Genomic DNA, 72,089 nt, shown 5'->3' with positions numbered 1-72,089 from the left:
GATCCACCAGAGCTCCCAAAGACTAAAACCAAACCAAAGAGTACACATGGAGGGACCCACGGCCCAAGCTGCATATGTAGCAGAGGATGGCATTGTCTGGCATCAATGGGAGGGGAGGCTTTTGGTCCTGTGAAGGCTCAATGACCCAATACCCTCACAGAAGCTGGGAGGAGATGGAATGGAATAGGAGGTTTGTGGAGGGGAAACTGGGAAGGGGGATAACATTTGAAATGTAAATAAACAAAATAACTAATTAAAAAGAAAATAAAGGAAGGGCAGTCAAACACACAAGAAATCTGCTCATTAAGATTGGCAATATGAATCATTGGTCTAATTACTGGAAATTTTTTATGTCTTCTTGACAAGTATCTATTTGGGTTTATTGTCCATTTTTAAGTCATGGTTTTTGTTCATTTGTTGTTCCAGTGAGACTTTCTGGGTTCCTATGTCTTCTGGATAATAATCCTTTGTCAGATCCATATTGTATAAAGTTTCATCCATTCTGTATGATATCTCTTAAAACTGTCCATTACTTTATTTGCTGTTCATAAACTCCTTAATTTTTTAATTAAATTTTAACAAAGGTGGCTGCTAGAACTTGGGAAAAGCTGGATGTGTGGCTTGATCAATGGCTTCTAAGCTGTGCTTTGACAGGAATAGGAAGTTTTGGTGCGAGTGCTATTGCCCTAGGGGAGACTAAAGATAATGTGATAGGTTTCAAAAAGCTAGAAGAAAAGTTTTGAATGTCTGTACTGTTAAGAAATTATACGGGGCTTTCAGGATACATCATCCAGTAAATTGCTTATGCCTCAAGCATGAGATTTTTGAATTCAGGTTCCTACTATTTAATTAAAAAGCTGGGTACTCTTGTGCTATGTTTGGTTGATGTCACTGGGAGGTCTAGTTTTTTCTGGGGGAAGGTTGGGCAGAGCAGATCTGGAGAAGAAAGTAGGTCCCAGGGAACTGTGAGGAATTGAGGGAGGAGAAGGTGTGGTTAGGATGTATTATATGAGAGAATACACAAAAATTAATGAACAAAAGCTGAGCATAACTGTTTGTCTGTGTCTTCAATTCCAACAGCGTAGAAGTCCAAACAGGAGGGTGCCTAGAGGTCACTGGGGAGACCTAGCTGGATTGAATACATACATACATACATACATACATTCATACATACATACACATATACATACATATATACATATATATATATATGTATATATATATATATATATATATATATATACATGCTCACTAGTATGGGGGGTGTGCGTGTGTGCGCATGCATGTGCGCGTGTGCGGACACACACACACACACACTCACATGGAGCTCTAAGCATTTAAGGAGAAAATTACACTTAGTTCGGTTTAAATATCACATTTATTGTGTACATGTATTGAAATATCTGATGACACTCTATAGCGATGAGTGGTTTTTATGATGATGGATTTTAAAAGTCACTCTTCTTTGGAGCTCTGTGAGGCAACCCTGTGGTCACTAAGGTACCGTGGAGAATACCAGGGAGGTCATGAAGAAGGAAGAGACAGGAGACAGAGGCTTCTTTACAAATTGAACATGAAGAGAGAGAGAGAGAGAGAGAGAGAGAGAGAGAGAGAGAGAGAGAGAGAGAGAGAGAGAGAGAAAAGAAAAAAATTCAATTAGCAGAAGTTTAAAATTTGCATAAAAAGATTCTTCCTAAAGTAGTTTTTCTTCTTAGTTTTAAAAACAGTACAGAGGAACCTTGCTTTCTTACACTTCCTGTGAGAAGTTATTTATAAGTTACAAGTTCTATTCTAAATTGAATTTCTTACTAATAATTCATCTATTAATATTGAGGTTACTGATTACAGTTATTTAATTTTTAGGTTATCTAGAGTGTTTTACAGTAATATGGGCTACAGTTATTCATTAATAGAAACACTTTGTATTGCTTTAATTTTCTCATAGTTTTCATGTTTTTCCTCTGATTTTTCTTTATCCTATTCAGATTGTAACTACCCAAGTTAAAAATAGAATTACCTTTCTGATTCATTTTTATTTCAAAGAACATATATCTCTTTACAAGATTTTTACCAATATCACCTATGTGAAGCTTTTTCTAAGATGAGTTTGAAAATGGAATTAAATTATTCAAATGCATTACTTTTAACACCACTCTTGTGAGTTCACCTTACCTGGAGGCCTACTCCAGCCTAGATGGGTTCTTTTTTTTTTCCATTGCCATCTTTGTTCCTATGGAAACTGGCCTCTTGGCACACACACACACTCTCTCTTTTCACTTTAGATACAGGTTACAAAGTCAATGTCCAGGAAGAAACATGAAATATTCATAGAGCCAGCGTTCAGCAGCTTCAATTTACAGCTGTGTGCCTTCTCTTAAAGATTATGCACACACAGGGAAATCCCCACAGTATGAATTTACATATTTCCCCAAGCCTCCCTCAACAGAGCTGAAAAAAAAATTCTCAACTTAGTAGGAAAGCAAGTCAGCAATGATGCTCTGGGCATGTGTAGAAGTGGACCAGAGAGGTCATATCAGAGGTCACAGTAAATGGGTACTCATGAGAACACTGAAGACCTGGGGCAGGATAAATACCCAGAGGTCCAGCCCTGTTCCTGGTATCTATCAACAACGTTAAAAAGTCAGTTTAGGGACAGCAGTGAACTACCTGGCTAATTATGGATTTTAATAGAGGCACTTGTGTTACCACACCAACGCATACATCTAAAGGATTAAAAATAAACTAACGTGTTCATTTTGATTTTTTCATAAATGGAAGAAACTTAACTCTGGTTATCTCTCAAGTTCAAACTAGACTCGGAAAAAGTCCTCTATTGAGAAGTAAGCTACTTGTATGAATATGATGTAGAACCACAGGGATACTTGGGAGGCCTTAGAGGCAGGAAAGGGAAGGTAAGAATGAGGTAATTATATATAATTTATATAATCTCAATAAACAAAAAGAAATCATTTTAAAATAACAATTTAGAAAGAAAAGAAATGTTAAATTTTTGATGGTTTGAAAAAAAGACACAATAGTCCCCATTTGGATGGAAGGAGAAATACTATGGCAGGGGGTTAGAAATGGATAAGGACCCAAAAGAAATGGAATCAGGGGGTACTTAACTTTGCTATTGTCAGTAAGCTATCAATAGGGATTTTAAAATGTAAGCTACTAATGGGATAAACAACTCGTGTTTTTGTGTTTATTTATTTTGCTGTTTATCAACAGGAATTTTCCAAGAGAAGTTCCCTTGGTGGTAATTTAGTGAATTAATTGATTCATCTCCTCCAGACCAGGATGTCATTTCTAGCCTGGGCAGTACTGCATTTCAGAGCCCAGCGCTCATCTAGAATGGGAAAAGCCACATTTCTGTGAAGCGCTTTACAGACACAATGCCCATCCTGGAACCTAAAGTTAGAAACCCCGTCAGTCTGGAGTCAGCCAGCCTGAGCAGCCCCTCGACTTTCTGAAGGGTTGCTTTCACTTTCTAAGCTGACTGATTACTGCACTGTGCAGTGGACTCAGTCAATTCCCATGATGACCTTGAGTTTCTTCAATGCCCACACCCTATGAAGGACAACAGAAATATTGCAATGAACGGGAACACAGCTCCCATCCTTACAGTGAGTAATGTTGATTTTGGCCAATGGTTTTAGTCATTTGTCACCAGTATTTCTCTGGGCCTGTGGGAACATTGTGCATCGCCATGGGAACACATGACCAAGAGGGCCAGCATGCTTCCTGGAGGAAGAACAGAACAGCGAGTGGAAGGGGGCCAAGTATCCCAGTAACTTCTTGGAGGTCATGCCTTCAGTGATGTAACTTCCCCTGTTTGGACAAAACTACTAAATGTTCCACTAACTCTCAAGAGTACCGGAGGCTCAGACCAAGCATCTGCCCAATCTCCGAACCACAGTGTGCAGAAATGAAAATCCAGATAGCTAGAGGAGAGAAGATTATACTGGAGGTTAGTAGTCAGTCTAGGACTTGAATCTCAACCTTCTCACTTTACTTCAAGCTCTTACTGATGCGATTAGATAATCATTAAGTATGATTACACATTGATTTTAAAAATGTATCTTCAAACGTACTTATACCATCTTCTACAAATTCCTTGTCATAATTTTGAAGAATCAAATTAGCTAAGCCATTTGAAAATATTACCCTAAGTGAAATTCGCTCTAAGAAAAATTTGCATGATCTCACTTATATTTAAAAATTCTAAAAGGACAGAATTTAAGTGTTCTTACTTACAAAAAATGGTAAGTAGGAGAGGTTAAGCAGCTTGATTGAATATAATTCTATAAAACATATTCATGTCAAAATATGAAACTGTACCTCCTGATTATACACAATAACACATTTATTAATTCAAAATAATAAAATATTTAATGAGCTTCTACCATGATAAATTCAATTCTATATACAGCATGGGGGAGGCATTTCTGCCTTTATGATGTCTAGGAAGCTCTTGGTGCCTGCTTCAAAAAGGAAAGGGAGAGAAAAGAGAGAAGACACAGGACTTAAAGCCTCAAGTCTAACAGACTGAAATTCTGAGGGGAATGTAGTTGTAACCAAGCCTTGAAATCATGTGGCCCAGATTGGAACAGGAGGTTGCAGGGTGGTGAGAGATGTTCTTAGGGACAGAACTGACTGAAATGTTTGAGCATCTGGAAGAATGATTTCTGGAAATCTGACAGAGATCAGAACATTTGTGGAAAATCACGAATTGGAACTTAAAATAAGTAAGCAAATAAAACAAGCATACATAAAGCCTTGGAACAATAGAAGAAAAAGTAGACATGTACATTCCTGTGGAAACAGCATTACATTAAGGCATAAAGACACAAAGCCGTCATAGTCCAGTGCTCATCTGGAAGGGGAGAGCCACATTGATGTAAGGCACACCAGAGACACAGCTCCCACCTTGGAACCTGGAGCCCGAAAACTGGTCAGTCTGGAGTCTGACTGATAAGAGCACTGACTATTGCTTTAACTTCAATTTGTCACAGCATGACCACTGGAGGCTTTGATCGGGACAGTCTTAGGGGACTGACAGGAAAGAACCAGTAAGAGTGGATCCCAAAACAAATGTAAGGAATCAGAGTTGGCAAATGTACCCAGTCTTCCAAGGAGTTCCAGCCATTTTTTTTTAAAAGTTTGAATTAATGATGAGATTGTATTTATTTGGGCTCAAATTAGTGATTAAGGAAAATTCAAACCTAAATTTATATGAAGGATATACTTAAGTTTATCTTTGTATGCTCTTTAAATGTTAAAATGACTGAGAATCAGAAAGTAAGCAAACCTCACAAGTTGTGGAAAGCAGAAACTCTCAAAGTTCACAAGGACCCTTGCAATATATAGGCAAGCATATAAAGAATATAAAGGCAGCAAGCTTTTCTTTTTACAGGGGACAGGAGACCCTCTGACCATGATCCAGGACAATGCTGTCACTGCAGAGCCACTCCTTTAAAGTCACAGTTGTACCCCACACCAAGAGCATGGTTGTCACCAGTTTCCAGTCACTGTTCTCAGCTCTGTGATCTTTACCTCATGAGAATACTGGTATCACCTGGATTGGTTGCCCGTTGCCAAAGGATCAGCCCCGAAAACATGCACACCAGTAACATTATACCGATGGAATGGCTATTTTTAAGAATATGCACATATGTACATATCGATGCATGCATGTAGTAACAATTAATAGAAAAGTAGTCATGAATTTGAAGGAGGTTGGGGAGGGGCATATGGTGGGGTTTGAAGTAGGAAAAGGGGAGAGAGAAACGTACTTATATCAGAATCTCAAAAGTAAGTAAAAATAACATTGTACAGGGAGATAAAAAAAGAATAGCGGTTCAGAAAGGATATACTATGTTTAAATTTTGATTCTGTCTCTTTCTAAACACATGTGAAGTGTTCAGCTTCCTCATTTCTGCCTAAAGTGAGATGAAAGCCCCCCAGGACACTTGTTAGGGGGAAAGAATGTGAGTCAAGGAGTGAGCCCCATAGAGGAGGAAACATTGCGTGGTTCCTAAGGTGGAGACTAAACAAGTACATTGGATTGTCGCAACTTCTTTGACACACAGGGGTTTATTAGACAGTGTGTTATTCATAGAGCACCAGTCGGTAACACTCCTGCCTGACTGTAAGACTCAGGAGGTGAAGCAAGGGTCTGCGATGGCATTGCCACTCTAGAACCCCAGTCTCAAACACTCCACACACTTTCTGGCAAGCAGCAAGAGAGACATTTCTCTTCTGGTTGGAGGGGGCAAGGGTGCTGTCATCACCTTGAACTGCTTGATGCCCTGCGTAACAAGATTAGGCAATGTTCTTTTCTAAACGAAAATTGATTATTATTCAATATAATATGTCCTGGTTATAGTTCCCCTCCTTCTACTCTTCTTGGTTCCTTTCCAGTTCCCCTCCCCTACATATCTGTTCTCTTTTGGTCTTTTGTTACGAAACATAGAGTTTCTAAGGAAATATAATATAATGTAATAAATATAATATAATATAATATGATATAACATAATATAATGCCAAAGCCAAACAAATTGGAATAGAACAAAACAAACAAGAATGAAGGTTCTAGGAAAAGACACAAGAAACAGATGTAGATACAGAGACACAGGCATTTGTAAACTCAGGAATCCCATAAAACCACAAAACTGGAAGACATAATACAAAAATAAAAATAAAATAAAAAACAGCCTGCCCTGACACATTACGAGATGAGGAACAGGCCTGGTTTCAGATTATGCTTCGAAGTTGTCATAATCCAATCAGAATGACAACCAGAACAAATGGATAAAGCTTGTTGAGCATCTCAACTGAATGTACATTGGTTGATAGGAACATTAAAACATTTAGAAGGACTATATTTTTTGATAGCATGATTTTGAAATTTCTCCCTTTTGTATGATAGCTTGAATAATTGGGTGTAGACAACGCATCTACTCCTTTATATTTATTTATTTTTACTTTAAAATATTTATCTTACATAAAGTATTTTATTAATTTTTGATAGTTTCATATACTGTATTTTGTTCATATTCACATTCCCCCAACCCAAATTTTCCCTCCCAGAGCATGTGCAAATATACTAGTCTACACTCTCCTATGAAATAATTTTTTTCTTTTTTTTAAGTTTTTCCATTTTTATTAAATTGGGTATTTCTTATTTAAATTTCAAATGTTATTCCCTTTCCTGGTTTCCTGTTCATCAGCTCCCTAACCCCAATCACTCCCTTTCAATTTGGGTGTTCCCCTCCCCATCAGCCCCCTTAACGCTCCCACCAACAATCCCCTACACTGGGAGTCCAACCTTGGCAGGACCAAGGGCTTCCCCTTCCACTGGTGCCCCAACAAGGCTATTCACTGCTACATATGCAGTTGGAGCCCAGGGTCAGTCCATGTATATTCTTTGGGTAGTGGTTTAATCCCTGGAAGCTCTGGTTGGTTGGCATTGTTGTTCATATGGGATCTCAAGCACCTTTAGCTCTTTCAGTCCTTTCTCTAATTCCTCTAACGGGGGGTTCAGTTCTCAGTTCAGCGGTTTGCTGCTAGCATTTGCCTCTGTAATTGACATGTTCTGGCTGTGTCTCTCAGGAGAGATCTATGTCTGGTTCCTGTCAGCATGCACTTCTTTGCATCATCCATCTTTTCTAGTTTTGGTGGCTATATATATATATGGGCAGGCTCTGGGCCATTCCTTCAGTCTCTGCTCTAAACTTTGCCTCTCTATTCCCTCCTATGGATATTTTTGTTTCCCTTTTAAAAAAGGAGTGAAGCATCCACATTTTGGTCATCCTTCTTGAGTTTTATGTGGTCCGTGCATTGCATCTTGGGTAATTCGAGCATTTGGGCTAATATCCACTTATCAATGATGCATACCATGTGTGTTTTTCTGTGATTGGGTTACCTCACTCGGGATGATATTTTCTAGTTCATTCCATTTGCCTATGAATTTCATGAAGTCATTGTTTTTTGATACCTGAGTAGTATTCCATTGTGTAGATGTACCACATTTTCTGTATCAATTCCTCTGTTGAAGGGCTTCTGGGTTCTTTCCAGGTTCTGGCTATTATAAATAAGGCTCCTATGAACATAGTGGAGCATGTGTCTTTGTTGTATGTTGGAGAATCTTTTGGGTATATGCCCAGGAAAGGTAAAGCTGGGTCCTCAGGTAGTGCAATTTCCAATATTCTGAGGAACCTCCAGACTGACTTCCAGAGAGTTTGTACCAGTTTGCAATCCCACCAACAATGGAGGAGTGTTCCTCTTTCTCCACATCCTTGCCAGCATCTGCTGTCACCTGAGTTTTTTATCTTAGCCATTCTGACTGGTGTGAGGTGAAATCTCAGGGTTGTTTTAGTTATCCTGGGTTTTTTTTTTTTTTTGTTATTCCAAATGAATTTGTAAATTGCTCTTTCTAACTCTATGAAGAATTGATTTGGAATTTTGATGGAGATTGCATTGAATCTGTAGATTACTTTTGGTAAAATGGCCATTTTTACTATATTAATCCTGCCAATCCTTGAGCATGGGAGATCTTTCCATCTTCTGAGATCTTCAATTTCTTTCTTCAGAGACTTGAAGTTCTTGTCATACAGATCTTTCACTTGCTTGGTTAAAGTCACACAGAGGTATTTTATATTATTTGTGACTATTATGAAAGGTGTTGTTTCCCTAATTTCTTTCTCAGCCTATTTATCTTTTATGTAGAGGAAGGCTACTGATTTGTTTGAGTTATTTTTATACCCAGCCACTTTGCTGAAGTTGTTTTTCAGGCTTAGTAGCCCTGGCTATGACTTTGAGAACTAGATTGAATAAGTGGGGAAAGAGTGGGCAGCCTTGCCTAGTCCCTGATTTTAGTGGGATTGCTTCAAATTTCTCTCCATTTAGTTTAATGTTAGCTAGTGGTTTGCTGTGTATGGCTTTTACTATATTTAGGTATGGACCTTGAATTCCTGTTCTTTCCAGGACTTTTATCATGAAGGGGTGTTGAATTTTGTCAAATGCTTTCTCAGCATCTAATGAAATGGTCATGTGGTTTTTATATTTAAGTTTGTTTATATAGTGGATTATGTTGATGGTTTTCCACATATCGAACTATCCCTGCATCTCTGGGATGAAGTCTACTTGGTCATGATTGATGATTGTTTTGATGTGCTCTTAGATTCTGTTTGCAAGAATTTTATTGAGTACTTTTGGGTCAATATTCATAAGGGAAATTGGTCTGAAATTCTCTTTCTCTGTTGGGTCTTTGTGTGGTTCAGATATAAGAATAATTGTGGCTTTATAGAAGGAATTTGGTAGTGCTCCATCTGTTTCTATTTTGTGGAATATTTTGGAAAGTATTGGTATGAGGTTTTCTATGAAGGTCTGATAGAATTCTGCACTAAACTCATCTGGTCCTTAGCTCTTTTTGTTTGGAAGACTTTTAATGACTGCTTCTATTTCTTTAGAAGTTCTGGGTTTATCTGTTCCTGATTTAACTTTGGTACCATGTATCTGTCTAGAAAATTGTCCATTTCCTCCAGATTTTCCAGTTTTGTTGAATATAAGCTTTTGTAGTAGGATTTGATGATTTATAAAGAATTCCATCCTAAAACAAAAGGATATACCTTCTTCTCACCACCTCATGGTACCTTCTCCAAAATTGATCACATAATTGGTCACAAAACATGACAATACAGATACAGGAAAATAGAAATAACCCCATCCATCCTATCAGATCAGCATGGACTAAGGCTGGCCTTCAATAACAATAATAAAGAAAGAACAAAATACATGGAAGTTGAACAATGCTCTACTCAATGATAACTTGGTCAAGGAAGAAATAAAGAAATTAAAGACTTCTTAGAATTTGAATGAAGGCACAACATATCCAAACTTATGGGACACAATGAAAGCTGTGCTAAGAGGAAAACTCATAGCTCTGAGTGCCTGCAGAAAGAAACAGGAGAGAACATACATCAGCAGCTTGACAGTACACCTAAAAGCTCTAGAACAAAAAGAAGCAGATACACTCATGAGGAGTAAAAGGCCGGAAATAATCACACTCAGGGTTGAAATCAACCAAGTAGAAACAAAAAGGACCATAGAAAGAATCAACAGAACCAAAAGATGGTTCTTTGAGAAAACCAACAAGATAACCCTTAGCTAGAGTAACCAGAGGGAACAAAGAGTGAGTCCAAATTAACAAAATCAGAAATGAAATGGGAGACATAACAACAGAATCTGAGGTAATTCAAAAAAATCATGAAATAATTTTTAAAAGTCATCTACTGTTGCTTTTACATACTCTCTATGCCTTTCTGTGCAAAATAGGGTTTTTTCCCACATTTTTTCTTTTTCAAGTTTGAGAAGGGAGAGGAGTTACACATGGTTGATGGGTATGTTTTACTTGATATTTTTATATTTGGTTTCAGATGAAGACATGGACATTAGAAATGCTCAGTGCATGTGAACACCTGCTGTGTACTGGAAGGTAGACTGAGCCTTAGAATCAGGGATCTGTGTTGCTGTGGACTGTGTGATTCACAGTGCAACTGAGGTCAGATGGCTGGTCCCATGGTGACGAACAGCTAGAAGCCAGGCATGACATACTCTGCCAATTTTTTGACATTTAAGCTACATGTTTGTATGTATATATAAAATCTGATTCTTAGGGGTGTTTTTTTCTTTTCAAGAGAGCATGCTTAGATGATTGCAGTGATTCACAAAGCACTGAAGAAGTGAGAGATGAGCTATGATCAAATGATCCAAATTCACTTCTCCTAGCTATTTTTGACAGACTTAAGAGTCTCCATGGTATGAAGAGTTATTTTAAGAAAGATGAGCAGAATTGCTTACATAGTTTGGTACAAATTTTAGACTGTGGGATAAGGTAACATTGTAAAGGCTTAGGAAAGAAGTGATATTTTGAAGTCTGTAGGGAGGTACAAGCTGCACATCTTTGATTCCAGAACTTGGGAGGCAGAGGTAAAGTTTAGAGATTCAAGGGCCAACTACAACATGGCAGGTTTGAAGCCAGCTCAAGGCTACATGAAATTGTTTCAATACCCTCCTCCTGCCACCAAAAAAATACACAATTCACAAGCAAAACAAATGTTAAATATATATATTTCCATGAGAAATAATTTCTGATCAAGTCAGTTAACATATGTTGTTGTTATGTTTTTGGTGAGAATTAGGGTTATTTTCAGAACTCTATCAAGTAATAAAATTTGCTACAAAGATTACTATTTCTTAACTGAATAAATTAAAATTACAAACTGCCTCACTGAATCCACAGTTTCATTTATTATCCTGCATCATAATATACAGACTTTTTATCGATTTAATACTTTAAATTATTTTACTTAATGCTTATTATTTAATCATAATTATGATTGATTTTAAAATAAAAACCAACTCTTGCCTTTGTTACATTCTGTAAGAGTAAGTTTTATGTGTGTGAACTTCCTAAATATCTAAAATATTTTAACTATACACTATCATAGCTATATCATAAATATTAAACTTACTGCCTATACAGTTTGTGGAACTTAAAATCAAAATTGCATTTCTTCTGAGGGCTGAAGTAGAAGAGCCTTAAGCCTCTTTCTTTAGATTGGAGGCAGCCATTTTCTTTCTTTTTTTTTTTTTTCTTTTTTTCGGAGCTGGGGACCGAACCCAGGGCCTTGCGCTTGCTAGGCAAGCGCCCTACCACTGAGCTAAATCCCCAACCCCCCCCTTTTCTTTCTGTGTTCTTCACATCATCCCCCTGGATAAATCTGTGTCCAAATTTTCCATCATTAAACTGAATCAGGCTTCTCTCTAAACCATGTAACTTTACTGTCTCTGCAAAGACTCTGTGTCCAGCTATTGTCCTATTCTGAATGTCAGAGGTTAAATCCTCACCATGTGAACCTTGAAGACACAAAATTCATTTCATAAGAGCTGTTACCAAAAGAGCCAACAACACAGCGTACTATCAGGATGCTGTGGTTAAAATAAAAATTTGGGTTAAAATTTGGGTGAACACATAGGAGCTTGCAGCTGAGGATGAAATAGTCAAACTAAGGAAGAGGAAGGACAGAGCCTTGAGCAAAACATGGAAGGTCTTAGCAGGCTCTAGCTGCTGCCGTGTAGTCCTCCCCTGCTGCAACTCACGAACGTGTGCAAAGTACTGTTATCCAACCCCCTAGTGAAACCCCAACATTATGGGTTGTACCTTTATACACATTCTTAAAAGTAATTGCAACTAATTTTGGGTAAGATTGGCTTCCAATAAAGCTTCTGCCTATTCCAGGAAGGAGAGCACCACAGAATGCTTAAGAGGTTGGCAAAGCGAGGAGAAATGGTGGCCCAAGACTTCTCCATCAAGTCCCAGGGCCGGTTCTTGCTGTTGCTGCTAGACTCAGTCAGCTCTTCACTCTGGAGCATGCACTTCCTTTTCACTTTCTCTTTTTCACCGACTGAGACAACTATGGGTTCATCCACTGCCTGCACCTCAGTGTGAGTCTTCTCCTCCTGGAGCACATAAGACAAGACTTGTGCAGTTGAGGTTGAAGGGAATTCTAGAGGAGGCTTCTCTCTCCATCCATATTAAGGCAAAGGTTGGGAAAGCCCGTTAATCTCTCTCCCGAGGTGGAGGCCCACTAGATATGCTGATTTTCCTCCTCCACTATCTGGAGATAACAGTCACCATTCAACAATGCTCAAGTTCACCCCCCCTTTAGGTCATAGTGATTTGCCACATTATGGCTGCCATCGTGATGCTCTCTGGCTCCTAGACGGCTAACACTGTCCACACTCCCGTAACTCATCTCTTCAGTTAAGCTGTCCTGCTGACACCCTGGCTGAATATGCCTGTTTAACCAAACACGCTTAAAATGTATTGTTTTTGCTTTTAGTTTATGTAGCTATTCAAGGGTATCCCTATGTCTGTTCTCCTGTGAATAGCTTATTTATACCCAGATAAAAGTTTATAGTGGATTCAGAAGTTTATCTTTGAAAATTAATTTCTGGAAAATTCTGTAACATTCTAAGTTGACTTTTCAGTGCAATGCGTGTGTGTGTGTGTGTGTGTGTGTGTGTGTGTGTGTGTGTGTGTGTATTGATTAGAATTAGCTGTTTTTCTCAGTTCCTGTCTTAATTCTATGTTGTCTAGCAATAATGAAGATTCTGCCCTTCTAACTGGTTGTAGTCATTGGATTAAAGGATAGCTTATGATATATTTTTCTAGAACAAGAAGACTAATGAAGTTGAAGGTATAATCACATTTGAGTATCAAAATGAAATTTCCTTCATTCTGTTATTATATAAAAATAGTGTCACTCGAGGTGGAGCATGTTGGCACATGCTTTTAATCCCAGAACTTATGAGGTAGAGGTAGGCAGATTTCTGAGTTCAAGGCCCACTCTGGTCTACAAAGTGAGTTCCAGAACAACCAGGGAGAAACTTTGTTTTGAAGAAACAAAACAAACAAGCAAAAATTGTGTCAGCTGAGAGTCAAATCCTACCTTTGGGTTCTAAGAGGCAAAATCATTTTATGAGAAGGTAATCGTTCCCACTCTTTGCACTCCAAGTGAGTCTTACCCATACCGAATAAGCTTTTGTCTTTCCTTATCTCTTCCTTCTTTATCCATTTATGAGCTCCCAGGTATGAAATGGTATCTTATTTACAGTATAATAGTTGAAAACTGACGATCCAAGGACTGAAAGGGAAGGCTAGCACATGTGTCAGATGAGATTTAGCTTCTTTGTGGTGTAAAAGCAATAGAATCTTGTGAATGTTTCCCATAGAGACTGAGAATACGGTTGGGATGAGACCTGGTGACCCTGTCATGGGACATTTATAAAGCAAGCTGTGTGAGGTAGCTACGTATCAACTAAGCCTTACCTGGAGTGCAACAGAGAATATGGCTGAGATGTGGAGAATGTGCAGTTCCAGCAAGTAGAGAAGTGATTCCATGCCAATGAGAAATAACAACAAGATTTAACATTCTAGGATCAGACCTCAGTCTTTCCCAGATGCCTTACAGAAGATACTGTGAAAGTCCAAAAAACCAGCAAGCTTCCCAGTGTCTTACAGATTCAATAGGATGGATGAATGCATGAATTCATAGATACTGTGGGAGCATGTGCAAGGCACAAGTTCACGCTAGATAGGGTTCCAGCATCAAGAGTGGGAAGTAGTCATGGACTCTCAGTTCTAACCAAGAACCTGTCTGCAATTAATACTCCCTGGCAAAAAAAGTTATATTTTCCAGTGAAGTCTCATTGGACATATGAAACATTTCTCAGGACAGGCCCCATTCCCAGGAATAGTTAGTTGACCAACACAAAACAAACTCAATATTTTTGTAGACTTTTTGTTTTAATTTGCTTTCGGGGTACTTTCTGTCTTATCAGTCTTTTGATTGTTGTGAATTTTGTTTTGGTTATTTTTCTTTGTGTGTGTGTGTTTTTTTTTTTTGGTTTTGGTTTTTGTTTATTTTAGAGAGAGAGGGAACATAAAGTTGGGGGGAGAGAGTCTAGGGATGAGAAAACCTGATTAAATTATATCATAAAATGTAATAGGGTAGAGGTAGAGAAAAACATAATAAAAATTAAATTAAATTAAATTAAAAAGCACTAAAGTACATCCCTAGGTAACCATCTCCTTCTTACTTTAGCCTCCATAGAAATAGACCACAGACTGAGACTTGGTTACAAGAAAGTCTGTCTCTTTAAAAGTATAGTAAAAATTAAGGAGGACAGTGTGTATCAACTTCTGACCTCTCTGCCCATACATGCTTGCACACCATAAATGCATGTATGTGTGCACACACCTGTAAATCCATGTGTACACACATATGCGATGCACACATATCTGTCCACAATAATCCTCACAAGAATAATCTTTAACACTTCTGTTGTGTAATGAAAGTCATATGACATTGTAAATGTTTCAGCCATATTTTTACATTCCAGTCTCAAAACTACCCTTACTACAAGAATTCTGAACCAAACCGCACTGGTCCAGTGTTTAAGAAATATTCAAATCTAGTGTGGTTTCCTAGCAAAGTAGGTGAGGTCCACCCAATAGACAACCAATTTGTAGAGAAGCCAGTAGGTTCTGTAGTTGGCTGCCTAATTTCAAGGGTAAAGAATAGTTTTGGCTGCTTGATTTCACCAGGGTTTCTGAGCCTTCTGGGTTTGGTGCTTTGCACAATAGGATGAGAAGGTTTTGTTTACCTCCATTCGCCTCCTCCATGAAGCTCGCTGTGGAGGTGCTAACATTTGAACAAAGAACTGAAGCTAAATCATTAGCACTGGAAGAACACAGCCTGTTCCAAGGACTGATTTATGCCATGTAAACACTGTTTTAAAACACACTTCAGATGAGAAAAAAAGAGAAAAATACAAATAATGCAAATTCAGCTTCAAAGTTTGGAAGTGGATTTTTGAAAGGGCTGGAACTTCAGTGCTAAATCCTAGGGACAAACCTTTCTTCTTTTTTAACTTTTATTTTTTTTCTATTTTTAATTTACATGAATGTGTGTCTCTCTGTGCATGCCATATGTATGTGTGTGTATAAACATGCATGTGTGTGTTTTTTCGTGGAGAACAAAAGAGGGTATCACATTCCCTGGCGCTTGAGTTACAGATGGCCATGAGCCACTTGTGGGTGTTGGAAACTGAACTCAGGTTCTATGCAAATGCCGCACGTGCTCTTAGCCTCTGAGCCATCTCTCTCGTCTAACATCTGTTTCTGTGTTTCAGTGTCTCTTTCCTCTATAGATAGAATGATATCATTTACTTACTTTAATGACGTCTTTCTTCACAGTGTTCAACTCAAGTATTCGTCTACCTGTTGAACAACCATAGTGGAAGAAGCCACTCATAAGGACTTTTCAGTATAGTGTGTGATAAAAATTAAGTGCTTCATTCATCGAAATGTTTTACATACGATCAAGCAGATATACTGATTACGTTCATGAGATATTTGCTAGCAGTTTCCAAAGAAAGGTGGTGGGTAAGTTCCTTCTAAAAGAACTATGTTCAAAAATTTAGTCGAAAAAAAGGAAAAAATTCATTCCCCAATGGGGTAGAGTGACCAGAGAGGGACAAAAAGTGATCAAAAGACCATGTCCCTGTCTCCAGTGTCCCTGCAACACATGACAGTTGGGCAGGTAAATAAGCTTCTTCTCACACATTCTGTCTTCTCATGTGTGTAACATCGGTAATTGTAATGATTGTTCTCAGAATTAAGGATTTCTCAGGTTTTAGTAGCTAAGATGGAGAGGTAGTCATGTAAAGATGACTTAAACAGACCCCAGGGCCTTCCCTATTGTTCATCTACTTAGAGAAGACATAGATTTTTTGTTGAGGCCTTGTTTCCTGGCTAGAAAACACAGCCATCAGCTTCCTTTGCAGTGGGTGATAGAATTATGGCCAATCAGGTAGGTTATGAATGATGGATGCTAATATGTAGAATTTTGGAGCCAAAGGCTTTTTTCTTGACTCTATTCTTCTGGGAATTTGTAACAATTAGAGTGACCTTGGAAATCACATGTTAAAGATTGTGAATACATCTCTCTAAATGTGGACTTTTAAAAATGAAAATTACTTATTTTGTGTGATAAAATCATATAATAAGTGACAGTTGTCTGATGGCTTTTCTGCCTAGCTTTTAATAGCTAAGCTGCTCTCTGGCTTGGTCTGACTTTTCTGCATAAGTTCCTGGAGAACCATTCAAGTCACACACACACACACACACACACACACACACACACACACACACACACACACACACACACGGGGGGGGGGGAGGGGGAGGGGAGGGAGGGAGGAGGGAGGAGAGAGAGAGAGAGACAAAGACACAGAGAGACAGAGACAGAGACAGTCAGACACAGAGAGAGACAGAAAGGGAGACAGAGATAGAGATAGAGATAGAGATAGAGAGAGAGAGAGGGAGAGAGAGAGAAAGTGATTGATTGCACAATAGTGTTTCCCAGGACAGATGTATAACATTTTCATGATTCATGTGTAAATCTGGGTTGTTCATTGTCTTTGGCTGCTACTAATAAAGCAACTTGGAATAGTTAAGTGCCAACTTTTTAGTATGAAAGCACAAGTTTCCACTTCATGCCTAATGACCAGAATTATAGTTACTGGTATGTATAGTAAAGATATGTTTGGCTTTAATAAAAAGAAAAAAAGAAAAAAAATCTGGGTGATGACTGATAATGGCCTTGGTAGGCTCAAATATTTGAATTCTTGGTCTTCAGTTATTGGACCTATTTGAGAAGGATTAAGAATTGTGGTTTTGTTGGAGGGGGTATGTCACTGAGGGTCACCTTTAATGTTTCAAAAAGCCACATCATTTCTTTGAGCTTTATTTCTGCCTCATGGTTCTTAACCTCTAAGGCTCTCAGCTAATGCTTCAGTGTCATGGCTGCCTACCTGCCACTGTGTTTTGACCATGAGAGTCATGGACTCAGCCTTTAAGGAAGCCTCTAATCGAATTCTTTTGTAAGTTGCTTTTGTCCCAGGAATAGAAAGTAACTAAGTCATGGCCAAACCAGAATTCAGAATGACTGTTGGATCGTTGTTTCTCCAATAGTAATAAATGGATAGTTTTTATTTCCTGTATTATTTCCTACATTAGTACCAGAAAATGATGTGGCCACAGTCTTTAATTGTTCTGATATGGTAGTATTACATAGAGATTTTAAATAATATTTTCTAGATGGCCAATGTCTGGTTATCTCATTTGTCTTCTGTATAATTTTTTGAAATATTTGTACCTATTTTCCAATACTTTTATTTTACATTTATTATTTTCTACTTAGCATGTTGTTAGAGTTCTTGAATTCTTTCTCTGTTCTTGATTTAGCATTAAGAGATTGACATATGAATAAAGGGAAATGCAAATTGGTCTTTATCAAAATTAAGAAAAGTTGTTCAATAAAAATTTTTCTAAAATAGTGGAATGGAAGCTACTGGGGACCAAGGGGTAGAAGGGGTAGGAAGATGTGAGTTCAAGGGAAAAATCTTTTGGTTATGCAAGGTAAATAAATCCTATAACTTTAGATCTACTGAATAAAGCATTTTGAGTACAGCTAATACTGTATTGTGTATGTGATATTTGTCATGGCATGGGATCGCTGTGTTCATTTACTTAAAGATGGCAACTATTTCACAACATCTATGTGTTCATACAATGAACCTCATACAATTTTATGTTGACAGTTACATATCAATCCCTGGGGGGTGGCTGAAAAGGAAAGAACTTATTAAACAGATAAAAAGACAAGCTATGAACTTGGAAAATATATTTGCAGACCAACCTCCAAAACAATTCCTAGATTTGAAGTGTTTTTCTCCTGTCTTTAACATAAAGTTACATATTTTACATTTAGGTGTTCAAGCTCTTCTTATATAGTTTGTGCAAAGTCTGCCATTATTTAACTTAGTTCTTTAATGGGGAAAATTGACCTGAAGGCGGTATAAATTATGTTTTCCCACACTCCAAGATGGCATCTATCCAAAGGCTAAAAGGTAGATCCATAGGGAAGAAGCCAGAGTTTCCAACAAGGGAGTAGCCATTACTTCTGTACATAGTCCCTTTAAGTAATTAAAGGAAAGGGTGAATTTTGTATGACTGTAACACACTCACATTTTTTTTTAGCCTCATCTATTCAAATGTCTTTTGTACCATTTTATAAGGAGAATTTCAGATTTTTAATAGATTTTCTCTTGACAATGATAGAAGACATGGTAACAATAGGCAACCCAACGAGATGAAATGAACACACCAAATGCTTGTTACATGAAATTTATGCCAGAGCTATGGCTAGCCCTAGTTTTCTAGTCTTTGACATTAACTGTGTGTGAACAATGGATAGGAACTTATGACTACATTTTCCGAGTACTGTAGTAGTTCATCTCTATATTAACCTCTCACTTAGATATTTTCTTGCAACTAGAGAGCATGGTCACTAAAGAATTCCTATAACTACATCTTTATGTTCCTTTGCTCTATGGTGTGGAATACAACACCATTTTATAGTACTTAGGTATAAAAGAAAGAAATGACATGGCGGCCTCTTAGGTGTACATCTCAGAAGCTGCTTCCCCAGCTCCCCCAAAGGCAATGTTTGCTTCAGGTGCATCTGTACAGAAAACACCTCTTTTTGTTACATGGTAAAATGGTTGACACAGACTCTCAGGAACCTATACTTATTAATTTCTCTTAAACCCATGGCCAAAGGGGAGACAATATTAATTAAATGTTCTGGCTGAGTAGTTTATTTTCAGCCTCCTTATCTGTAGCTTTATTTACTGTGTAAAATAATGATTCTAATCCACAGAAACATATAAAGTGTTTTTAGATAGTCTTCAGAAAGGACCAATCAAATAGCTGGCATGGCTGATATAGAAATGAAAAATTCAGAATGGAAGCAGTTTAAAACTATATTTAAATCACTATGAGACACATGGTGGTCTGCGATTAATGTCTGTAACGCCAGGTTATTTCCGAAATTTCACAGGAACCTGAGAAGGCTGTTGTCTAGGCTGCTGTAATGTTTTTCCTTGTTATCCGTGACAACGATGGCTATTAAATGGTTGCATAAAGTTAGTGGCATTTCTGATAACTGCCATTTTGTGATCATTCAACACAGTACTTAAAGACCATTGGGCTTAAAGTATATATCTTCATTGTAGCCTAAACCATGTTCTAAGAACTCCTAATGAGATACAGATCCCTAAAAGTCAGAGAGTGGGCAGTAATGGCTTGAATGTAAATAGGGTTAATAGTCAAGCACTCTTAAGTAAAGCTGCAACGGTCCTTCCCACAATGTCATAAGGGCCATAACTGGGAAAAGTACATTGACTACTTTTAGACATTAAGACTACATGACTTTCCTATTTCACTTTTAAAATGTATTATAGTAATGAAGTATGGGAAGGTATGCCCAAGTATGGGGAAAGACCTCCTATAATATGCATGACACAGAAATTTTTTTCAAAATAGTTCTATTTTATTTAACTCTTTGTGTGCATGCATATGCCATATATATGCAGGCCACATGAGAGAGTGTATTATAAGCAGTTTTGAGCCACCTGTTGTGGGTTCTGGAAACTTAACTCAGGTCTTGTAGAAGAGAAAGGGATTCTCTTATTCAGTGAGAAATCTATCTAGGTTCTTGAAATAAAATTTCCAAACACGGAACATGTATGTTGAAAGACATTTTTTTCTTCATGCCATACTTTCTTCTCATCAACTATGAGTTCATCCAACTCATATTTATACTTTCCTTTCGCTATTCCAAGTTGTTATCAATTCACTTTTCCTGTCTGAAATAAAAACCCAAACCATTCTAGTTTTGATGAAGAAATCTAATCTTTATTTCTATGATGCCAGCACAATATACTCACACGATAGCTTTGATCTGTACTTAACAAAATACATTTATAGCACTTTACAAACTTTATCAGTTTGGAAAACATTGCATAACATTTTTATTAAACACGATACTTCATATATATTATATATTCATAGTTTTATTTACTTTAAAAAGATAATTAACTCTCTTTATTCAATACTCGGTTTCATCAATAAAGCACAGCCTAACAAAAGAAGAATTGCTCTCGTTAGCAAGTAAGATAAATAGAACACTAAGAAGAGATACCACCTGTTAGTCTGATTTCTTTTAAATTAAGGTACCAGTGGAATGTAAACAAATTTTTTGTAATTATTTATTTTTTACAAAAGATGTGTTATCAAATATACATGCAGAGGTCTGAATTCTAGTGTCTATCGTTATAGTTCCTTAACAGTGTGGTACAATTTGTTAAGTCGTTTAAAAACTGTAGCCTTTGGCACTTTGAGTAGAAAAAGAATATATCAATAGTATGTAAAGAACAAAAGTTCAATGACTAGAGAAGTGCTTTAAAATCTTTTTTGTTAAGAAATAGGAAAGATTAGGAAATATCATACTGCACCTCAAATACTGCAGCTTGGTTTTTTTTTTTTTTCTCCAGAGTACTAAAACCAGTCCACCCTTCCCTCTAGGAACTGGCCGGGCCAGCGGGGACATTGTGACAGTGGTGATGTAAGAGACGTGGGGAAGGCCACATTTTACTCCCACTTCCTTCTCTGAGAAGGAACTTGCCAGAAGGGTTATGGTTGAGCCTATATTTTATTGCCAGAGTTTTCAATTCTGCTGGTCTCAGCTGAATTCCTAATGCCTTAGGAGCTTGAGTTTTCTAAAACAAAAAAAGCTCTGCCCTTTGAATGGAGAGGCTGGAGAATGAATGATACGACTCTTTGCTGGACAGCTCTTGTTCTCACGGAAAGCTGCACTGAGTTCAGACCAACCAGCTCTGCTGTTTGCTGTTTTTGCTCCCCCTCTTGGCAATCATCAAGTGTCCATTATAATTCTTAGGACATGGCATGAGAAAGGTTTTATAACAACTTTCAAGAACCAAATATATGTCTCCAGTCTTTAAACATCTAACCTGGGAAAACACTTCAAAAATATCTTGTGGTCATCTTCTTGCTATCAACAGTATGGTTTCCTTTGATTTTGGCTCAAGGTTCTAGATTCAAGACAGGCAGCCAAAACTGTCACTGATACTCTAAGCACAAAAGCTTTGCCTGGTCTGCTGTTTTGAAGATAACACTTTCTAAATGTATGCTGTGATACACTTCTATCTATCAATTAGCCTTTGCCTAGATCCTTACTGTTGGTGTCCAGTTAAAAGTGTGTCAGGGAAGGGAGTCAAGCTCACCCCCATGGTGGCTCCCATTTGGTGATTATCAGGATAACACAAAAATGAAATGCTCTGGAAGAAAATGAAGTTTGGGGATCGCTTACTGATGTGATAACCTATGCCATCGGATTGGAGACATCTTGAATGTGACCAATGTATCTGGCAATGGAACGCACAGTTTCAACCGTTGGCTCATATTTCTTGCGTAGGACCTCGAAGCAATGTATTTTGCACAAGGAATGTAAATGGTCACTGTTGCTTTCTTAAAATAGAAGAATGGTGTGCATAACCTCAAAAAACTTAATAAACTAAGGTGAAGCCACAAAATGGAAAATGTGATTATAATAATTTCAAAATATTCTCTAAAACAATGTATTTTAAATATGCAAATGCACTCACTAAAAAAAAAGAAGATACCAGAAACCAGCATTACCAATACTTAAATAAAAAGCAGAAAAACGATGCGGAGAACTAGTTCCATTTCACCGAAAACATCCCTACAGACTTTCAAGTGTTGAAAACAAAGCATCTTTCAAAGAAATGCTCAGAACCCTGTCCAGTTTTTTCTTTCTTTTTTCTTTTGGACTGTGAGAGAGCCACTACAGGGAAGCCAAGAATGGCCTATTCTACCACAAAGTCACTGGCGTCTTCTGAATGAAGTAGCATTTTTCTGACAAGGGGGTTGTACACCACTCTCTCACAGCTACACAGAGTCTGAGAGTTGAAATGGTAGATGTACTGTGGTAATCAGCACCGCCCAGTCTGCTCTTCTGGTGCAGAGTCTGCAAAAATAAATACTATATAATACTGCGTGGCCTCTGCTATTGGGGAAACCTGTAGTGTTTTGGGTTCCCACCGCTAATTATAATGAAAAAAAAAAAGAAACTTCAAAGTTGGCACATTCAGAAAGTTAAATACTATACATCGGAGGAGACCACTTTATCCTAATACTGCCCTCTGCGAAGCCTCAGTGACAGGCCTTAAGAACTATTCAGATGATGAGATTAGTTCGGGTCTTGCTTTGTGCTTTTCCTTTCCCTTGGTGGAAAATCACCACGGTTTCTGTGGTGGGTCAGTGAGAGTTCCAGGCTGATGGTGAACAATCTAGTTGGGCAAGAAGGCTCGCCATATCCACTAGAAAAGAAAACAAAAAACCAAAAACAAAACAACAACAAAATACCCAAAAGAGCACAAGGTACTATAATAAATGTGTGGTCTTGGGGTGGGGGTGGGGATGTCACCAAAATGATGACAAGAAGGGCCATCACTCAATCCTTATAAGCCCTCGTGGGGGAGGTTCCTTTGTAGAAGATGTTTCTTGTGTTTTCAGGGCTGTTGCTTCTTTCAGGGATCAAGATAATGTTGCCCTTCCTGCGCAGGGTGGAGTCGCGTGAGGAGGATACAGACAGCGTCTCTGAGCCTATCTCGCTGCCCTCCACTGGGGTCACGCGGATGGTTGTGATGCCGTGGTGGTGGTGCTCATTGCTGTCGATGTTGCTTCTCTTGCGATCTCCAGAACCAAAGCTGTCTTTGAGGGACTCGCAGCTTTCCGAGTCCCTGTTGAGGTCGTTGAGCTCATAGGTTTGGCGCAGGCTACTTTTCTCCGGCGCTTTCCACTTCCAGGAGCCACTGCCTTCGCCCTCGGTGGACGATGGAATCTGGATGATGGGCCTGTTGTTCTCGGGATGAGCCTCCACTCGCACAATGCCGCTCGGCTCGTGGTCAGTCAGGGTTTTGTAGCGGATGGAGCCTGTGCAGGTGACCGTGCTCCCTTCGGCATTCTTGGGGCTGCTCTGCAGCACGCCCTGCTGCTTGGACATGGCGATGACCTGCATGATGCGTGGCTGGTTGTTGCTCCGGTTACAGGCCACGGTCTTCTCTGCTGCTTTCAGCCACTTGGCCCGTGCAGAGCTGCTCTTGGGCGAGGTGCTTATGTTTTCCTGGGTCTCCTCGGGGATGTGCACCAATTGGGAAGAGCCAGGGCGGGACTGGATGGACACACGTGGCCCTGCAGGCATACTATTGTTGCACCCGGGAACTGTGCCAGGCTGGATCTTGAGGTACTGATTGCCCGGGACATGGTGGTCTCCATTCACCCCCACCCTCGAGGGCTCTGAGCTGGACCTCATTTCTATGGACCTGGGTGGTGACTGCCCTTCTGGTTCAGAGTCCATAACCTGCAGGGACATCTTGCGACTCTCGTTCTTGCTCTTCCACTGAGTAAGGAGCTGCTTGGACCGGGCAGAATCCATAGAGGCATGGATGCTCGCGTTTCTTCTCACTGGGTCTTCCACGGAGGGGGTGTTGGCCCTGGGCAGCGTGTTGCTGAAGGTCACCATGCTCTCCTTCCCCATGGGGCTCCTAGGAGTGATGATCTCTACGTCAGCGTTGGCCCTCTTCAGATTTGTTAAGGAGCTTGCATCCCTGTGATTTCGGTTGAGGATACCTTCTGTGTGAGCAATTCCATCACCGCTGCTACCATTTTTAGCTGACAAAACCCTGCTGGGGTCTTGATTGAGGTCTGTCAGTGACCTGAGGGCATCTCTGTGCTGAAGCATGCTGTCTTCACTAGGCAGAAAATTCCCTACAGCGTACAGGCCCTAGGGTTGGAGGGAAAATAACAGATATCACACACTAGAAGGCGCAATAAATCACAGTTCCCCTAGAATGCCCAAAGGAACATATAATTGAGGCAGGCACTGTACATAAGTCACAGACCAATAAAGCAATGAAAAGTGCAATTATTCCGGTGGTGGTGGTGGTGGTGGTGGTGGTGATGGTGGATGTAGTGCTTTTAACTGTCTAGACCACTGAACTAATTGCTCAGAAATATGGCAAGTCTTCTCAGTCCCAACAGATGTGATTGTCATCCTGTGTGTATGTTTTGAAAAGATAGACAAGGAAAGAAATAAGGACATTTTTTCCCCTGTGTTCCAAAGCTATTCTTTTTTTTTTCTCCTGGACTCGAGAGCTTCTTTTTGAGAAACAGTCCAAGCAGTGTGAATGATTTATGTTCCGTTTTCAATCCTACCTTCTGATGGCAAACAGCAGCACTGCAGGAAAATAGAGAACAGTGGATCATTCATAAAAACCCCGTGTGGGGTTTGGAAATGAGGACGTCTACATTGTTTCAAATCACAGGGTTGTTGGCCTTGCTCTTCTGCTGTAAACTTGACCTTCAAGTGGGGAAGTTGGATTACATGACTGCTGTGTACCAATGTGGGCCAAGTTTTATTCAATTTTGTCTTCATATTTAGTCCAGCATTTTTATTTGTTTTAGGTTCGGAAAGGCTAAGTTTCAGTTTCAAAATTGTTCTCCTGGTTACAGGAGATGGTGAAGCAGGTGCCTGCCTGTGAGATAGTTTCAATTGAAGGTAGCTGGGTCTACTTTTTAGGCCTAAGAAATGCAACTTCATGATTTTAGTATTGTATAGAATGCTTGACACCAAGCAAGGAGCAGCATATGTTAAGAATAATAATGTTCCAAATAGAATAAAATCTCTCTGACACTCTGTCTGTCCATCTCTTTTTTCTTTCTCTCTGTGATGAGTGTGTGTGTGTGTGTGTGTGTGTGTGTGTGTGTGTGTGTGTGTGTATAGACAGGACATCACTACGACAATCTGGTTGGCTTGGGATCTGTTAGATCAGGCTGGTCCCCAAACCTGCAGCAGATGAATATCTGCCTCTCAAGTGCTAGGATTTTAGGCACATGCCATCATATGTAAAATTACCTCTTTTTTTCTTTTTGAGAAGACTTTGTTAGGTAGACCAGGCTGGCCTTGCATTTGCAATTCTCCTGCTTGAATCTCTTAAGAGTATAGGCATGAACATATGAACATTGCCCTGGACATCCTATCAAGACATTAATGTCTTCTTTCAAATGTATCTACTGGTGCTCTTGCCGCCAAGACTGCCTAGTGTTCTATTAATAGGTGCATTTCATTTGTGTGTCTGAGAATATCTTCCACTGAACAGCAGGTTCTGACCCTATTGTATAATATGCAGTGCTAAAAATGGTAATATAGTGATTTAACTCATTTTGAACGAAATGTGAAACAAGCAGTTATTCCTTTTAATTAGTTAATTAATTAATTAATTTTGTGGCACTGGGAACCTAACCAAGTGCTTGTGTGCTCTACTACTGAGCTATAGCTTTACTTCAGTATCTTCATTCTGTAGGTAAAGGGTCAAGTTTCTGAGTGGCTCTGAAGTGTTGAACGTCATACCCACAGCCTTTGGGTTGGTTGTAAAACTCATGTAAAAAGGGTACTGTGGGCTTACATGAGTGCAAGGGACGCACAATGAGGACAAGTGGGAGCTCTTTTCTCCTTCTCTTGTAGCATTCACTCACTTTCAGTTGGCACTCCCGTAGCTACCCTGACTTATGTGCCCTTATTACCTGATGACGTCAGTGTGATCCCTCTCCTGTCTCTGAAGAAAGCATGTAACAGTGAAATTCAAAGTTTCATCACTGGCTCTACTTTTTTCTAAAGACAGAATCATTGCACACTTCATCAATTTTTTTCATGAATTTTTTTTTTTTTTTTGTAATTCCATTCTTACAAGCACCAAGATCACGTAGCTAAGAACTGTGGTTATGGGCAACTTATGTTTATTCCTGTCAGCCCCTTTGAGTTTCTTTCTTGTTGTCTGTTGCTATTTGTCACCTGCATATTGGTTATCCTTGGCTCTTTTTGACTCCATGCCCTGGTAATTGTATATGCCCTGAATAACCACGGTGACATTTCTATAAGTAATGTACCTGGCTTACAAAGTTCTCATGGCTTTTCTGTCCTTCAGACACAACTATTTAAGTGCCTTTTGATTCATCATGAGCCCCTCAAGTGCCTTTCTCTCTAGAAATCTATTACGTTGATTATTTACCTGGTCTACTGATGTGGCCACCATAAGTCCTGTCTTCCAAGCTACAGATTTGGCCACCATGTCTCATTCTAACACTCCCCTTTCTGTGCAGCTGTTATTTCTCATGTCCATCTCTTTGTGTGATAATCTCTCCTTGAATATGATTTCTACTCTCTTATCTTTACCATATCATCTCTAGAAAGACTTCCTGATGCTCCTTTGGCAGTTGCCCATGCTATAGAACCACATTCTATTACTAAGCATGCTGTAACCATTTGTGCTGACCCTCGTGCTATGAGACTCTGAGGGGCTCGTCCTTTGTTTTATGACGGATGGCAATGGGGAGATAATGAATATTTAAGATGAATGAAGAATGCATGCATGACTACGTTCAATATGTGCTATCAATTTCCTTATATTGCAGATACTTATTTTGAAGAAATTTAGCATGTTTGAGAGACAGAAAAATGATAAAAATTCACTGTTAGTTGGAACATAGCTACATTTATTGGAAGTAGAGTATAATTTGACGTAAAATAGAGATTCCCCCATGATTGTTTTATGAATATGAAATACAGTATGAGTAATGTATTGCTCAACATATCCCTTGCAAGCCTGTCTGTCTTACACTGTACTTCACCCAATAACAATAATGCCATTTACCAAATACAGCGCGATTCCTCCTCCAATTAAAAAGCCACAATAAACATCGACGGGATGGTTCTTATACTGAGTGATCCGTGTTAGCCCGCAGATGATTCCACAGATGATGAATGTGAAGACCAAGAGAGGTTTCAGGAGCTTGGAGGAGTCGGTTAATGTGGAATTGAAGTACATCTTTAAAATGAAAGCAAGGAGTTAAGTGCGCTAGAAAGGCCACTGTGTTAGAAAAGTCTAAGCAAACAAAAAGTTCAACTCAGATGTCTGACTGGTACACTCGAGGTACTGTTCACCCTTCCACGTGCCGTGGCCAAGTTCTCAGCCGGCCAAGGAGGGAAATGCAGGGCACATTCACGGAATGAACAACAGAGCTCTTGTGTAATCACAGGAAAGTTTGAAAAACATTGAAGCAGTTTAGATTTGGCCAGAGAGTCCTCATCCCTCTCTTATCCGCCACATTTTAGTCCATTTGTCTCACAAATGACTCCACAGGCTGTGTCAATCAAACACAAGGGCTCTTCACTGTATAACACTTCTCATACTGACAGTGACCGAGAAGTCACCATTGTTATATAAATACTGAAATCTGCGCTCCTGTCTGGTTTTCTGCACATTCAATCAACGGCCTTTGATTTTGGTGATTTTCATATATTTTATAAATATCTTGCTACCAAGTATTGTATTAAAATACTTTAAAAGCAAGTATTATGACTGTCTGTGAAAAATAATCTTTGCTTATATCTTTTCTCTAAGTAGCATCTGATAACTGCTTTAGATGTTATTTGTATTAGAGGGAGGCACAGATAAATTGTAATCGGTCACCTGGAGGAAACATTTGTTTCTCAGTTTTTCTAAAGGTCACAATTTAACAAGAAACCCCAATACTTACGGACACATACACAGCAGCAAAGGCAGCGAGGGTCGCATGCTGGGACGGGAATGACTTTCTGTCAAAGGAAGACAGCCAAGTTATGTTTCTTAGTTTTGAGTGTGCTGCCAACAATCATCTCAAGAACACTTGAGTACAAGGCTCAACTCAAAGCCACAAAGCAAGAAGCCATTATCTTAATTCCTATCTAGTTTACTGAGAAAACCAGAATGACTTACTACCCTCAGGAGTATTCCTGGTCACCATTAGCATTAAAGAATAGCAGTGATGTACTTCTCAGTAAAAATTAAAGGGACAGGAGGTAGAAAATAGTTATCAGGTTGGTAAAGGAGCATGCAAGATAAAGTCTGAACTGAGCTGGAAAATGTAGCTACTCTCTGGTTATAACTATAGACGTTCACTGTGAAAATTCATAAAATGTAGGACTTTGATGTTTTAAACTTTTTTATGCTCCAAGATAACCATCTTATTAAGTAATTAAGTATTATTACATTAAGTAATAAAATTATTTTTCTGTACCAGTAGATTTTAATGTACTTTTATATTCTAAAACTGTATAAGGAAAGTCCAGTTTTAACAAATTGCTTCTCTGCTCAGTCCACTGAAACATGACTGTTACATCTAAAACAACAGAGAATTTCCTTAAATTTAACAGGGTGGGGAGCAAGGTTCATTCACAACACTGGTCAGGGGAACACATACAGAAAAGGATACACAGTAAAAGAATTTCTTTCAATGGAAGAAAAACATGGAAAAAAGAGTCATTGATGTTGTTGTTTTTTCTAATTATTTTGATGGCTGCAATTCAGCACAAACAAATGTAGAAGAATCGAGAAAGAACTCAGGGCATGGTTCTTTAATGTAGATTCAAAATTACTGAATGGTCCATGGCATTTCCTTTTATGGGAAGTCACTAAATAACAAATACAATTTTCATAATAATTGTTTAGTGTTCTGCATCTTGCTAATTATTTCTTTTGAGCATCTCAGGAACTTATTCCTCTCTAAGTTTATCTAACTTCGTTGATTGAAAAGATTTCAATGTGTTAGTAGCTTTTGAGTTTCATACTCTTAACTTTCTGAAGTGCAAGTTCAGGAGCTGATAACATTACTGTGTTCATCCAAAGAAAAGAGATGTTATTGCAGGAATTACTCCTTCGCAAACTTCACCTACTTTGCAAAATTTCCCTAATTTTTAAATAAAGGATACAGAAGTGGTATAGCACAGACTTTTGGTATTTGACATAAATGAGTCCAACATTGACTGTTGTCTATAAGGGATCATTGATGTCATAGATTATAAAATATGGGTTCAGTGACAGAGATTCTATAGCAAGACTATGAAACTGAAATTTGGAGACTTTCAGGGAAGGATTTGGAACATGCTACTAGCCCATATCTGTGTTAAAGTCACCAAAGAGATTATTGCATTGAAAATATAAGTAAAACAAAGGTCATTGTGACTGAAAATAGCATGCCTAAATGGCACAAGGAAGGCATGACACAAATATCAGTGTGGAATAGTTTTAGAGTTGTTTTCAACCTGCCACTGTTGATAACTGTAAGGTCAGATCCCGAACAAATGTCTTCCACAATGTAGGAATTTTCTTTGCAGGATACATTCAGAGAGGTGTAATTGGGCTTGCACACAGTCAGAAAGTATGGTGCCTGATAGCCTGTGGACAGCTGTATGATATCCGTAATGAGAGCTGTGGAGCACAGTCCAAACACGTGGACACCTAGAAACAAACGGAAACATTGTTACAAAGTCACTGGCCCAAGAGGGGTTTCTGCTAGTGTTAACCGTGCTTACTGTATTTATGCATATGTGACCTTATAGAATGCTGCCATTTTTCTCTAATATAATAGAGAAATTTTCTAAACTAAGTTGCTATTCCAGTGCAACATAATACACTGAGAATTCCCCAAGTAGTAAGTACACTGTAGTCAATCTTGTTAATCAGGGTATATCCTTTATATGTAACTACTTAGTGTTAATTAAGTGTGTCTGTAGGTCTGTTTGCCTGTGAGCACAGGTAACTGCAAAGCACGGAAGAAGGTGTCAGATTTTGAGAGCTGGAGTTACAGGGAGTTGTGAGTGGCCAGATGTGGGTGCTAAAGAACGGAACCTGGGATCTCTGCAAGATCAGTGCGTGTTTAATTGATGAGCTATGGCCCCCAGCGCCTAACATGGTTTACCAAAGGTCACTTGTCATCTACCTGGGGAAATTTGAGGAATGATTAGAAAGGGACAGTATGAGAAATGTAGTAGAATTAAAAATGCTAAATAGTTTAATTCTTTTTTGTTTTGTGATCAACCGAACTTCTTCAGGCCATCTCTGTGATCGTGGGTTTGGAACTGCTCATTGGAATCTGGTGGGTTTGCAACTAAGGTAATGCCCCACCGCAGAGCCCTCAGTAGCTAAATACTTCAGTAACGTGGAGAAGAACTTTGAGGGAGGAGGGGGAGTTGACAGGGATAGGAAGGAGACAAAATCAAATAAGGAGGTAAGAAGTGTCAGTATGTATTAAATATAACATATACAGTTGTCAAAGAAGTAATATAATAAAAAGTCATTTAAATTTGTAATATGATGCACATAGCCAATTAAAAAAATAACTTAAAATATCTGAGCATTTCTGGGTAATTCAGCCTTTTTTTCTCACCATTGTCTATAACTCCAGGCACAGTTACTAAATCCCCCAGGATCCATAGTCTCATTCTCTATGAAACCCAGTCCTCCTTAGAATGCTAATTAAGTGAAGAAGGGGGAAGTCAGGCTTTGTGGCAATAACCAAACAGCAGCTTCAACCTGAGAAACAGTGGGAGCTGCCTTATTTGGTGATGATACATCTCCAGCCGAAATTCCACTCTTCTATCTTCTGGGATTATTCATAAACTATGATGCCTCCAGCTGTATGCCGGTTTGAAGTCACTTCCTTGGCTCATCGTGTGAGTAGTCCCTTCCAAGATGTGATCTAGAACTTGCTTTTCCTCCCAGGTTGTCTGGACTCCCGGACTCATTCTGACTCAACTGCCTGACTTCTGACTCATGAGTCACTCACAGCGTCATTCTGAGAGGCACCCCATCACCACCTCCAGACCAGCAGCGCTTAACTGTACACATCATTTTGCGTTCCTCTTCTCCAGTGATTGTCCTCTAATTGGCACAGCCCTGGTGTCATTGACACTGGGGATTTATGACACAGAAAGTTCATCTCTGCATTCCACTTCCTAGAGGCGTGAATAAGCTCTATCCTTGTGGTAAACTCATGGGTAGGTGTGTGAGGGTGGGCAGTAGTGTGAGGATGCTCATGGAGAGCAGGGGGAAGAGTCAGATCCCCTAGAACAGGAGGTGCAGGCAGTTGTAAGCTGCCTAATGTGGGTTCTAGGAACCAAATTCCTCTAGTCCTCTGGAAGAGCAGTAAGTGCTCATAACCACTGAGCCATCTCTCCAGCTCCCTAGGATTCATTCTTGATACTGGGTACCACAGATCACTGTGTGTTGAACACAAAGAGCAGGCAGTGTGGTCTGAGATTTGCAGGGCCTGGGTAAAGACTGAATAGAAAGGGAATCAACGTATTTTACCTTTGGAAAATGGGACTCTGCAGGCTCAGGGAGGACGAGGCTGCCGAGAACACTTCAGAGTACACACTCCTTCGTCTGTAGCGTTATATTCTATTATGGGAACGTTTCTCTGGGCTCAGTTTTGGGTCTTGGAGTCAAATGGTGCTAAGAGGACTACCGGCTTTTTAACGGTATTGATGCAATTATAAAAAAGATAACTTTTAAAGAGCAGAGTTAGGGGAACTATTCAGAGCCAGTATTTTTTTTTTTTCGTCTTGGGAGAGAAGATTTAATTTAATTATATATGAGATATTATTACATGAAGCTGCCAATTTCTTTATGCTGACATGCTATGGAGTATAAGGCCAAAATAATATAAGGAAAACATAATTCAAAGTTGAATAATATATTAATATAATGATATAATATAAAGTAATAATTATATAAGGTAAAAATAATCTTTACCTGGGATATTTGCTGGGATGAGATTAAAACATCCAGTTTGGTGTCTGGTATTGTGGATAACTGCTTAAATCAGTGAAGAAAAAGGAGAAAGAAGTCTATGGCTCCTACTACATTAAGATGGCCCCATACTAATTGTGATTTAGGAATTTCTGTGATTCAGAGCCTGCTTAGTCAGGCCTGTAATTTCTTTTATAGACTTCATTAAAAAATTTAAGGTGAAGTGAGGGGGGGACAAGATATTTTATCCAAGAAAAAAATAACCATGATTGCAGCAATCTCTTGTGACATTTCCAAACATGGTGACTTCAGGATAAAACTACTGAGAATAGATTCGGTTATGTGAATAAATTAATTTCTCAAGAACTGCCAATTATGATGGCCCACTGACGCTTATTCTCCATTTAAAGCAACAAAAAAGGTTATGGAGCCACACACCTGTGATCCTAGAGCTGGGGAGGCAGAGTCCGGAAGCGGAGGGGTTCAAGGTCAGCCTCAGCAACATCATAATTTGATGCCAGCCAGGGCTGCATGGACCTTGCCTCTACTCTTTTATTTCGCCCTAGAAAAAACTAAAGGCTAAAACTCTTTGAAACTATTTTAAAGGGAATTTATGCTTCAATCAGAGTTTGGCAAAATGCTATGAAATATTATTATTATTATTATTATTATTATTATTATTATTATTATTATTATTATTTGCTAGCTCACAAAACTAGAGCCATGACTCTAAATAACACATTTTCAAGAGAGAGTCTAGATTCTGTTTTTAAAACGCAGTTTCCTGTATAATGTAAAACTCATCACAGACTGAACATATACATCTAAATTACAGGTTTAAGGGCATAATATCTGTAATTAGACATGGCATTTCTCTACAAAAAAGTATTTTCGTTCTTTTTGTCTCCTCACACCCACCGACAAATCTGACGGCTCTTCTGAGAAAGGAATTGAAGTTGCAGCCCCCGGCGTTGATGTTGGGCTCCAATCCAGCTCCATTTCTTCTTTTAGAGAGGCAGCAGTACAGAATCCCTTCACCCACCATGATCTGCAAAGGCCACACTCTGTTAGCAGGAGTATCATGATGCCTACGCACTAACACACAAACCGATGCTTCATCCCTGCACACATCACCAATTCAACAAGAAGAAAATATAGATATTTTCAGAAGCCCAAGCAATTTATCCTGGCGATTCAGCAAGCAATGGAAAAATAATCAAATTGTGCACAGGCTGGATCTCATCCACTCCTGTATGTTGATCAAATAAATGTATGAAAATACCTCAGAATTTCAATTTGATTACATCAATCAGCCTTTAGCTTTTTGCCTACCACACACGGTGATTCAATCAACTACACAGTGACTGATTCTCTAGCTCGGAGAATCTTGACATCAATGCCACGATGCCTCAGAAAAATCAAGTAAGTATAGAGAGGATCAAGGACATTTGATAAACGGATTTGGTCAGTTAAACAACTTTTAATTTAGCAGGAGGAAGAAGACATAGAAAGCATGTCTGACTAGAAAGCATTGCACACACATTGCTTTCTGGCTAGAAGTACGACTTATATTAGCTAATGTGTTAGACACCAGTCACATATAGACACCAAAGATTGGAAATGTAGGCACTGTGAATGGATTCAATATTTAATGTTAATAGTGTTACAGTAAACAGTTTTTAAACTAAATATATTTAGACTTGAAAAAGCCACATGGTAAGGAAGTGGCTATCCTATTGGAGAATGCAGATGACAAGACATAAGTGGCTAGTCTTTGTGAGGGATAAGCTTTAAGAGTGCATGTTTACAATAGAGAACGAACCATACAATAATTAGACCAATCAGTAGATAAAGAACGCGCGTCAAGAGTGTTTAAGATATAAGCAGTGGGACATCGCATAGTCCCACAGTTGCTGTGGGACTTTGAGAAATATAACATCAGTGAAAGAATTCAAAGTTACTTAGCTGTCCTTCCATTCAGGAAGTTTTTCCTTTTAAGGGTCTTATTGTATCCTACCAAGAATTGCATCACCTTCTATGTAGTTCACTTGGTGCCCTGTCTTTCTCCTTAGAGTAGCTTTATTGAATTACATCACATGCTACTCATTCACTGGACTGCCTCTCCTTAGACCAGGACCCTCCAAGGGAAGAGCCACTTCTTAGTTATCTCATTTTTTTAGCATTGTACCTGAAAATATGGGATTTGTGTTCATTATTTTTATGGTTCTAACTACCCTGAAAATATAAGTTGCTACTTATAATACAAACAAGGTCTGAATTTATGACTTATTTATTAAAATGATTTCAAGGGCTGGAGAGATGGCTCAGTGGTTAAGAGCACTAACTGCTCTTCCAAAGGTCCTGAGTTCAAATCCCAGCAAACACATGGTGGCTCACAACCATCTGTAATGAGATCTGATGCCCTCTTCTGGTGTGCCTGAAGACAGCTTTAGTATACTTATATATAATAAATAAATCTTAAAAAATTCAAATATTTAAGAGTATTATCTCCAATAAATTTCTGTGAAAATTAGATAGTGATTTTCATAAGTGTGCAGAGTTGAGGAAAGTAGGGTTTCAAGAGATTAAGTCTCTAAGATACAGAAGATCATGTCACTGCAATGATCATGAATGGACTTAGGATTGGATAATGGTGAGGGTTACATGTATCTGTGTGAGCTTCTATGTCCTCATTAACATTTTCTATTTGTCTTACAAAAAGCTTGAAAATTATAGCTCCTTTAGTTATATTTAACTGCATAGGTAATGTGGTGTGCATGTCATGGTAATGACTTAATTTGTATATAAATTTTTCATATAATGTTCCCCAAGGAATTCTGACAATAAACCAAAAAAAAAATACCACATGGTATGTTTTAAAGTCAGTACAGAAGTCATAGAGGGGGGGGATTTATCTCTATTATTCAATACTGAATTAACTATGTATACTTTTTGACTGATATTTTCCAACATTGTTACTTGAGATGAGACATAGAAATGGGTTCTCTGTTCTGTGTAGTTAGCCTCTCTCCTTATACCAGTCTGCTGTAAAATCTAAGCCAAACGAACTATATCTTTTCTTCCTACTTTCCAGGAAGACACTAATTTTATAATAAGTTTATTCAGCTACAAATATGAAAATAAACCCGGCAACATTGGTGGTCAGAGGTTAGAGACTGTTCACATTCACTCTGAGGGAAGGGAAGGAAGAAGGACGTAAGGAGGTAGTTGGCAGTAAGATTAAAGACAGAATTATTGCCTTCTCGACTTGTCACCCACTCAGTGCTAAGAAAAGCACATTTTTATGTGGGAAGGCCTCAAAAACAGAAAGAACAATGAAATCAGAACAAAACTAGAAAAATTATATATATTTGGCAAGAGAGGAGTGTCAGATTCTGTCATATGTAGGGATACCAAAGCTCATCTCAATACTGTTCTCTCGATGTCTATGAAACTATTGTTGAAGAAAAAACGCCTCTGATACCTTGAAAGCCTTCATTTGGGGGCATTTTTAATAATAGAAACTTCTTGACTTGCTTCTCTTTACATTAAGAAGCGTTAAAGATGGAGACCCTATAGAAATGCCCATGGAAGGAGATGGCACTGGGCTCCCCACGTCCCCTCAGTGAGTGGAAGGGTGGTAGATCTCTATTGATTTCTCAGGTCTTCAAACCCCAAAGCCCTAGAAAGCACCCCTAACTTGTGTATTGCGAGTTTATGATTGGAATCAAGGCAGTCAAGAGAAGTAGGAACATTGTGATGAGGCCAAGGTCATTGTCCCCAGTACATGTGATAAAATATTCTGGTAGGGAAAATAGCAACTGAGAAATCTTTTCTGATATGATAGGTTTAAAACAAATATGTTTTTCTGCTATGGTCAAATGACTAAGCAAAATGATGGGAAGGCACTACTATTTGAGGAAATATCATCCATTAAAAAGCTTTCTCAAAAAGATAATAAAAATAAAAAAGGTTATAAAAAGCTTTCTTTTCTGGCTCCCACATACATAATTAATAATTCTAATCCCCCTGAATTCACAGGAGGTTCAATAACATTAATTTACAAATTGAATAAATTTGGCTTTAATTATTTTACTGAAATATTTTATTCAATATATTTGTAATATAAATAATATGATTATTATAAGAGTAGTACTTTGGATACACAATAGTGGTTATATGAAAGTATGAAGTTTAGGAGGTCTACACAAAAGCTTTTAAAAACTGCTGATGTACCAAAACTCAAAAGGCCAGTGTATGAGAGAATTTCATAAATCTCCATTTAAGCATGCCTTTCAATTGCATAATATTTGCCCAACATTTATGAGTGTAATGAAAGGACTGGGGAAGCGCAAAGGTTCCTTCTGGTATGAGTAAATGCTATCACCCTGGAAACATGCTTCTTGTCATTTAGGCCAGTAGTGTGGGGTTAGAAGAAATGGCAGCAAGACTTGGGTAACCTTATTTATTAATGGATTTGCATAAAACATGTTTTGGTGATATGTATTAACACAGTAAAACAAATGTTTTATAAATTAGATGCTTAGGAAATAAAGTTGCCAACCAAAAATAGTCAAATGAACTGATAATTTGCATAAAAGAAACATTTTAAAAAGTGCTCAGTATTCCTTGCTATTAGAAATGTGAAAAGTAAAACTACTTTAAGATATTACATTCTCTTAGTTAGAATGGCTATCATCAATAAGTGTGTCAAGAAAGGTTGTAAAAGATGTGGAGAGAAGGAAAGACTTATTAAATGTTGGTAGAGGCAAAAATTAATATAGTCAGAGTGGAAATCAGTTTGGAAATTTCTCAAAAACTTAAAAATAGAATCATATGACTTCAAGACTTTACTCTTGGGCACATAGTCAGGGCAGCCGATATCCTATCCTAGATATGTTTGCACACCATTGTTTATGCTGCCTTCGCCACTATAATAATGAGTCAGAGTCAACTTAGTTGTCCATCAACAGATGAATATATAATGAAAAATTATACGTATATAAAATGGAATACTATTCTGCTCTAAAATAAAATGCAGTCACAAAAATCTGTAGGTAAATACATGAACTTAGAATGTACAAAATAAGCAATGTTATATAATCTCAGAAAAAACCACTTGCTCTCAGTCATAGGCAGTATGTAGCCAGTAAAACATGACACATGTAGCCAGTATGCAATAAGCAAGTATATATGTGGACACAGTATACCCATGTAGAATAAAGAACAGAGAAAGCCAAACACAGGGGATGAAGATGGGCTGAATGCAGCAATGAGTGTATCTTCATTATGAAGGAAGATATAAAACTACTTGCTTTTTAGCTTTAATCTCTCATGGATTTTCTATTTTTGGTGGTAGATGAGTGCATAAAAGCATTACTAAATGTATAAAATAAAACATGAAGCTCCACAGGTTCTGTTCTGAATAGCTACTGAAACTCTAAGAAGTTCGCTGAGCTGTGTAGTCTTTGTTCTGGCTAATTTTAGTGTGTGGTTTTTCAATAATACATGTCTTTAATATTAAATTTTAAAAATAAAACTGCATTAATTTATTTTATTGAAGTGTTTCTATATATATGTTTTAAAATGTAAATGCCTGCTGTGAACCTGAAGGATCTAATTCTCTATATTTACCTATCCATGTGTGTGTATGCATGCATGCATGTGGGAGAGAGAGAGAGAGAAAGAGAGAGAGGAGGGAAGAGGGGAAGGGGGAGGGAGAGGGAGAGGAAGAGGGAGAATGAGAATGCCTTTCATGCCCCAAAGGTGAGTTTTTAAGTTCTTTACAGTTGGTATGCCTCACTGCTTATAATCAGCATAAAGTGTTACCTTAGTAAAAATAAACCTATAAATGTTATCGAAAATTCATTTTTGAGGAGAGAGAAACTGTTGGGTATATAATTATTTATTTTCAACTTTCTAGAATCCAAATAGCAAACAAACACATGAAAAATACACCATTTAGAAGTGTATCAGGAATTTAATACTACCTATTAAAAATAATTGTGTGATTACAAAACCTTTTACATAATGATGTAGAAATACAAGCAAACCATGTATTCTTTTTAAACTTTACATGCCCACAATGTTAAGAAATCAATTACATGATAATGTAAATATATACAATGTATCCCAGACAAGATCTTCCCGAAGGGTTAGAATTCACCTTTTTCCTTTTCTGTTCCCCCCTGCTCACTTAATACACAAACTGGACCATCTTTTGTCCTCTGCGACTGAACAGTACAATTTGAAGGTCAGTTCTTACCGTAATTGCAGGTCCAGCAAAAGCCAAGCTAAGCAACATGAGGAATGGAATGGCCTCTTGGGTTGGCTCAATATACGGCATGCTAAGACTCCTGTCATAGCAACTGAATCCGGAGTGCACAGGTTTGAAGACATCCGTGAGTTCCAGGAAGTAGAGACTAACCACCGATGACGCCAATATAGGCAACTGAGGGTGAAAGACATAGGACATGGTCGATTTTTGTAAATAGGACAAATAGAATCAGTACATAATGGTGTTGGGAACTGATGCAATTTCCTTCTTCTCTCGTGGCCCTTCTGTGGGCCAGAATAAAATAGTTAAAAAGTGCTGTGAAGTTGACATCCACACGATGCTTCCTATTCATCTGCCTTACCAGGCTGCTCTGAACCTGTCACCCTTCACTTGGTGTTGTTATCTCTCTCATCTTGCTCTTTACTCACCAATTCTCTCCCCTCATCCATTAACATTACACAGAGACTTCTGGGACTATTCCAGTGCATTTCCCTTCCCTCCTTAAGCATCCCGTTGGTTGTCATTCTCATCTGAACCAAATCCAGCCTACCACGAAGAAAATCCAAGTGCTACATCGTGGATTTGAACCTTCTTCAGTATCTGGACTTGGTCTCAGTCTCCAACTCTTCTAGGAATTCACTTCTAACACTCTTCAATCTGTGCTGACCTCACTCAGATGGTTTTTCATGCTTGCCCTGTGGGAGTTAAATGTACTTCTGCCCAAGGTCCTTTGCATCAGTGCCTCCTCCCTTTCATATCCTCTCCACAGCTCTTTGCATGAAGGATATTTCTCTATCATTAATTGTACTACCCAGAATCCTACAGCCATAGTGGCCTTTGATCCTCCTCAACCTTGTCATCTATGTTGACTTTTCTCAATGGCACTTACTAATCAAAATAGCTTTGCAATTAACATCATGTTAGTAAAATCAACAATCAATTCATTTAGTTTTCGTCTATAAATTACTACTAAATAAACACTCGAGGAAGTGAGAATCTGTCAGTATTGTTTATTGCTGAGTCTTTGAAGCATAAAACTATTACTAGCACATTTTAACACTCAATACATCATTTGGTAGTTTTTAATGGCCAACAACAACTTATCAATAAATGACTAACTGAATAAATGTGTAAGCCTTAATGTATTACAGTAAGTAGACTGCTTTGTCACATTTAGCAAGTAAAAAAAACGCATGCCAACCAGTGGAATTAAAACTTTGGATTGCAGTAGCTTATTTTTATTGAAAGAATATCTCATGAAATAATTGAGAAATGCACCAAAAATAATTCATTGTTTATCTGAAATTTTAATTTCCCTGTCATTTGTTTGGCTATGTTTAAATGAATTGCAATGCAGTTCCTCACCATTTGTGGAGAAGACCCATCTCAAATGTAAGACTGAGTGTGACTGAAGCAGACGGACATGTCAGAATGCACAAACACTCCCCTCCCCCGACATGACCACTTTTGTATTTTAAGGTTTTGCTGTTTATAGATATTTACATAACCAAACCATAAAGGTTTTTATGAGAATATTATTAACCTGTAATTATTTGTGGTTATTTGTTTAAAATATAAATATACAAGATGGAATCATACTATTTCCAAGAAGTCCTTTTATGTAATGAAGTGGGCATTAGGCTTATTGGAAAGTTTAGTGATGAGTCTATTTTTGTTTTTGTTTTTGTTTTTTGGTTTTTGGTTTTTTTTTTTTTTTTTGGTTTTCAAGTGGGTGGTTTTCACCGAACAAAACATTACATTAAAATATTTATGTTTTTGTTATCCATTATCATTTGATGACTCTAAATGGCTGGTTATTTCTTCAGAGTCTTCCATAATCTGATGTACAGGAAAAATAACTTTTCATCTTGACCAATAAAACAGCTCTTCCTGGTGTATGTGTGTGACTAAAATTTTCATTTCAATCTATGTTAATATATTTCACTTTAATTTAGCAAATATATCACTTTCTACACACCAGGTAATTTTGTTTTGACAATTAATTCATTGATTTTTAACTCATTTAATTTAAGTATCATCATGACAGTAGTCATAACAGGAAGTGGCTGAGTGAGATTTTGAACCAAGCTCATTTCAAATGTTATGCATCAAACACAACTCTATTGTCCTTTCCCATAATTAAACAGAAATAAATGGTTCATATAGTGAAACATGACTAGCATCAATTTAAAAGATTACTGTTAGCTTGAGTTTCTGTATTTATTACTTAGTTGAAGTATGTATTAATTAGTCTAAACAGACTTTATCTTAGATGTGTGGTTCCTATAAAATTTGAAAAATTTTCTTCATTTTTAAAAATTAGTTAATTTATATACTTTACATCTCAATCACAGTTTCCCCTCCCTCTTGTCCTTCTAGTCCCTCCTTTCACTTCACCTTCCCTACCCCCGTCTCCCTCTCCTCAGAGAAGGGGATGTCTCTCATTTTTACCAGCCTGCTTTGGCATATCAAGCTGAAGTAGGACTAGGTATGTCCCTTACTGAGCCTAGACAAGGTAGCCCATTTAGGGAAAAGGGGTCCAAAGGCAGAGAGAGCCCCTGATACAGTTGTTAGGGGTACCACATGAAGACAAAATTGCACATCAGTTATGTATGTGTTTGGGGCCTAGGTAATACCACGCATGCTCTTTGGTTGATGGTTCAGTCTCTGTGAAACCCAATGAGCACAGATTAGTTGATTGTGTAGGTTTTCTTGTTGTGTGCTTCATCCTTCTCCTTCCTTCAGTACTTCCTCCCTCTCTTCCACAAGATTCCCCAAGCTCTGGTTAATGTTGAATGAAATATTTCACATTTAACTCGATTTCTCCATCCACTTTCAATTTTCCTGGAAAATACCTTGAACATTTTATACGTATTTTGCACATGGGAGTTGGATCTGAGATCTTCAGTGTCCATGCAGTTAACATTTGATGATCTATTTCTCCTTTAAAAAAGATTTATTTTTATTTATGTGAGTATACTGCAGCTGTCTTCAGACACACCAGAAGAAGGCATCAGATCCCATTACAGAAGGTTGTGAGCCATCATGTGGTTGCTGGGAATTGAACTCAGGACCTCTGGATGGACCATTGAGCCATCTCTCTAGTCCTGATGATCGATTTTTTTTAAGTAGTCATAGACTTACAAGGTGACCTTAATGTCTCCTGAAGAAAGGTGAGCAAAATTTTATCACCATGAGCAATTAGAAAATAGAGTTGACCTTCCTTAGCAGAGACACATTCCTCTTTGGACTTTTGTGAATGACTGCTTTATACAGAAACTGTGCTCAATGGTATTAGTGAAGATACAGCCAAAGAATGAGGCTAATATTCTCAATGTGTATAAATGGGAAACAGAAATGAATGCTTAGAGGTTTGCCAGTGCAGAGGAACCAGGGCAGGAGTTGATGGCTTTCTAGTGACTGTCAGGTTCTGGTGGCAGTACATTCACTCAGTCAATCAGAGATGACCTTGGATGCAATTTTAAATTCCAGGTTTTTTTATCTATGAAATTAGCCAGTAGGATGACAAGATGAAATGAGCCATTGCAAACCAGATGACCCAGTACCTGGGGTAGAGACGACCTAGTTTACTTTGGTCCTCTAATGTACATTTCTTTCTCTTTCCATGAATTTAGGTACCCGTGACTTTAAAAAAAGTTAAGCAGACAAATCTAGGGATAAAATTGCAAAAGCTTACAACAAAGTTTATTATAGGATATGATAGTTGTCCAAATTCATTATTAGTGTTGCCAATTATTCACTTAGTTCCTAAGTTAAACTTTATAAGGTTGTGTTCAAAGAAAAATGAATATAGGATTTCTAGAAACAGCTTCAGGTAGCCTCAGAAATACCTAAAATGAATCCTTTGTAGAAAAAGCCTGGCCATTGTCTAAAACTGTCCAACGTAATTGTATAATGTTAGCAATATCCTTTTTCATTCTCATCTTAATTTTCTAGCACCCATTTCCAGGAAATTATTGCATGCTGGCTTTTTTTTTTGGTAGTGATCTGCTATGAAATGGGTCTGATGCTTTCCCATCAGGCTATGGTTTAATCTTTCTGTATTGTCATTAATGATTGCTAATATCAGAATGACTTCCAACCACATGCACACACATACACACACACACACAGACAATAGGTTGACGTGTGAATTAAAATAATGTCTTTTACTAATACTTACATCTTGCTACCTTCCTCACATTAGCCATTTTTTGTAGCTATGTAATAGTTACCTGTGTTTCTGTAGAAGCCTGCTTCAATATCTTTACTTGTTTTCATAGCGAGGAATAATTTTCTATCCCTTTGATGTTAGTGTCTCCATTTTTTCTGAGAGGTCATCTAGTTTTTGTCTTTTTCATCACTGTGTGTGTGTGTGTGTGTGTGTGTGTGTGTGTGTGTACACATGTATGAGCATGTCTTCCACCCAAGTGCAGTGAATTAAATGACACCTTTTTATTCTTTCATATTTGTCTTCAAAAGCATCTTTTCATCTTTGAGGTACTTAGCAACGTAAGTTTCTTTTGAATGCAAGAAAGTTAACAGGCAAGATGTGCTAATTTGGGTATACATATATAAAATTTTATATGCATATAATAGGTCTAGACTTTGATAGCATTTAAAACGAGATTATGAAGATTTAAAATTGTCTATATAGGCAATTATAGTTGTTTTATTTCCTGTGCTATAGCTAAGAAAAAAATGTGAGCCAACCTGCTTTATGCAGCTGTACAGAGGAGCAAAATTACCTGAAGAATAGAAAAGTTGTTCTCAAAAAGAACAGATTGATTCTTATAATTACCATGTACTGAGGAACTCCTGAGTGAAAATGATAGAGCAATTTCAGAGAAAATAAAATGTTAACTTTTGGAGCACAGAGCTAAGGAGAAGACAGGTATTTTAAGAGATCAGATTTGCTAGGTAATGTTGATTTTTCTCGTATAGGTTTAAAAAAAAACAAATCTTCAGTGTGTATCAGTTTTGGTGACATATCTATGCAGTCCACCATGACATCTTATCTAGGACAGACGGCTTACTTACACATAGCATGCTGGTAGTAAGTACCTGGTTCCTCTCCACTGGGGAGCATTCACTTTGCTCTCCAACTGGTAGAACACATGTTGGTTCCTCTCTCGGACCTATTTCATGGCCACAGTGGATTTAGAATCCTAGAAGAATCTTTTAAGGCAGTGGCAGCATCTTCGTCGTCACTCAGCATACATAGTGTTGTTGAATAACCTGCTTACTCTTTTCTGTCCTAAACCTCTGTTGAGAGCCTGCCTGCTCACACAAGTCATTGTTCAGGTTTTGAGTAAATAGAGACCTTAATCTCATGGGTATACTTGCTAGTTGAAGAAGGTGGATAAGAACGAAGAAAGAATCTTGGAAAAAATTGACATGTCTAAAGAAGGAGGAGGTAGTGTTTTAGTTCCTGGATTCTCTGTACCTTAGGCAACACCTGCTTAGATGCTGTCTAATTTATCCACCTGGAGAAAGCAAGCTTTGATGACTTCAGAGAGGTAGACTTGGCAGGGAACTGGAGTCAAGGGCAGGAATTGGGATTTTATATAAAATAAAACTGGAAACATTCAGAGATGACACGGAGCTCTAACATAACTCAAAATATCTTTTACCAAGGTTGCTTTGGGAATGGGATTGATGATGGACAGCAGGAGTTCTGAAGTTGAAGCAGAGTGAAAATTTGAGTGCCCTTCAAGATTTAGCAAGATGTGTATTCCTCTGTAACAGATGCAAGGCACTTGTTCAAGTATACAGTTCAAACTACAGGGCGAGGGAAGAAGTCTCACATCGAAGTGACCTGAGTTCTAGTGGTTTCAGGGCAGACTTAGTAGTCCCAGCCAAGAGAGGAGATGGCTGTTATGGGACACAAAACTAGAGCTCTAGAGAGTTTAGTGATGGTGAGTGTAGTTGGGAAACATAACCAGAATTCAGTGGGTTGTCACCGAAGAAAAGAAAATAATAAAGGTTGGGTTCAGGGAGTCGCAATCCAAGTAAGATCAGCCAGATCATTTCCGGGAAAGGATGTTGGGAGAAACCTGGGAGAGAGTGATCAAGAATTCTGTAACATAGCTTTACAGCTATTCAAAGTGAGATGTTTCTTGGTTGTTTAAATACAGCTGTATAGCAAACTGTAATGTGCTATTTGGGTGGTAAAACTTACAGGGAGGAAGGACGCAGTTCCAGATACAGCCACAGGAGTGTTTAAACATAAGAAGCGTCCTCACGTTTGAAGAACTACACTTGCACAAAAATTTCAAAGTTATCTTGTTTTCACTGTGAGTAACGCCACCACCACAAGGAATAACTCAAGGGATATAATTATGCAAACTGTTCAAAGGAACATTTTTACATAATAACAAATTTAAAATGGGACGTCTAAAAGCAATTTTGACATGTCCTACAGTCACATACAATGGGGAATTTAGGGCTGGGGCGATGGCTGAGTTGACAACGTGTTGTTGCAAGTATGAAGACCTGATATTGGATCCCTAACACCAATGTGAGAAACAATCCAAGGTGGCCTTTGCTGTGATCCCAGTGCTGGAGTGGAGAGAGGAGCCAGGAGTGTGCTGCCTTTGGGTGAACGCTCTCCCTCCTGGCTCAGCGAGAGATTCTACCTCAAGAAGCAAGGTAGGGAAGCTGGGGGTGCTGCTCAGCCCATAAAGGACTTGTGGAGCAAGCCTGAGGGTCACAATTGAGAGCCTTTGTGATATTCACAGATCCCACACGAAAGATGATTATAGTAGCTACATCTACAATTCCAGTGATCAGATAGGGAGATGGGAGGCAAGAACAGGATGTTCTCAAGCCCTCGAGCCACTGTCCCAGACTCAAGGCTGCCTTTTGACCTCAGCACAAGTGCCGTGACTCACGTGCCTCTGCACTTACACACACAGCCAGCCGCACGTAAACACAAGAGAAAAGCAGATCCATGCACACGCGTATTCACACACACATGAGTACATGCACGAATTGTGAACTTTCACATAGCAAAACATATATTGAAGTGGAATTCAAACTCAAAAAATGCTAATACGTCAAAATAGTTTTGTTCAGGACCGACCACCTAAAGGTTGCCAGCACACTGTGATGAAGATGTTCTCTCCTCCCTACCATATACAAACGCTAATGATGCTCTCTGGCATTCTTTGACATTTTTCTGTGCAGACAAAACAGAAAACATTGCCTCAAAATAGTGACAATGAAATAGTATTAAAATATAGCATGAAGCTTTATGGTTTCTAAAGCCAGCTCAGATGAATAATAGTGAACCCTAAAAGTGGGTTTTAAGAGCAAACCAACATTTTCAGTCTCAATAAGGGAATGAGTTAGAACGAACATTTACTATTTTAAGACCCAGATATCTGAACTAGTTTCCTCATGTAAAGTGGGATATGGAGTTACAAATTAAAGCAGGAGGGTGCAGGCACAGGAAACCAGTGTTGGTCTCAGTGTCCAGAGCTTCTGTGGCTTACAGGATTTGGGCAAGATTTAACCTGTTGGGGCAGCAAAGAAATAAGGGGGTTTCTTCCATAGCTACCTGGTTCTAAAATCTCCCACAGGCAACACTACCAAAGACTTGTTTCCTCGCACTTTATTCAGTCAGGGCCAGTCTAAGAAAAAGCATTAAGTTTTCCTGCCTCTTACTTTTTCACAACTTGTTTCCCCCTCCCCCTACCAGAACTAACAGGCCGATTTTCATAGAATTACCATCTGATCATGCAGTTAACAGCACTCTGCTAATGAAGAAGCCAGTGAGGCCTTTTCTGAATGGCCTTCATGACCTTGCTTATATATTTTCTTTTTTTAAAAAATGCTGACCTTTTAAAATAACCCCAGAACCAGCCTTTGAACTCCCAGCAGCCCAGTCAGGATGTGTCTTTGAGGACCATAAGAACTCGTACTGGCTGTGGAGATTCAGTGGTCATTTCCTGCCTTCTTTGGCTCCTAGGTTGTAGCTAGCTGAGCCTTATTTTAATGGGTTTCAAGAGCTCTGGAGAAGTTGCTGATCTAGGAAGCATAGTGATGGGGTTGGAGGAAGGGGAGTGTGTGTGTGTAAAAAACAGTGTTGACATATGGCTACATGCTACACACTCTCAAAACACACATCGTGGGTCTCTATCATGCTTCCATCTCAAGAGAGACATCGTATAAATCTTTGCATTATGGTATATTTTCACATTTTTAAAAAACCAATACTCTTTCACATCTTTTTCTCTTTATAATCTTTCTGCCCTCTGCTTAGAAGTGAGGCTCAGAGTTTTTACATTTAATATATAGCTTCAAAAGGGTTGTTCACTTGACTTTGATATTTATCTCTTACCTGTGCCATCCTCAGATCAGAAATCTGAAAGTAAGATCTTCACATAAGCCAGTGTTTTGGATATGTTTACTAAATGTCTGAGAGATTTATTTGAAAGAGACCAGGAAGTTATATCAAAGGAAGTGAAAATATAATTTATTTATTTACAGTATTTAGTATGTGGTTAGGGCGTAGGCATTTATGCCAGGTGCTGTGTTGATATTAATAGGTTGGTAAATTGAACTTATACTTTATATAGTCTAAGTATTTGTTGGCATCCTCAACTTGGACGTTAAAAACTACAGTGGAGATAAATTATATAAATTGTACAACCATCAGAAAGTCAGTGAGAACACTAATCTTCTGCTTAGGTACCAGTGTCCAAGCAAGATTCTCTGAACTGCTTTGCTTGAGTTGCACCTTGCCCCTCACCCCCACTGTGCAACACTGACTACACTTCCCAGGATGGAAATGGACCTCTTAGGTAACTAGAATGCTTTGAAAAAACCCTTTGCTTTGAACTCTTAAACACTTTCTGTACTGACTTCTTCCTTATCACCTAAGTATGACAAGTATTTCACTTGCTCGAATCTATGATTGGTCCTTTCTAGATCCCATTGTACTTTACAACAGAATTCATTGAGTATAGGCATACATTAAGAGAGAGATGAGGATACGGAGTTTTATTTATTTATTTATTTATTTTCACTTTAGTTCTCCCTTGGGAATATTATGTTATATTTTAGAATAAGGACTTTGCCTCAAATACTTAATCTACTTGATGTCTGCATGGCCAGGACTGTAATTGAATTCTGCTCCAGTAAATTCCTGGAATCCCGTGTCCCCATTACATCTACTGCTGTTCCATCACATGTTGCCATCTGGCACTTGCCTAATGCTTTTCAGGAAAAGATAGCCCCAGGAGTCAGTGGCCCTGCCAGCTCAGAGGACAGAAGGCTAGAGGGAGCCATGTGTGCAAGGGGATTAAGCAGCACCAAGGGTAAGGGATCTTGGGCATTTCCAAACTGCAGCCCTACTAAGAGTATTTCCAGGTCTTAGTGATTCTCCGCTTAGTTTCTCCAAAGCCATCCTTGTTTTCGTTGACTTTGATGGTATCTTAAGAACCGTAAATACTTGGGATGTGAGCTGATTTTGTCTCCACTTTTACCTTCCATCCTTCCGTAGTGAATTGTTTTTAATATATTAGAGATTGAGCACAATGAAGGCTGTGAAAGGTTGGCTTTTGGAACTTTTCCTGGATTCCTGCCTCAGGAATGCCATGATGCTCCAAGGATGCCTGGATCATAGCATCCCTCCCTTATCAAACAACAGGGTATGTAGAGTAGAGAAACTGTTCTTTTTACTTCTTTACTTCTGCTATATCTATGGTTCTCAATGGAAACTAATTTAATGCCTATGTGGATGATCTGAAAGGAGGTGGCATGTGCTTAGGTTGTTCCTGTCATGTAAACATACACACACACACACACACACACACAAATACACACACATACACATACATATACACCCATGCACATGCACACACACATACACACATATACACACACATACACACATGCACACATACATACACACACACGCACACACACACAAACATACACACGTACACACATATACACATACACACACGCACATGCACACACACATACACACACACGCACATGTGCACACACATACACACACATGCACACAATGCACACATACATACACACATGCACACACACACAAACATACACACGTACACACATATACACATACACACATACACACACGCACATGCACACACACATACACACACACGCACATGTGCACACACATGCACACACATGCACACACACATACACATACACACATACCTACACACATACACACACACACTACACAGTATAGTCTTACAGTGTAGGTAAGAAAACCCCACACTTAAAAGTCAACCATACATACCAAGAGAAATTATTTTCAGCTTCTAAAGTTTTGTTATTGTCTTGTTTGAACTCTAACAATTTTGTTAGTGTTCAAAAACACAAGAAATTTAATTTGGGTCCTCCCAGTAGTAATAGTGGTTAATAGCAAATGCTTTTCTATTCTTTATGTCTGAATACAAACTGTATTTCTGTAGTTCTAAAAAGACTAATTACAATCTCTCATTGATTTAATAGTACAGCCTAATATAACACTTAGTGGCTACTTTATTACCTGAATATTGATCTAGCATGAGGCTTGGGGGCTGGGTTTGTGAGCAGCAGCCTTAACCCCAGGCACTGAAGATTGGCTTCTCATCCACGATTAGACACTGAAGTATGTGTATTGTCTTGGAAAGAATTTTGTTCTTGAAACCAAATTAGAGATGAAGACCTGAGGCTGGGGACCAGTATTTCATGTGTTGAAAGTAATTGCTTTGTAAATCCTTTCTTATGGACATAATTTCTCTTTTCTGTAACATGCAGCTGACTTTCAAAAATATGGTACTAATAGCAATTTAATGCTCCTGATATTTGACAGGAACTATTTAAAGGATTTTGCATTTTGGGTTTAGGAAGTCGCCATGATTCATTTTTTTAAAGGAACAGGCTACTATTACAGATATGTTATGGATAAGAGAGCAGAATGTGATTTTTGTGAAGTTATTCAGCTTGGTAGCTGGATTGCTAACTCAAGGGATAAGTGATTATGTTTGTAATCACTGTGTCTATTGTCCTTTCTTTGAAACATCTACCAGTGACCTACTCCTTCCCCCAAATAACTGAGGAACTTTAAATTTAAATATGGAACCATTTTCCTTTCTATACATCTGCTGGGTGGTGTTGAGCAAACGTTTCTTGATATCTGCTAAAGAAAAGTAAGGCTAGCAAATACTGAGATAGAGTGATGCTTTTCACTTCTAATTATAGATTTCATCTCAAAAGAGAACCCACACAGACATATGCCAAATAGTCTGGGTTTCTCTGTGTCTTAAGCAAACAGTCCACAGGAATTTCTCACTAAATGATAAAACGAGTATAGTTTTAAAGTGAGCGCTCATGCAGACAACAGACATTGACACCAATCTCCAGTCTTTTAATAATCTAAAAGGCAGGACCTTGTTTCTGATACAGTAGTTACTGTCTACCATTCCCACCTGACATTTACTTGGGCATCTGAAGATCCATTCTGATCTTCACACTTGCTGGGAAAATGTTTGAACTTCTGAATCATCACTCCATCCCCTAATAGTTGGGTTTTAAGGAGTCCCTAGACACCCCTCCCCCTGCCGCATCAGTCTATTTAAATTAGAGTTTACTAGAAAACAAGGGCTATATCTGCTTTTAACCTGTGTTAGAGAATTAGATGAGTGATGATATATGAAAAAATTATATTAAAGAATAATGAGAAATTCACTTATTTTCTAAATATTGTTTTAAACTACATTATTTTTCCAAACATTTCTTTTCCTCTCTGTAAGAGACTCTATTCATATCAAGTGAAGTAATTGTGAAATTATATGGGAACACTTGGGCAATATGATGGGAAAATATAATTTTTAGTGTTTTCTTCTTTGGATGCATCCATGCTCTATAATAAAAGGGTAAGAGTGTGTGGGATAATAACTCAGAAAAGGAGCAGATCCAGTCATGCTGTTCCGTGATGCACGAAAGGTGCTGAGAAACAGGGGCACACAGCAAGCACAGTCCATGCACGCGCCAAGTTAGAATGACTTGCATGAGCTTTGACTCAGACAAGAACATGCTCTCACAGAGAATGGAAGCATGGTAGAGGAAAAGGCGTAGAGCCGTGATTTGGGGGGTGGAGGGACTACTGGGAAACGGTGTCTTCTAGACATTACAGGACCACCAATCATGAGCTCCCAGCAGCTGTTGTTCCTTGCTCAAGATCAAGTCCATCAAGATCCCAGCATGAATGTAGGAGCTCACCAGGTCCTAGCTGAAGTATTGAATGTTGGTGGCCACTGAGAGAGGGTAAATCCTTTTACTTCAGGATTGTGGCCCTACTATGTTGCCTATACTTCATATAGGAAACTCTCCCTGGACTCAGTATGTTACTTTTTAAAAGGAGAGATGATATCAAGTTGTAGAGGGGATGCGGAAGGTGGCTAGGAGGAGATGGCGTGGGGAGTGAGGTTGAATATAATCAATGCTCAATATGTTCATGTATCAAATTCTCAAAATAACATATATTTAATTAAATAATTCTAAAAACCATAATAACTAGAAAAATGACACACAACAGAAATAAGGAGACCTTCATCTCGTTCTGATATTAACCATACATATCTTTAGTTAACTCTTAACATTTTAAAACAGTCTTCTTATATCTGACACAACCATGTCAGATGTTTTTGGACTACACAGTTAATTTTGCAATGAGAGTGTTTAATATTGCATTTTGTACAAGAGTGTTTTGTTGATAGAAAGCCTAGGCTTTTGTATATTATTGTATCTACACAGTCCATGGGGAACACTTGTTCTGTAAATGACATTTGATGTACATTTCTGTTCGATGTACATTGCCAGCATTAAAAGCAATCACTGTTTCTCAAATGCAAGTCATCTTAGACAATCCACATGCCTAAAGAAGTCTCCAAGGCTTGCTCACAGGTTAGATCTCCAATAAGCTCACGTGCACTCACTCCTACCTCCATTTTCATAAGATCTCTCTCTTAGCCCTACTTGCTTTAGCTTCACTTTGTATCTATTTACTGCAAGCCATGTACCTAGCCGTATCTTTTTGTGAACCTATCCTATCCATTCCACTTCCTTTATACTCAGTTCAAAGGCTTCTTCTCTTCCATCCCGCCCATAGCTCCTCATTAATCTCCATAGACACCCGATGAATGCCATTTGTTCTGGCTAAAAGCAGACATTTTTTTGCGAGTGCACAATGATCGTGGGTTTTGAACTATCCACGCTAGAAGGAAACCACTTACCACCAAGCAGAAAATAGTACCAGCAAAGTCAAACTCAGTAGTGAGATGCACAGGAAAAAATGTGACTCCTTGGCTTTGACAAAATGCCAACCGATCTTACCTCATAACCTCTAGTACCATGAAGCTAGCTGAGTCAAGGAGAGGATCATCTCTTCATTTTACTTCATCACTAAATCCTGCACTCTCACTGGAAGTATACATGGTGTAACACAGTACAATCATAGTGTGTGAGCAGAACTCGGCCTGATTCAGATCTTGGCTTCTTCCATTAACTGTCTCTGCAAAGATATTTATCTCTTTGAGCTACAATTTTCTTGTTGAAAGAGCAAAGATAGTAATGCCTTGGTTGAGGCTGGGCATAATTCTACCACTTGGAAGCCTAAGGCTGGAAGGTCCAAGTTTGAGGCAAGCTTGGGATAGAAATTGAAATCTAGTCACAAAACAACCCACAAAAACAGAAACAAAACACCAGCCAAGCAAACAAAAAAACAAAACAAGACAAAACCCAATCAAATCAACAAGGGCAAACTTCCTCCTCTGTGTAACGGTCCTGAGAATGGGTGATAACGTAGCCAGAGCGTCTTCCACACAAAGAACACTTGAAATTCACTAATCTTTATATATTGTTGTTGTTGTTACCAAGATTATTGTCACTAGCATCATCAACGCGGCCATTATAACTCTCTTTGAAGCTGACAGAAATGAACTAATACTGTCATGCTATACAATTCCCCAGTGTAAGGGAATGTCAGGGCGGGGAGGCAGGAGAGAGGGTGGTTGAGTGGGGGAGCACCCTCATAGGATGGGGGGAGGGATGGGATAAGGGGTTTATGGACAGGAAACCAGGAAAGGGGATGACATTCAAAATGTAAATAAAAAAACATCCAATAAAAAAAAAGAAAAGAAAAAAATGTAGGACATTTACTCATGGAGAAAAGATAGAGATTGTGCCTTTGAAGAGGAGAGAGAAGGAGAAGTGTCCTCATTTAACTCTAGCTGTAGGACTTAGGAATCTATTCTCTTCTCCTACTTTCCCTTTGCATCAATTCGTGGATTGTAAGTAACTGGGGAAGGGTGATTTGCCAGCTTTTCTCACTTGGCAGAGTTTAGAACAGTTTTTTTGAGGAGACTATGTCTACCCAATCCAAAGAGATGGGGAAATTCACAGTTACTATTTTGGTACATGGAAACTCAGTGATGTTGTGATATAATCTTTCTTGCTGATATTAATGTTCATGTAAAAAGAAAATAAACTATGTTTTACAGAAAGATTAAAGAGCTTATATAAATTAGAAAAGAAGATGATACAGAACACAGAAATGTGGATTCATGTTAGTTAAAAAGTTAAGATATAAATGTCTTGAAAAAATTTCTCAAAAGAAATAATTTTATTTATATTTAGGTTAAAAAAGCCTTGATTGCACATTTCTGATTCTGTTTTGTATTTTCTCACATAATTTTATCACACACTCAATGCTCATATGAGTCTGTGTGCAGAGTTTTGAGCACGTGTATGGGTGTACATAAAACAAAAGATTTTGGTCCTGTCTTTATGGATGTCCAGTTAAAACACATTAAACATTTCTTCCTCTTCAACAGGTCTGCATTATCTCAGAGACTGAGAAGTATGCCACCAAGCTGAACGATGCTTAAATAGAATGAAATCTGTCGCCCATTTTTTTCACTTTCATAAATTTTCAGCTGGGGACTTTACAAATGATTTATTATGTATTTACATTACATGGTGAATGGTCTTTGAGCAGTGTTTCTAATGAGAAAAAGATTATGAGCCCAAGCTCAGGGGGGTTGTTACAGGGCTGAGAAGAAAAGTGATCCCCTCTCCCCTAGACTGCCAGCATCATGGAATGTAAGATTCAGTGGTTAAGGCACAAAGCCTTTGGCTGATGCTCCCAGCTGCAATCACCAACACAGGAGAGGTGGCTATCAACTGGAGAGGGCTTCGCAAATTAAAATGCAAGAACATATTGCCCTACTTTTGGTTTAATATAATACTACCTTGGTTATGTGCTTGTTTAAGGGTCCAGTCTGTCCATAGCTGGCCTTTCTTTTCTCACGTTGAACAGTGGAAAACTGAATTATTCACCTAATCCATAAAGTGGGTTCTGTTCTAGAAGTCATCTTGCTTTACAAACTACCACAGGATGTGACTGTCAACCTCTTTATCAGTGAAACCAAAGATAAGATAAAGGAAACAACAACAACAACAACAACAACAACAACAACAACAACAACAACATCCTGCCCGTTAACTTACTGTCAAGTGTGGTTGTGAGCCAGGACAGGATTGCTTGAACTTTGAAGCTGAACAGTGTGACTTGCGCACACAGGATGACAGAGGTTCTTTGCCAGAGTAAGTGGGCTGGAGCATCTCTGCTCCTTGTCTAGCCTGGGGACACTAGCTGCTGGCTGGTGAGACAGCGTGGGGTGTGCACTGTCTGCTAAGTCTGTGCTGAGTGTCCTCCAGCTGAGGATAGCTGAGCTGAGGACGCAGTCTCTCTCACCTTTGACCATGTGCTCACCCCGTATCTTCCTGTTTTGCTGTTGCTGGTTTTTCTGCTTGCTTTCTTTTTGAGTTGGGGTCTAAAAAGTGTTGCTAAACTTGGCTGGGTTCAAACTCCCGGACTGCAGTGATCATCGCAGCCCAGCCTCCCAGGTGCCATCTTCTTGTTCTTAACAGAGAGGAAGCAGAGGGAGTAACTTTGGCTGTATGTGTATTCTCTATGTTAGTGGAGTGTACTAGTCTGCGATGGTGAGCATGAAGATTGAGTTTGTACCCACTCTGCAACAACTGTTGCTTTGTAAGCTTGGCTATGTTACTTAATTTCTATCTATTTCCTTGAAAAAATCTAGACAATGACCTTTTATTGAAAATTACATTTATTTATTCATTGTGTATGTATGTATGCATATGTATATGCATTTGTGTGTATGTCTGTATGTCTGTATGTATATATGTTACACATTTTGATACAGAGTTAAAAGGTTAACATGTGGGAATGATTCTATCCTCTCCTTCTAACCCTCCTACCATGTTGGTGCCAGTAATCAAAGTCAGGCCACCGGGGTTGGGCTATCTCACTGACTAGCTTTTTTCTACAACAGAACCACTGAAGATTAAGCTAGAAGGTACATGTTCTTCTAACAGCTTCATGAAGAAAAGTTGTATTTCCTATACAAAGCTAAGAGCATTCCACTCTCCCTACTCATGACCAATATTACAGACTGATTCCAGGGACCCTGTGAAACTTGAACCTCTTCTAGAAACTTGGGAGGTGATAGCTTCTGGGGAACATTGTGAACTAATGAAATAGAACTTTTTCAACCTAGAAGGGGAAAGAATCCACTTCAGGTCAAGGGCAATTGTAAAAGATGAAATTAAAGAATGCAATGTATCCATCTTAAAACAGGCATGATGCCTTAACCACAGAGTATACTCTATAACTAAGAAATGGGCATCTTATTTTCTATTATAGATGAATGTTGCATATTCATATTGAGACTACATGATTTTTATCCCATAAAAGGAAATAGCCAACGAGAGAGCTAATATGGTCAGATTTATCCACTACATGGCACAGGTGATGTTTGAACGAGGTCAATCTGTCTTTAAGGTCCATTGTGTTCCCAATCAGCCAAATGTTGCTATTTTCCTGCAAAAAATGCATCTAGGTTTATTTTAACCCTCTCTGGTCCAAGTGAAAATTTACCAGTTAAGTTCCTTTGTGTAATGGAAAAAAGAAAGCATCTTCAATAAATGCTGCTGGTCTAACTGGCAGGTGGTTTGTAGAAAAATGAAAATAGATCTATTTGTCACCTTGCACAAAGCTCAAGTCCAAGTGGACCAAGGACCTCAACACAAAGCCAGATACACTGAAACTAATAGAAGAGAAAGTGGGAAAGAACCTTAAACTCATGGGCGGGGGTGGGGGGTAGGTGCTTTCTAAACAGAACTCCAGTGGCTCATGCTCCAAGATCAAGAACTGATAAATGGGACCTCATGAAACTGGAAAGCTTCTAATAAGGCAAAGGACACAGACAATAGGACAAATCGGCAACCTACAAATTGGGAAAAAAATCTTCACTAACTCCATATCTGATAGAGGGCTAATATCCAAACTGTATAAAGAACTCAAGAATCAAAGAACAATCTAAAATGGCCCAAACGCTTTAATGAAAAACAGCTTTGGTCTCACGTAAGACCTGAATACTTCCCCTCCCTGAATACTGGTCCTGTCACTGTCTTTATGTTACTTCAATTATACTATCTACACTGATATACAATGGAGGGAGATTTACTTGCGTTTTGTCAGTCTATCTTAATGACCGGGTTATAGGAAACTATGTCCTCTAGTGCTTTTAATTGACATGTTAATTCAAGCTCTGTTTATTCATTTTGCAAAAGAGACTCATCCTGCAGATTCCTCCCACTAGCTTCAAAATGAGTCATTTCTAAGGAGCTGGGTAGTGCTTCCTGCCAACTTTTAAATAGCTGGAAGAACGATGCCTGGTGCCTTCTCCCATCTCCACAATCTCTTTAGAGGTTCATCGTGCATTCAAGTTTCAGGGAGACAATTTGCAATCCAATTTTGGAGGCGTCTATTAGAAGTCTATTACTGCCCCAAATACAGTGTTATAGATACTCATTTGACTTCATGAGGCAGGCACAGTGGTGCTGCCTCTCATTCCAGCACGTGGAAGGTAGAGAGAGATAGGAGAGTCAGGAATTCAAGGCCAGTCTTGCCACTAGTTAGTCTGAATCCAGGTTGTACTCCCTTGGCATCCCATTTCAAAACACAAACAAAAAAACAGAATAAGAAAATGCGAACAAAAACAAATCTTATAATAAACTCAATAATGCGTCTTCAATGATCTCTCTGTAACTTCTCTGGTTAAAATGAATCCATAGATGGTGTCAGAGTGGGTCGATGTGAAAAATAATGGTTTTCACTACTGGAAAATATATAACATTTTTAAGATTTTTTCCCCTAGAGACACAATTCCCATGAATTATAAAATAATCTTTACTTTTAAAATCCTAGGTTAAAGGGTATGTATTCCATGAAAAGGTCCATGAGAATCTGCAGTTTGATTCTTTAAGAGACTGATTGAATTTTGTGGTTTGTACCCTCATTCAATGAGGTTCCTGGAAGCCACTCAGCTGTGTTCTGAGGCAGTCAGCCTCCAGCTGACCTTAGGTGAGTATCTTGTAGGGACAGAATCTCAAACTCAGTCATTTCTCTCCAGTAAACATGAGAGACTTAGATGTGATTAAAAGTGCTTCAGCTAAAAAACAAACAAACAAACAAACAAACAAACAAACAAAGAAACAAACAACGCTAAATGAGTCAGCAGTGCCACAAGTGGTCTAGCCACTGATCTGGAAGCAGGTATTCCAATGTCCTATTCCTCGATTCTGCTCATGGAGCCTTCTGGGCCCACATTTTTCAATCACCTAAGCAGTAGCCTCAAGATTCCTTGTAAAAAAGAAGGGCAATAGGTGAAACAATGATTTAAAAAACTGTTTAAGCAAACAGTCCCCCTCCCTCTCCCCCTGCCTCCCCTCCCCCTCCCTCTCCCTCGTCTCCTACTCTGCCGCCTTTCTATAGGTCCCAGATGAAGGAGTCACAGGTCATTCCTCCGAAACTTATGCACGTCATACACACCTCTCTTAAAACATAAATCTTTCAAAAATATATGGCTCAGAAAAGAAACTTCGAGATACATAGCACTATCAAAGGAGAGCCTTGACACAATATTTCTTGTACAAGTTTCAGGATAGTAGCTCTTCCCCAATCCAGATAAACCTCTCAGTCATCAAAGACAGAAGCTGCTATCTGTACTGGGAAGTGAGAACCTCCATGTTGGGCTAAAAAGACAACGAAGGTAGGCTATTGAGAGTGCAGCAGTCCTTTCCAAATTCTCCATTCAACCCGAGATATAATTACAGGAACCCTTGGAACTCTTAGATTTTCCTAAATGTATGCAATATGTCCTCTCTTCACCTGTAATTTAACAAACCCCTTGCTTAAAAATGTCTTCCGAATGCAATGGATCACAGTACATGGAATCCTGTACCTGTCAATCTTTTACACCCCTCCCATAAACTGTCCCTCCCTCAAATGCTGCATTAGGTAAGTCAGAGGTTCCTTATGAGTGCGAGCCTATGTTAATTGCCGAACCGAAACACTGCTCGGGTCAGAATAAAAGCACAGATACAAAAAAAAAATGTGAACTCAGATGATGTCATACATTTTGAAATATATATTCACTTGTTTATGCATGTATCTACACTGAGCTATATACATATAGACATGAGTATATGTATGCATCTGTGCACACACCCACACACACCACGGCAAAAGGCCAGTAAAATGGTGATTGACATCTAGAAATGACCCAATTTTAGAAGCAGATGAAGTACCATAGCAACTGTAGTAGGAGAAGGGTTTAGAAGGGTTAATAGAAGCCACCGATAATCCTGATACCACATAAACATCTCTGGTCCTACACTCTAGGCAAAACTGTATGCATCTGAATTCCCACCGAAAGCTCACAGAGTTCTAGATATAGTCAGCAAACTGAAAAACACAAATTACAAAATCTAGGCATCATGGCCCCTCCGGAGCATTGATATTTACTGTGCACACTGACGCTATAGGGCCAAAAACTAGACCTGTACTCTCACAGGTATCCCTTCCTGGAAGGACACCCAGTGAGCTGCCCCTAGTGAGAACCAGCCGGTGCTGGCAGGTGTCCACAGGCACACTCAGGGGCGCTCTGGAGAAAAACCTGTGGGAGGAAAGGGAGAGGGTCGAGCATTTGTAAACAGCAGGGCTCAAGCCCTGGTGCTCCAGTGTGGTCACCAATTCTGCCCAGGATCCGAATTCGCTCCGGAGCTGTCCGGAAAGATCTGCATTACGCCAGGGCGCTGGGCCAACTCACCTCAACGAAATAGAAACAGGGCAGGAGGGTGACGCTGTCCTTGATCACTTTGCCCTTTGGCCTCTCCTTCGCCGACATCCCGGCCACCTGCCGGGCTCCGAGTCCTCCCGTGGGTGAGGTGTGCACTGCGCGGCCACCGAGGCGAGCTGCCTGCTCCAGCCGCAAGCGCCCGGCGCCGCTGATGTCACATTCCCCCCCGGGCACCGCTGGAGCCAGCGCGCTGCATGCAGCGCCCCCTCCTTTTCCCCGCCCTTCTTTGCAGTAACCCGGCGGTTCCCTGATCCCGCAGGTCTTCTTCAGCCGGGTTTTAGTCCGTATTTTGCGGGCAAGGGATAGCCAGCTCCCCCTCCAAGCTGTTGCTGCGATGGCTTCCCCTCCCTGCCACTCTCCCTGGGCTCTCCACCGCCCAAGCTGTGAGGCTCCTCTGCTGGTTGTCTGAGCTTGACGTCAAAAATAGGGAAAAGTGGGGGGAGCACTCCTGGTTTCTGCAGAAGCAAGGCTGAGGAGCCAAGGCACCTGGTCTCCTACCTGGGGTTCTTGTTGCCTTTCTAGAGAGCAGGAGCTTGCACCGCACCGCTATCCACCTTACCCATAGCAAAAGAGACCTCCACCTGTGCAAAATTAAAACTCGGATTTCATTCTGACAAGTAGGCCAAAGAAGGAATTCACTGGGAGCTGGCCGCTACCCAAGCGTGACAGCCCTGCCTACTGATCTCTAGGGAGGTAACTCCAAGGGAAGCACCTAGAAAAAGCTCCAATCTGCCGAGGAACAAAGTGAGAATTTTTCGCCTGCATCTGAAGAGAGAGGGTGAATTGGGGTATCGTCACTGGCCCCAAAGCTCAGGAAATGTTCTAACCTCTCTCTTATTCCCTAGTACACCGTGGGAATCACAGCTGTAACTATAGAAGCAGGACTCCAAACACTGAAGTCTAAGCCAAACCCTAGTTGCCAGGGTCCATGGTTGCTCTCCTTTTTGTGACTCTTGGCAACCATTACTGTCAAGTTCTACAGCAGAAACACGCAAGGGACACAAAGCAACACATGGGGATATAACCCACTTCTGTGACTATCTGTTCTAGGTCATTTCTTGCTCCTTCAAAGTCTCCCTGCCAGCCACTCCCCAGCCTACTTTTCAGCTGCTTTTTGCCAATGCTGCTCCAGGAGGGTTTGGGCAAGCTAGGGGCCCTATTCATAACATTCGTGTCTCACTACCTGTGCAGCATCTTGCCCCTGATCCTTCTGCTGCCAGGATCAGGTTTCAGAGTCCTGCAGTGCAGTTGTTCATTTCTGCTCTCCATGTACCGTATTTATTCAGAGAAACTCTACCCCAGGTAAATCGTGTCTATCTGAGCAGCTAAATACAGTAGAATAAAACCACAACGTGTGATCTCGGGATCACAGCTTAAGTCTCCCCACCTCATGATCCTAGTGTTTCCTTCTTACTTGGTCATGATTCCATGCATATCTTCTCCTAACTTCTCAAAAGACACACAGTCGGCTAGCTTCACCTCACTCAGAGAGTAGAAGCTAGAGAAAAAGACTATGTTATGGTTCAAAACGGAGTACTCACCCTCCCCCGCACCCTGCCACTACCTTGTCTTGTTTTGTTTGGCAGAAGAAAAGAGTCCCTACAATTTTCAAACCAGCCCTTAGCCCCTCCCACAGTAGTCAAAAGGTGCTCCTGAAAAGTAATTACTGATTTCATTTCTCTGGTTAATCCTTCTAGAAGCTTCAGACTATAGGCACCCTGCTACCCACAGCTCTTTATTTTATCTTGAAGTCTGATGGCCATTCTACTTGTTGAACTTCACTGGTTGTTCTAGTGGGGATGGTGAGGGGACCCAAAACCTTTGTACTCACTGTGTCTCTGTTCGTGAATGCAGTTCTATTTACATTGTACAGTCAACCACTAACACACTGCAGGATTCTGCCTGACATTTAGATACTTGGCCAAATTTTTTATACTAAGTAATGGTCACAAGTCAAAGTTTCCATTCCCTTCTCCACCTCCTCCTCCTTTTCTTCTTCCTCTTCCTCTCCTCCTTTCCTCCTCTCCTCCTCTCCTCAACCTCGTCCCCTCCTTCTCTTCTTCCCCTCTCCTTCTCCTCCTCCTCCTTATTTTAAAGGTTTATTCTTTTACTTATATGAGTGTTTTGTCTGTATATATGTTACATACCAGAAAATGTTATTGGACTCTATTACAGATGGTTGTAAGCCACAATGTGATTGATGAGAAGTGAACTCAGGCCCTCTGACCAGAGCATGCAATGCTTGGAACTGCTCAGCCATCTCTCCAGCCAGAAAGGATTTTCTTTTATAGTATTTTGTTTTATTTTTAGAACTTATCACTATTTTAATAGTTGATCAAATACTTCACCCATCTAAAGTTTTCATTTTTAGATAAGAAAACTGAGTTGATAAGTTGAGTTAAAATGTCCTGCCCACACAGGGAGTGGATCTCCTCCTCCCAGCACTTCCTCCTGTCAGCAACTACCAGGCTTTCCAAAGCTACATGATGAGTTCTGTTGAAGACTTTCTCTTTTTGAAAGAGGCAGTATGTCCTCACATAGTCTCTTCAGTGCTTCGAGTAGGTCCAGGGCTTGGACATGATATTGCTGAATTAAAATTCAATAAACTGGATGCCCTTACAGATAGCTACCCCACAAACACTTCTAGGAGAATATTTATTTAAGAAAGTGAGAGTGGTTTGTGCTTGGCTATGGGCACCCGAAACCAACTTAGAGACTACGTTCTTCTTTGAGAGCTGAGAAAGCTGACAGATTGAATAATGATGTCAAGTGTATTTTGGGGGCATTTTTCCAGGTTATTGGTGCTGTGAAATATTCTGTCTTGAAATGTCAGGCAGCTGCTTTTTCAGTGGGTGCCCTTTTTCAATGGAACAAGATTTCCATTGAAAACATTTACACTCTGGGAAGCAATATTAAATTGCTTCTTCACTGCTATTTTGATGAAGATCTCCAATTAGCATACTTCAAGCAACTTTCAACATCCATATCCTCCCTTGTCCCAGATGTGACTCATTCACATGGGGACAATGAGTAGAGCATAGTTCCTAATTTAAAAATGCCTCGTGGTGGCCTCAGTGCTGTAGGTGGGTTGTAAAAATGTTTTTCCCCACCAAGTTCTATATAGCTGGCCCCAAATTTGTTTTAGTTTGCAGGTAAGAGTTATATTAATTTACTAGTTCATGAGTGAGAGTGTTGAGAAATATGGGCATAGAAATTGACTCTTTTTCTTCATTTCTACATTTTGGAAATATTTCCCATGTACCTTACTAGATAGCACTGAAAAAGAAGCTAATTAATGTATTAAATGGCCACACCCGGCAATCTAAACATTCACTCCTTGATTTTTGTCTCTCATATATAGTCTGTACATCTTTGGACTTTTCCATAAATAGTGGCCCGTTTTTATTATTTTTGCCATGGTCATCAATTAAAACATAGCTTCTGCTATGACAGACAGAACCAGCTGGTGTGCCAACATGGATCAGGTAAAATTTTCGAGACCCACCCCTAGAGAAAATGTTACAGTAGACCAGTGGCTTCTGATAGAGAATACGATACATATATGTATACATATATGGTATATATTATATGTATTGGATATATGCTATATATATATATGATATTAGTGAAAGTATTGAGTTTATGTGTGTGTGTATGTGTAACAAGAATAAAGAGATCATGTGTTTGAAAGGAAATGGTGGCATAGGAGGAGCTGGAGTGGAAAAGAGGAGGAATATTGATGTAAATTTATTTCTCATATACGAAATGAACAAAAAATACACCACTAAAAGAAAGGTTGTTGATTTTTTTCCCCCTGAAGTTCAACTACAAATTCTTTCACTCACTTTTGAAGTTCTTCCACTAGACTCCCCTGTCTTGGGCACCTGTTTGTCTCTCTCTATAGTTGTCCCCAACCCAATAAACTTCTTTGAGCCATTTGTATGCCACAATGATTTTGCTTTCATGAATTCCTACATGTCATTCTTTCAGAAATGTATTCAGATGCCAAGCACATGAATTCTATTCACTCTCTCTTCAGGCTCCCCCCCTCAAATATAAATCTTGAATTTGATTATGAACTATTTTGCTTTATCATATATATTCTTACACTTGTAATTAAAAGAAATAATTAGAAAAATTATCAAAGCCATTTTCCTTCTGTCCAATTCTTCTTTTCCATTTATTCTCTCACAATTTTGATTTGTCACCATCTCCATGATATTATAAGAGCTTTTTATTCAATTCCCCTTATTTTAAAAAAAAATTCATTTCCTGATCAAGCTGGTAACTTGCACCAGGGAACTTTTCCTAAGGGCCAATGATGATTGGGCTGCTCCTTTATGCAAATGTTGAAGAAGGGGAAAAATCAGTGGATAAACTGCTTGCTGCATAAGTCTGAGGAGCGAGTTCAGATCTGACCCAATATCAAAGCTAGGCACAGGCAGTATGAATCTGTAACCACAGCTCTGGAGATGCAGAGTGAAGTAGATCCCCAGTAGCTCCATGGTCAGCCAGTTTATTTAACCAATCAATGAGCTGTGGGTTCACTGACAAGATCCTGCTTCAAAAAGTAGAGTGAAAAGTAACAGAGTAATATACTTATTACTGACCTTTGGCCTCCACATACATGTGTATTCATAGTATGCACACATTCCTTTACATGGCATATAGTCACACTACAAATGGACTCAATCAATCAGTTAGAAACAAAATAACTCAAAGAATCAGTGAAACCAAGAGCTGTGAAAATCAGCAAGATAGACAAACCCTTAGCCAAGCAAAGCAAGAGACAGAGATAGAGTATCCAAATAAACAAAATCAGTATTGAAAAGGGAGACATAACAACTGACACTGAGGAAATTCAAAGAATCATTAGGTTTCATTCCAAAAGCCTGCACTCCACAAAACTGGAAAATCTTAATGAAATGGACAATTTTATAGACAGATACCACTTACCAAAGTTAAATCAAACTCAGGTAAATTATTTAAATAGCCCTATGATACCTAAAGAAATAAAAACAGTTATTAAAGTCCCACCCCCACCCCATCCCCCCACTTCCCACCCTCCACCCCCAACCCCAAAAAGCCAAGGATCAGACGATTTTAGTGCAGAATTCTACTAGAGTGTCAAAGAAGAGCTAATACCAATTCTTCTTAAACTATTCCACAAAACAGGAACAGAAGAAACACTGCCAAACTCATTCTATTCAGCCACAGTCACCCTGATGCCTAAACTACACAAAGACTCAACAACAAAAAAAAGAGAATTTCAGACTGATTTCTCTTATGAATATTGATGCAAAATACTCAATAAAATACACACAAACCAAATCCAGGAAAATATCGAAGACATTATTTATCAAGATCAAGTAGGCTTCATCCCAAGGGATGTAGGGATGGTTCAGTATACAAAAATCTATCAACATATATACAAACAAAAAAATCGCACAATTACCTCATTAGATGCTGAAAAATTGTAACGAAACTCAACATACTTTCATGTTAAAGGTAGTAGCGTAACCTGGGATATAGAACACATACCTAGCCATAATCAAAGCAATATACAGTAAGCCAATAGCCAACATCAAACTAAATGGAGAGAAACTTAAAGCAATTCCACTAAAATCAAGGACAAGAAAAGGCTGCCCACATTCTATCTATTCAATATAGAATTTGAAGATTTAGCTAGAGTAATAAGATAAGTAAAAGAGACCAAGGGGATACAAATTAGAAAGGAAGAAATCAAAATATCACTATTGGCAGATGAAATGATAGTGTATATAAGTAATCCCCCAAAATTCTACCAGAGAACTCCTATAGCTGATAAACACCTATAGCAAAGTGGCTGGAAACAAAACTAACTCAAAGAAATCAATAGCCCTCTTTTATAAAAGTAATAAACAGGCTGACAAAGAAATTAGTGAAATGACACCCTCTGCAATAGCTATGAATAATATAAAATATCTTTGTTTAACTCTAACCAAGCAAGTGAAAGGTCTGCATGACAAGAACTTCAATTCCCTGAAGAACAAATTGATGAAGCTATCAGAAGATGGAAAGATCTCCCGTGCTCATGGATAGGTAGGATTAGCATAGTAAAAAACGACCATCTTAACAAAAGCAATTGACAGAGTCAATCCAATTCACATCAAAATTCCAAAATAATTTTTATAGACCTTGAAAGGGCAATTTTCAATTTAATACAGAAGAACAAAAACCTAGGATAGCCAAAAGAATCCTGAACAATAAAAGAACTTTGAGAGGAATCACTATTCCTGACCTCAAGCTGTATTACAGAGCAGTAGTGAAAAAAACTGCACATTATTGATACAGAAACAGACATCTTGATCAATGGAATTGAATAGAAGATCCAGAAGTAAACCTATACATCTAGAACACTTAACTTTTCATAAAAGAGTTAAAAAACATACAATGGGAAAATGAAAGCATTTTCAACAAATGGTGTTGAACTAACTGGATATCTTCTGGCAGAAGAATGAAAATAGAATCATATTTATTACCCTGCACAAAACTTGAGACCAAGTGGATCAAGGACCTCATCATAAAGCCAGATACATTAAATCTCATAGAAGGAAAGAGAGAAATTTCTCTTCTGAGAACACATTAGTACAGAAGAAAATTTTCTGAACGAAACACCAATAGCTCAGGCTCTAAGATGAGCAACTCTAGGCAAAGGACACTGTCAATAGGGCAGATCTGTGGTCCACAGATTGGGAAAGGATCTTTTCCAATCCCACATCTGACAGAGGTCTATCCAACATTTACAAAGAACTCAAGAAATTAGACCCCTCAACCCAAATAACACAATTAAAATGGAAAATTCTCAATAGAGGAATCTCAGATGGCCAAGAAGTACTTAAAAAAAATCTTCAAAGTCCTTAGTCATTAAGGAAATGCAGATCAAAACAAATAGGATCTTCCATTTTACATCCATCATAATGGCTAAGATCAAAAACTCAAGAGCTAGCACATACTGTTGAGGATGGGGAGAAGGAGGAACAGTACTCCATTGCTGGTGGGATTGCAAGCTGGTACAGCCACTTCTGAAATCAATTTGGCAGTTTCTCCAAAAACTGGGAGTAGTTCTACCTCATGACCAAGCTATGGCATTTCTGAACATATACTCAAAGGATACTCCAACATAGCACAAAGACACTTGCTCAACTATCTTCATAGCAGCTTTATTTGTCATATCCAGAAACTGGAGACAACCTAGATGTCCCTTGACTGAAGAATGGATAAAGAAAATGTGGTATATTTACACAACAGAATACTATTCAGCTATTGAATTTTGCAGGCAAATGGCTGGAACTTGAGAATATCATCCTGAGTGAGGTAATTCAATCCCAAATGGACATGCATGGTGTGTACTTACTTATAAGTTGCTATTAGCCATTAAATACAGGTACCGTGTTATACTTCACAGACCCAAAGAAGCTAAACAAGAAGGAAGGCCCAAGGTAAAAGCTTGAATCTCACTTAGGATGAGGAATAAAATAGTCATAAGAGGCAGATGGATGGAGATTACTGGGAGAAAAGGGGATGGGGAAGGGAATGGGAAGAGGAGTTCAGGATCAGTTATGGGGAAAGATAGAAGAGATGGCTAGATGGCCATGAAAAATGAATGAAAATCTGCAACTGCTGAGTGTGAGAACATGAGGGCAATCTCCAAGACAAGACTGAGACCTGGGATAAGGGAGGCACCCAAGAATCAATGGTGGTGACCTTAGCTGTGACTCATTACATTGGGGTATGGAACCTGAACAGGCCATCTCCTGTAGACAGGCAGGAACCCCAGTGGAATGATAGAAGTACCAACTGAGAACTTTCAATCCCAAATCTATCATGTGCTCAAGAAATGCAGGCATGGGAATAGAACAGAGACAGAGGGAATGGCCAGCCGATAACTGACCCATCTTGAGACCCATTCCATGGGAAAATACCAATTCCTAAGTCTATTAATGACACTGTTATGATTACAGACAGGAGCACATTATCCTTTGAGAGGCTCTACCCAGCAGCTCACTTAGATAAATACAGATACCCATAGCCAGATGGTGGATGGAGCTTGGGGAAATTTATGGAAGAATAGGAGGAAGGATCGCAAGCCCTGAAGGGAATAGGAACTCCACAGAAAGACCAACGGAGTCAACTAATCTGGTCCTTTAGTACTCTGAATCTAAACCACCAACCAAAGAACATGCACAGGCTAGGCCTAGGCCTTCCTGCACACATGTAGCATACATGTAGCTTGGTCTTAATGACTGTCCTGAACAACTGGAACATAGGCTATCCCAAAATATGTTGCCTGTATGTGGGACATGTTCTGCTAGCCGGGCTGCCTTGTCTAACCTCAGTGGGAGAGGAAACACCTAGCCTTGCAGAGACTTGACATGCCATGGTCAAGGATACTGGGGGGAGGGGGATCCACTCAGATGAGAAAGGGAAGGGGGTATGGGGGAAGGATTATGTGTTGGGGGTGGTTGGGAGGGGCACAGTGAATGGGATGTAAAATGAATAAGTAAAAATTTAAATTAAAAAAGTAATATGAAAAATGCTTATTTTGTTTTGTTCTTTTGAACCATTAGCATAATGTTGTGTATGTGTCAAAAGTTTATTGAACTGTCATTGAATATAAATCCCATAATTTCCATCTTCTAATAATGTCTCAAACCCTTCAGAAACTATGATAAAATCCTGTTCTTTTACAAAGATGTTGGGCTGCATGTATAACTATCTTAGATGCACTTGACCATGTGCTACAGGGTTGTCAGGCTTAACTTGTCACCATGATTGGTATAACACAGGAACAATAGAACAATTATGAAGGAACAGTCATTAGTAAATTCAGGGCCCCATAATTTTCTAATTCTCTTGGGATAAATATCCCCCCACCCCCGACCCCCATTCTTTATGTGCACTTTCAACTCTCACAAGAAGTGTTAAAAGAGCCTGACATCTGGAACTGATAAATCATTTTAATTAGCTCAGGGTGGCTCCTACTCTCTTCCTCGTTCAGTAATTATCCATGGATTGGTAGCTAGAAGTTGGGTTATAATTAGTCCAACATGAAAGTTCTGAGCAGTTCTTTGGAGCTGCTGAGAAATATGTTGTAATGAAATGTATCTAAAACCTCTTTTCACTTCCCAGTGTCTCGCCATCACATCTTCTCTTACATATTGTTTTGAAAATTATCCTAACATCTACTACAGATTCACTTCCCCTATGAAAATTCTCAGATTTGTCTTCAGACTATGAAAATTTAAAATAATTTCCACAGCATACTTGCCATTTACCTCTTTTAATCTGCGCACATCCGTGTAAACATGTAGCTTTTCCAAACATCTTCCCACCTGAAGTTTACTTAGCTGTGAAACTCTTGTGAGCTGTAACTATTTTTTATTTTCTCAATAAATGATAATTTATGTGGTTGTTTTGCTTGACTGTCATGGCGCTAATCATTATGGGCCATAAACTGTTCTAAGAAAAAGCAGGAAGGGATCCAAGAGGGAGAAAAGAAAAGCGAAGCAAAGCAAAGGAAAAAAAGAAGGAAAAAAAAGAATTGTTCCATATGTAGAAAGCACTCACACATTCCGGATGAAGCAGAGAAAGAAAAGCTCCAAGTGATCTTTATTCACACATGCAGGAAAAAACACACATTCTGGATGAAACTAAAGGAGGCTGCACCTGCTTTACATACATACATATATACATACATGCATCCATAAGTACATACATACATACATATGTAAGTACATACATACACATTTGGTAAATGGAGCAAAGCTTCAATAACTTCACACACACACAGAAACACACACACACACACACACACACACACACACACACACACACACACACTTCATGGGTAGAACAAAGCTCCATACAGTAAGTTCCAAGAATGCCTTATATTTTGTTTCTCAGTATATATACTGCCTATAAACAATTACCTCATACAACTCTCAGGCAGAACCATTACTGTAGGATAATTGATTACATAAGATTCTAAATACTTTTACTTTCCAATAAGTTCTGAGTGAGTTTAAGGTATTAATGCATGCCATATATCAGTAAGGTTTTAAGAGTTACAACAGTATTATTTACATGTCTTTCCATTAAGACTAACATTTCATTAAACATCCATTATCTGTTACTAGCCCCTTAAGGTCATTATAAGTCTGAAGCAATAATTTTTATGTCACAAGTTAACACAGTTTTGTCAAGAGACATATCATCTCATTAGTTTTGAAGTTTCATATAGATAAAGTAATCAATATTTTATTTTCTGTCCTTGCACCTACAATAAGTTGCCCATTCCCAGTTTATCATGTTTACTTATCAGATAATGGTCTCATAGCTAACCTAGAAGAAATATTTTTCTTGATCACAAATTTGTTTTCAAGCCTTCTTTCTTATCCTATTGCAATTAGCCTGTGACTCATGAAGGTTTACAGAGCCCTGTTTCGTACTACAGAGAGCTCAAAATTACTTGTATAAATTTAGGAATTCTATAAATCCATTATTAGAACTTATGAAATCATTCATTTCTCTATACAGCTTTACTACATGAGAGTACATCTTTAGGGTAACCTATAGAAAATCTGCCCGGATAGGATGGGCCGATGTCCAGGAATCATTAGGCTATGTAATAGTGACAGAAAAGACACACTATCAGTAAGAAGCAATCCTGGGATGAAGTCCTTGGGAACTTGTCTCAGTGCCCACCCATTTTAGGCCATGCAAAATGGTGGGCCATCTCCAGAAAAGTCACTTACGTACCCTCAGCCTTTCCTAGATGGTTTCTGACAAGGTATAACAACTAAGTTGCATGTTAGTAATATTTCCTTTATCAAAAGAAGAAAGCATGTAATGGAGAAAAGAAAAAAAAAGTCATAAATCTTGAAGGACACAGATAAGAGGTATGTGATACTGCAGAGTTTTAGCTCCTAAATTAAATTACTTACAAGCAGAACTGCATCATAATTACTTCTGAGGCTCAGTTGTGTTTATCAGTAAACTCTTCCCTCAATAATTTTTATGCATTACATTTCTTTGAATTCCTGTCATCAAGAATGCCTGGCCTGTGAAGGCTACACCATATAAAACACACACATGTAGAGGGCATCAAATTTGTAGGGTTTTTCTATGGGAGTAAGATGTGAGGTGCTAGCAGTGGGTGCTAGCTGATTTCCAGCCACAATCTATTCTGTGATGTACCACCTTAGACCATAGATTGTCTTAATGCGAATTACATATCAATGTTCAATGTAATGCCACCCACAAATTGCAGGGAGGAGTGATGACAAAAATATCCGGATATCCATCAAACCTATGTCTGTGGTGACTCTGGAGCTTCAAAGATGGCAAGAGCTCATCTTACCCATGTGCACACTTAACTGGTATTAACTGGAGGTGGTATGTTATATTGGTTAATTGTGCATGTTGTGTATTGGGTCAGCACATAGTTTGCATCAAGTTGAAAAGTCTAACCAGAAAACTGACCCTCATCCAAAGATTTAGGATCTAAGTAGTCACGAAAGGGATCACTATGGAAGAATATTGAACAGGTTAAAGCCTCTCTGCACTTAGGGACCCTGGCATGGCATGTGTTGAGAATGAATGAGAATGTGATTCAATAGGCTCCGCCATCCTCAGAGAAGGATTTCACATAGCACTGATTCTAAAGAAATTCTTTATCTTTGTTTTCTCTATATGTGGAATGGTTTTAATGATGAAAGGACAGAGTTCCGAGCTAATAGATTAAAAATTCCTGCTGCTACAGATCATGCTACTATACAAGTCATTGAGTCTTGAGTCAACTTGTATTGGGCCATGAAGAACCAGGTTGCCCATAAAAATGGACCAAAATTGTCACAGTGTGAGAGTGTGTGTGTGTGTGTGTGTGTGTGTGTGTGTGTGTGTGTGTGTGTGTGTGAGAGAGAGAGAGAGAGAGAGAGAGAGGTGGTGGTAGTGGTGGGGTAGGGCTCTTTGATAATTCCTTTTCTAGTTTTGGAAATTAAACATTTTAAGCAACACTTTAGCCTTTGTGCATTTAGGGTCTTATTGAGGACCAACCCACAGACTGAGACCCATGTGCCTGTCTCAGTAGCTCTCTTGGAGCACTAGTGCACTTACACCTTCCTATGCTGTTAATGGCTGTTTTGCTGCTAGTGACAAAGTGAATTAACTATGACACAGATCACATGGATCACAAGAATTAGAATATCCACTCTCACACCCTCACTAACTCTGCAGTTTTGCTTGAACTCAAGCTGTACCCATATGGGTGATCTTACTGTCTCCAGAATAGATCCTCTCTTTTCTCTCATATTCAGTTTCTAACAAATCTGTTGTGACTGAATTCTTCTACAACATTTAATTACACCGTGTTATCTAGAGCTTGGCCCTTCTTGTCACATTATATAGCTATGAATTCATTGAGCCCAGTGAATCCCTGACACTGCCTCAGACACATGGCAATAGCATGGACACAAAATACAGTTTAGGTTATTTTTTATCAAAGTTGATAGATATAAAAATATTCTCTAATATGCTGTAATGTGAGTGGAGTGATATGTTTAATGTGACATTTAAATTCCAGGCATCTATTTTCCTTTGCATATATTATTCAGAGAGACTCTTTAAGCCTTAAAATGTCATAAAATGGCAAAAGCCACATTATACAAATATTTTTAATTTGTGCAATCTGTGCTGAGTTCTTTGAAAGTTATGTAAAACTGGCATGTTAATCAGAGTAAATTAATACTTCAGGAAAAGCAGATGGCATCTTTGGTCTTAATGCCATTTGAACATTGAAACCAATTGCTGTATTGATCAGAGAAAAGGGGATTTAATTTGGTGAAAATAAAAAGTTTTGCCTGTTGCACCTTATAATGTAATTGTAAAAATAGAATTTTTGGATACATATGCATGTATATTGAAACATTAATGTATAGCCATACATAAGAAAGATGTACTTACACTCCAGTGTTTATAAATCTGAGTATATTTAATGAAATTTAGGAAAAAATATATTTTAAAGAAGTTTAAGACATTAAAATTTTAAGATTTTATTTATTTTATTTATGTGCATGATTGGTTTGCTTGCATATATGTATGTGTACTATGTGTGTGTCTGATATACAGGAGGTCAGTAGTGGCACTGTATCCATGGACCTGGAGTTATAGATGGTTATGAGCTTCCAGGTGAGTGCTGGTGGCTTTATAAGCGGTAGAAGAAAACACCATTCAGGATGGCACATGTATTCCTGTATTCCTGGCACTTAGCATGTAAGGCAGAACAATAGGGAGTCAGTTCAGGACAGACT

At 38.9% G+C, this 72,089-nt stretch overlaps 1 protein-coding gene across 1 annotated transcript; it reads right to left on the bottom strand.

Annotated features, from left to right (window-relative positions):
• Positions 1-20,370: 20,370 nt before the first annotated feature.
• On the bottom strand, positions 20,371-59,144 carry Plppr4 (phospholipid phosphatase related 4). Its single transcript, XM_032897416.1, is given in 8 exon segments — positions 20,371-24,362; positions 27,289-27,462; positions 28,175-28,232; positions 29,718-29,913; positions 33,124-33,253; positions 38,471-38,656; positions 58,711-58,905; positions 58,907-59,144. Coding segments are annotated over 8 exon segments (2,301 nt in total). The 5' UTR covers positions 58,937-59,144; the 3' UTR covers positions 20,371-23,030.
• Positions 59,145-72,089: the final 12,945 nt, after the last annotated feature.

Source organism: Rattus rattus, chromosome 3 (genome assembly GCF_011064425.1).
Source record: "Rattus rattus isolate New Zealand chromosome 3, Rrattus_CSIRO_v1, whole genome shotgun sequence".
In the NCBI taxonomy this organism is placed as follows: Eukaryota; Metazoa; Chordata; class Mammalia; order Rodentia; family Muridae; genus Rattus; species Rattus rattus.
Note: the sequence above shows the minus strand (reverse complement) of the source record. Positions and strands in the feature narration are given on the sequence as shown.